Here is a 69793-nt window from a genome sequence, read left to right as displayed (position 1 = left end):
ATTTTTACACTAAAAAATCAATCATGGTACTATTCACTTTACCATTTATTTTGTCCTTATCATTAAAACTCAAAGTTTTCAAAACCATTTTCATTAGTTTTCCTTAAAAACAAACAAACAATCAAACAAGCAAAAAAAAACTATCTCCATTTGTAGGCAATTCATCATCACATGGCATCATGAAGAAATTTTTATACAATAAGGAGTTAAGATTCTCTCTTAATCTCTTTGTTCAGAGTCCAAATATCTAGAGATACGGATCGTTAAAGAGAAAAAAAAAATATATGGATTCTTAGTTTGTGTGAGTTGAACTAGTAAAATAGGCCAATAAAGACCGTAAAATTTAAAATAAGTGGTCCGAATTTCCAAATCAGTTAACATTGGACACAGACATTCAAAAAAAATCTCAACTCATAAATTAGTAATGGGACATATATTTCCGGCACCTTGCCATCCGAAAGCTCCACAGTTATGAAATAATTTATTTATCTATCAATTCATCAACTTAGACACGAATCAACCAACAAAAAGACTCAGTTTCTTCCGTAAGCAGTCAATTCTAAATCGTGTGTCTTAAAGGGGAAAGTTTTATGAGTATACAACCGATAATAAGACAAATTTCGTAGCACCGTGTCAACATAAAGCTTTATTGTTACGAAATAATTTTGTTATATATCAAATCACCCACTTAAACATGACAACAAACAAACAAACTAGAGAAATGATAAGAATACTCTTTTAAAATAAGATTTTTCATGAACTCTCTATCGCCTCGTGCTTTTAACACAATGTAATACTGGCACAAAAATTATACAAAAAATATAAGGTAACGAAAAGTCTCGTTTTTTTGTCCTTAGCATTTCTCAGCAAACAAAACAAAGGCCTCGAACTTTCCTTCCATTTGTAGGCATTTCTAAGCCACATGCAGCTGGCGGCTTTCATTAGACAATGAAATAACTTCACTTTTTTGTGTATTCAAGCATTATACGTTTCGGTCAATTGCCAAATAATTTATTCGCTTGGGACGATTGGAGTAGAATTCTCTTTTCTTTTTTTTTTTTCTCTCCCCTTTCTCCCTCCTATTGAACGGTTACAGTTAAGTCACGTCAATATCTTATATTAATTTTTTATAACAAAAGAAAGACAAAATAAGAGAATGTGAAAGAAGGGGATGAAAAGAGGAAGTGAGAGAATCATAGTCCTTGTGTTTATATAAAGTTACCAAAAGTAAGAACAACGTTGAGGAACAAGGTCACCTCCCTTGGATGGCATTCCATTTTTAAAGATTTGAATTCAAGATTCAATTGAGATTTCTGTGTTAACGATTGAAGTTTTTTAGATAGAAACGGAGTGAAGTGCGCAAAAAAATTTAGTTTATTTACTAAGACATTTTGTTGAACACTAGTGTGCTTGTGTTAGTAGCCGAACCAAACTGCACACATGTCAACAAGTATTGACACATGCGAAACAATTTGATGAGTGATATTGAAATAATTTGTTAGGTTTCTCAAAGCAACTTGTGATAGTCATTTCATCAACAACTCGATGGGCAGAAAAGAGACCCGTACCAAATATTTAGAGTGTTCTCAGAAGATCACCTCTCAATATACATATGACACTAGATGCAAGGAGTGTAACATATTGTTCTAGCCAACTTAACTGATCTGACATGTTGCATGGATTAGCACATCATCCAAACATTTCTTGTGCAAATGAACCATCATTTTCTCTTCATTAAAAGGATAGATAAAAGTCAAGTCACAGGTAGAGTTCGGTATGACATCGACGTCAGTTTGTCACTGGATTGTTGAATTCTTATGGTCCCAGCCCCTTAAATATGCCAATAACCTAACATGTTTTTAGTAATTGGCTGTCGTTTTTCCTTGAAAACAAGCAGATGGCAAGTTGTAAACGTAAGTGCGGAAATAATCCCATCCATATGTTTCGATTAGTGTCGAGGCGAACGAGAGTGCGTACATTGTCTGTATCTTACTCGTTGCGTGTCACACTCAAAATCGAAATGTGAAGAAGACTCATGCCAAAGTGACTATTCCTGTCACTTCATGTTTTTAACATAATATTTTATAACGTTAGCATGAAAATTAACGTTAAATTGTGAGGTGACAGAGAGAGTTCATGAAGAGTTCCACTTTGAGAGATTATCTTTAGCATTTCTCATGGTCAAAATTTAGAGATACCAAATCTTCTGCATCCAAAATAGGTGTGGCCTCTTTATGACCTATCATTGACCGACACATGATTATAAACTTAAATTTTTTTAGCTTTGTTGTCATAAACTTAAATGTGTCAAATAATGATTAAAGCAACAAAGAGGCAACACCCATTTTAGATGCAGAAGATTTGATCTCAAATTTAGAAATGGGAGTGCTACCAACTTTCTCACTGCTACTCATCTATAAAAGTAAAAGTTAAGGAGAAGCATACAATCACATCCATGTTTTAGTTTTCCTCCGACAGACCAAATACTCGCTATGTTGTGCAGTATCAAATTGTTAATCAAAATCACGCATTTAGACGTAGTTTAATTTTGTTTATGATATTTGAACTCGTTACATGTTTTATATTTAATATTTAGGGAAGAGAAATGTTATAGGGATTTTCTCAAAAGTGACTCTTCATAGACTCTTTACCACCTCACAATTTGACGTCAATTCGAGAGCCAACATTATAAAATATTGTGTCAAAAGTGACAGAAAGTTTATAGAGAGTCCCACTTTTGAGAGAGTCATTATCATATGCTTTTGGAGAAACAAGAGCATCTATCATTAAGTATAGCACTAATAATAATCAACCATTATAATAATTGTATAGACCAATTTTTGAGAGATTTTTCAATGTGACCAAAACACGGGCTGATACACCACGTGTCCCTATACAAGTGGTGAGATTCTTGTATTAAAAAAGTAATAACGTAAAAAATAATATTTTTCACCACTTATTTAACAACACGTGATGTACCACTTGTGTTACAGGCACAAGGAAAAAAATTCCCTTTTTTTTAAGAGCCAAGGAAAGGGATAGCATGAAATTGGTAAAAGTCTAGTCCTCGGAACATGCAAAATAAAGTTTATCAAAGTGTAATTCAAACGCTACTCATTATATCGTTGTATAAATGTATATGTTGGCCTTTTAACGTGGGATTCAGATAAGTCATGATGTCTTTATTAACCCATTTCACTACACAATCTCTCTCTCCAACATTCTTATTTCTCTTTCTCTTGAACGGCCCAAATTGCTCGGTTCGTGAGCTCCAAATGTGATCCGGAGAGAATTTCAATTTCAAGTGGTTCTAAAGTTTCAAATTTTTTTAACTCGTTCTATAAGCTTTAAGGTTTATAGACGATAAGATCAACTTTGGACAAAAGATATGATAGGATACCAAATGTCCTAGCAACCCAATGTGTATACTGCAATAAAGACTTGCATACACTCTTATTTTGAAAACGTCACTGTATTGTTTTGGATCGATAATATAGTATTATGGATATTTTAAGCTGTAGGTAAGTTTCTCTCGTACATTTTATCTCTTTTCCTCTGCATTTCTTTTCTTCGCCCTCTTTGCGTCCGTGAGAGGGCAATTATTTAATTATTAGAAGAAAATTAAAAAAAAAATCCCTAATACAGAGAACCAGAATCTAATTAAACAATTTTTAAAAGGGGATGTTGTGTAGGATAATTAGATATTCAAAATCCTCAAGTTCTTCTGGGGCAGGTTGTAAGGATCTCTTTGTTCCACCTGGTGGGTGCAGATAAAATTATTCCACATTGATTACTGCTGGCACAAATCTATATGGGAACTTGTGGTCCTCAAATTTTAGGGCTAAATACATTGCTGGTAGTTTGAGTCACCCCAAATTGTTAATGGCTAAAAGGGTCATCCATGGCAGCTGAGTTACTCAAACTATCCCACCAGAGCCCAGCATTTGTCTTGTAATCATTTGTATTGTTTATTTTGTTTATCTTTTTAATGATGTGACTTGAAATCTCTCCTCATGTTATGCGATGAAAGTGAACTTTTGTCTTATAATCGATTGAATCATCCTCTTTTATCTATTTCTCTCATCACGTGATTTGAAATTTCTCATTAACTGATCTGAAGTATTGACGGTTATAATTGTGACTCACGGGTCAAACTTGGGTCTTTTTGATATGGCTTAGGGGAAGATGATGTATTAGCATTGATGTAAGTCAAATGCCTGAGTCATGATTTGATTTACTAGACGATATTCTAAACTACATAAACGTACATAAATGGTATTGAATTCAGACGCAATGAAGAGCACAAACTATCCCGGCCTAACCCACGTCTACTAATATTGAGATTCTTATTGCAGCTAGGGTTTGTGTAAACCTCGTTCAACAACAACCTTCCCCAGCCAAAAACTTGTGAAACCTTCCATTGATTTCGACTTCACTGCAGCCAGCAGTCTTGACAATTCCTGAACCGTTCATCATATTTCTCCTTCTTCCTGCTTCTTCACATTGACCACAAGATGCATACAAGTTAGAAAACATCATGTGTTCCCCATCTCTCAAGGTCCTAGTGAATCACACAAGCACTAAGCAGAGCACCCAAGACCGACTTGCCGGGCTCAAAACGGCATCCTCTCGACGAGTTGCAGTGTCGAGTCAAAGAGCCCGGCTCCGCTTAAAAGATTTCACATCCCTCCTTCACCAAACCTGCATGGCTGCAAGCACTAGGTGATGTCATCTGGTTTTATGCAGTTCTCTCTCATTTGGTTGAAGAGCTTCAGAACGGCGTACCCAAAACCATGAAGCGCGAGCCCGGAAATTAGGGCAGTCCAGCAGTAGATGTCCTTGTTTTCCGACTTGTAGGACACCTCTAAGGAGTTGTGTATGCTTCCACACTTAGCATACATGTCTATCAGCACGGTTATTACATGGGGACTCGATGGCTGCTCAAGAATTTCAGTGTATGTGTATCTTTACGCCTGTTTCGAGTGATATCCCAAGTGAACGCAGACAGATAAAGCGCCGGTCACAGTCAGATACATGGGTTTGATGTCTCCAGCCTTCATTTTGTAGAACAAATTCCAAGTTACGACATTTCTCTCCGGCATTCACGCTTCAGCCGTGTCTCCACCGTTCGTGCACGCCAATATCATCGTTCCATGAGACAACATCTTTCTCAGGAATTCGATCGAAAATACTTCTGGCAGAGGTCACGCTTCTTGCGCCTGCAAACCCGGAGATCATTATATTGAAGGATGCAAGGTCTTGTGACGGCATTGTATCGAAAATTTCCATTGCGTTATCCATCTGGCCGCTAGAAGCATACACATCTAGCATGGAGTTCCAGGCTACCACATCTCTCTCGGGCATTTTATCGAACCTTACGAGCATTAACGAGGAGTCTTTCAGCAAAGCAGTTTGGACGAGAAGATGGTCGCAGAAACCGGTTTTAACTGTCCGGCCATGGAGCGATAACCCGATACGCAAAAGAAGTATTACCTGCTGCTTTGAGCAGAAGGGGAAATGCGTAGTTATCAGCAGAGAAACCAAGTTTCTGCATCCCAATGTATGATTGAATTGCATGCTCCACGTTCCCCTTCACCACCTGATTCCTTACAATTTGGTTCCACCTTCGCTGGTCCGAACCACCGGATGATGGCGAGAGGGAAGTGGAGTTGCAGGTCACAGAAGCCATCTCAATATCCAGAACTAACGGTGGCTTTTCGAGGCGAAACGGGGGCTATCAAAGATGTCAAACAATAAGGTGGAAGCTTATTGAAGCTAGAAGATAAAGTGACTACAATATCCATAGAGAAAATTTAAGGCCACACATACCGGCCAGGTACAAAATCAAGAGTTATTGGTACACAGAATGCAAAACTAATTTAACAAAACGATTGTCAAGATCCTATTCCGTCTCGATTGTTCCCGGGAAAAAAATTAACCCGAGCTCGAGAGGAATTCAAGACATCATGTTTCTCAGCTTAAAGAACAAAACTTGAACTAAAACCCCCCAAAAGAGATATACAACTGAATAAAATTAACGGTTGATAAAAGTTTCAAAAATATGTAGGGGAAGAAGTAAGCTACTGCTCCACCCCCTCGGAAGCCCAACGCCACAGAGCTTTCCCACGTCGACTGAAACTAGCATAAATCAGGTAAGCAAACTCTCACATGCCTGGACCTCGGTTTCCTGGGCAAGCAAAAATTCCTGCCCGGAAGGGCTGGACGCAATGCTCTTCTTAGCAGTCCCAAAGATGGCTGTCCGGAACATGTCATCCTCCACCTTCTTGAGAATTTGCATCACAACCTTGAAGTCCAACACCTTCGCCAGAGCCAATTTCCCAAGAATCTCACCAAAATTAGTTGGCGCTTTTGGCAAATCAATGCCAATGTCATCCAACATTGACCCGTAAAGAAGGCACCCGGTTCCTATATCAACAGATGTCAGCATATTTTTATTGACCAAGAACTCTAGGAGCTTTATAACAGGTTCTACACATGGTGGGATCTTTTCCAGAGCAAGGTTAATAGCTTCCTTGACAACCTCTGGATGGTAAGCTGGGGCTTTCAGCTCCTCCACACATTGAAGTGCTTCATTGAGAATCCGAACACTGAAATACTCCTCCAGCAGAGATACAGTTTTCCTTTGTAGAACAGCAAGATTTGATATAGCTGCAGGAGTCAAAGGCTTAGAAGAATTTGATACGGTTGCAGGAGCCAGAGGTTTCTCAGCTGGAATTGATGATGCAGCCGGAACTACAGGTTTGGGATTTTGAGTAAAAGGTTCTGCTCGGGAAGGAGGACCACCAGCTCCCAATAAGGCACTTGTTTTCCCAGCTATCATGCCACCACTGCCTTGAGGTAAATATTTTGAACTAAGAGAAGGTGTTTTGCTAATCAACGGTGGCTGGACACGGCTGGCAGACTGGGACCCCAAACCATCACGCTTGGTCATTGAACGGGATCGATAGACCTCCCAATCGTCATTTTCAAGACCAGGCATTCCTGGCATTTTCCTAGTCCCGGGCATTCCAGGCATAGGCCTGGTAACAGGAAAACCTCCTGGGCTCAAATCCCCCTGGGAAGCAGCATTACGAGCATTTCTCATCATTGCTGTCGATCCCGCACGCAACCCCATATTCTTTTCTGCATCTGAATGGATTTCACTAATGGTCTTTGCTTTCACCTTCCAAAAAAGAGAAAAAAACATAAGTCAGATACACAAATCCCACTACAATGTACCACAATGCATTCTATGGTTACCTCTTTACAGAAAAAAGATGAAATGACAACGGTATGTAAAATCACCTCTTCACGCCTAGGGACCCAGTTGTTAGACCGCAAATCAAGAACATCACGGACCAGGAACCTCAACCGTGGTGCTAGTTGGGTGTTCGTGGTCAGCTCCTTCAACCTATTAAAATAGCCATCATTGATTCGCCGAGCCTTTTGGCTCTCATCCAGCTGCTTACCTATGGTGTTGAAAAATTGGCATATTGCCTCCACATTCTCCTCAGCAGGGCATGTTTTGCCATCACCCAGAAGCTCCTGTGTTAGACAAAAGTGCAGAGTTAGTCCAACAGTCAAATTCCTATACAACAACCCCCCCAAAAAAAAACAAAGTGAATGAACACTAGCAAGAACCTGAACAATATGGTGAACAATCTTCTCAGGCACCATTTTTTGCTTTAATAGTTCTCCAATAAGGCGTATGTTTCCTAAAGTTCGCAACTTAACCATCCGTTCTTTATCTCTACGTTCCATTTCTTGCTCAGGAGCAGTCATCTGCCTAATTTCTGCCCTCAAGTTGTCAGCACCTTCAAAAGCCTCTTGGCAATTATTCAGCAGAACACGTTTAAATGTGATTTCTTTCCCACCATCCTCCTCAGACGGGAAAGGAGGAAGCTTTGCATTAAGATCTGAGCACAAAAGTGCATACATAGGACAAAATGTTGGCTCCAGCACAGCCTTATCAAATATAAGAAAGATAACATCCTGCAATTCAAAGTGAATCCTCAAGTCCATTAGCAGGAAAGTAATAGCTAGTAATAAGTATTTGAAGACTTTTAGTTAATACAAACCTTTAAAATATCAGGAGTGGTAATTCCAGAATCAATCAGTTGGCCCTTGAGAATGTCAAACTTCTCCGGGGTCAATTTGTTCAGTATACTGCACAAAAATTAGAACACTTTTAATAAGAGAATCAGATAGAACAAGCAGTTGCACAAAAAAAAAAAAAAAAAAAAAAAACCATTCTAGCTTCTATTAAATTGCATCCTTTTAAAATGTTGAACAGATAATGCAAGCAAATCCTCCAGCTGATAGAAATCAGAGAATTAATTACCCTTTCACTGTCTTCAAGACACGATCCTTCTCAGAGAGTGTTCCTCTTCGAGCTGACCATGGAACTTCTGCCTTAATGAGGGTAGGAGCAGGCCCCGCCTGGTTTTTTTCAAAAAGCTAGAATAAGGAAACATAACTAATGAAACTGAAAAATAATTCAAAGATATGTAAGCAATACAAATACACGTCAACATTTTGGTGCCTAGTGCCCGCTATTACTAGCTTCCGGTAGTAACCTTTGATAGTTAATTATATATACCAGCCAATGATCCCTCACTGAGTACGAAGAGAAATCAAGATTAACAACTATCAAACAACTGAAACACACAATATTCTGCAATGACATCAAAATTTTGATATAAATTCATCCAAGACTTCAAGCTACAAATAACATGCCTCATGTACTACTTTGCTGGTAATTATTTTATTGGTCAAGGAACCAGGAAGAGTAAACAAAGTTGATCTGCAGTACAGCATGGGAAATATAGAACCTTAAGAGTAAACAAAGTTGATCAGCAGTACACCATTTATATCCTTTACACAATCGGATAATAACTTATTACCCCTTGGTTACCAGAAATTTGCGCCCTTCCAAACTGGGAATTTAGCTGGTCCTGATGGTTATTGAATTGCTTTTTATCCTCTTCAGAAGCAGGTGCAGATCGACCACGCCAATCACGGTTATCTGGCTCAGAATATCGAACTTGGGGTTGAGGTTGCAGCTAAAGAAAATTGAAGTAAAAGTTAGAAATAGAATTCCCAAAAACATATAGAGAAAAGATAAGTATAGCAGACTACAAAATTATAGGATGAAAAATTTATTTGAAAGCACCCAATCACATGAAACCGTGAAAATTGATATTGATGAGTTTTCGGTCCAGGTAAATAACACAGCTACATGGTAGAAGTGAATATTAAGCATACTCACATTGGTAGTATCTGCACGACCCCAAGTAGGATCCTCTATAGCAAACTCAGCATCTATTTCTCGTTTAACCTTCAAAATTTCTTCAGGGATAGTAGTGGGCGCCTATACCAAAGTAAGATCGTCATATAAGAAAAACACTATCATCCCCACCTTCCAGGATAGTTACTAAGAAACATTCTATCCATCTTTTTAGTGCTCCATAACATAGTTAAAGAACAATAGTAGCTATAAAGAAAAGTGATCACAACAGTACCTCCCTAAGCTGCAATAGCTGATCCCTAGTATATCGAACCCGCTCGCGACCTTCAAACCGCAAGTCACCAGTCTGTAACAAGAACACAGTTATAAGTGTTGAAACATATGAATGGTAATCCTCGGTAAATGAACCATACACCTCAAAACAGAAATAAAAACGCGCACACACATAGGAAATATGATATCAATGAAGAGTGAGGATGGCATGTGTGACCAAGCATAACGAACATCTGTATTCTAAAGTGAAAACACATTCAATTATCCCACATGTATGCATTGCACATCACAATCAACAATCATGAGAGATTTTTCAGTGTGCCGTGTACACCAAGTGTAATAATGCAAATGGTTGGAAACTTGAAAAAAAAAAATCCAACCAAATATGTTATTACACTTGGTGTAACGGGCTGTGTTCCTGGCACACTAAAAAATTTCCCAACAAACATAAGCCAACATTATACTTAAGACACTTAACATGTAATGCCGGTCCTTTATGGGCATTGCAGACTCATTGCAACCCCACCTAAAAACCCGACATAGAACTCTTCGTCCATATTTACAGCTGGTACACATTCTTGAGAGCCCTGCCAAGAATTAGGACGTTTAAATCTAAAAATATCAATTTCACCCTCTTTCGACAACGAACTCCTTTTCTAAGCATCTGAAAGTAAAATTTTGGTCTAGGATTACAAAAAAGCCTACTGTTTGAGGATCTAACGGAACAATGACTGAAGATCCAATTTTTACAATCAGTTCACTTTCAATTTTCTCCAACCAATAATGGAATTCAAAACAAAAACGCATACAATTCAAAACTCGAGATCGAAAATCCACAGCAAACAAGTGAAAAAGAAAGCCTTCGAATTTATTAAACATCCAGAACACCAGATCTACAGACCGAGCAAACACATTCGAAAATACAAATTCGTACACTAATATGCTTATACATTCATATATACGTACACATATACGTATACATAAAAATACATATATACAATATATTATTTTTATGTGAGTGGGGAGCTAGGGTAAGGAGGGACCTTGAAGGCGGAAGCGAGGCCGGCATGGGAGGGGAGAGCCTGAGCATCAGAAGAGTTAGAATCGAAGCGAGCCGCGAGGAATCTGGGGGCACGAAGGCCGCCGGCGCCGCCAGGTCTTAAGCTTATCACCGTTGGATCCGCCATCATAACTCGCCGCCGTCGATTTTTCTTTTCCGACTAGACAAGCAGAAGAGATTGCAGCCGCGCGACTGGGTAGAAGTGAGAGGGAGGGAGGGAGGGAGGGAGGGGAGGGAAGGGGGGTGTTTGGAACGGTGGATAGGGTTTCTCTCTCTATATATCTGTATGTGCAGAGAGAGTCGGCGCGCAATCTCTTCTCTCGCAGCAGCGCGCTCCGAATTAGGGAAGAGAGACAGAAACGCAAACCCTATTTATTTTACAAAATATTTTAACGCTTAAATTTTCCCGCAACGTATTTACACATTTTTAACGTATTTACCAAAAGTTGTATTTGCAGAGTCATTTTTTTACACATTTATTTTTACTTTATATATATATATTTTTAAATTTATTTAATCCGACGATGAAAAATTAAGAAAAATGTGTAAAAAATAAATAAGGGATTGTGGACTAAGGTCAAATATTCCAACAAAAAAATAACTTAGGTAAATGTAATTCAATTTTAATACCACAAAATTTTTTTTTCTTCAGTGTATTGACTTCAATTCGGACTTTGCGACGCGTAGCAAAGTCTTAAATTATTGATTGTTGAATTGTTGTGTTTATATGATATCAATGTGGCTTTTAAGTCAGGTGTTCTTGATTTTATTTATTTATTTTTTTTTTTTGAGAAGAAACAATTTTATTAAAGAATAGAGAAAAACACAGAAGTGGATAAGAAGTCCACCAACAAATTAGAAAGGAAAATCCTAATAGGAATTGGCTACAGTAGCCAATTCTAGACCAAGCTCACTTAACTGCTGCTAACAAATCCCACAGTATTTGAGATAGAGAGCAATTATTAAACTCTTTAGTAACCGAAGCCCAAAAAGATGCCCAATATTTAACTCTCCCCCAAAGTACTTCTGCCCCCACTCCAGTATAGTCTTCAAAAATCCTTTTGTTGCGTTCCAGCCATATATTCCAGAAAATTGACGATACCAGGCAACCCCACAAAGCTTTGGATTTTTTCCCTTTTCCAAGTGCCTTGAAATTGGTGCTTAGTAGCTCAAAACACCCTTTAGGAATGACCCAACTTACTTTAACCTCCTGAAACAGTTTCCACCACAGTTGTATCGAGTTATGTAACAGGTGTTCCACATTATAAGTTTAGTGATTCGTCATAAAAGATTATAATCGGTAGGTCATTGCACTAAAGAGTCTATATGGCGTATGTGCAAATTATACTTTGTTTATTGTGGCACTACAATTTATTTTTAAGTTTTTTCAATTAATATAAATTTTTATTTTATTTTTTGCTGAAACTATTCATTTTCCTGGTTTAGACCTTCTATAGTAAAAATAAAAGCTTTCCAAAATAACAATTTTCTTTTGAATTTTGTCTCCTTCAAGATACTTACTTAAATTAATTAAATATCTTCCAAACTAATTCAGATTTTTTATTTTGATAAAAAAAATTATTTTACTTTTGTAGCATTGACTTTCCATATTTTCCTTTCCTCTTGGATTAGTAGAGGAAGAAAAAGAAAGGAAACAAAAGGATTTGGATCATCTCTGAGGCAATTGGTCGGGATCATTCTGATCGATATCTGTGAGTTGTTGAATTTTTATCCAATAGCTACAAATAGAGGGCCTTATAAAAGTTAAAAAAATTGTAGCCGTTAGATAAAAATTCAAAGACCTACAGACACTGATCAAAAGGATCCTGACCAATCGCCTCGAAGAGGATCCAAATCCCATGCCAACAGTGCAGTATGGAATTGGCCAATCAAAACGTTTCTGAATTTGACTTGAATTTTAGGTAATCCAATTAAAACGTTTCTTAAATTGACTTGAGTTTGAGGTGATACTGTTTGCGTGTGAAAATTTCATAAGCAAGCCGCCATGTATGTACAACTTAACAACTTGAAAAAAAATTACCACAAGGTGATTCAGTGGTTGTGAGCGAATTCTAGACTAACGGCATATCTTAATTCGATTTATAGCACTGGTGAATAACACGATGATGCTAAGGGGAGGTTAAAAAATGCTTATATGAGTCTTTTTGACCCTTGAAATGGTAGACTACCGTGATGAAATCATCAATTAATCACTTTTCATAAAAATATATATAAAAAAAACTTGAAAAACAATAAGAACTATGGTATGTTCAAGGTGAGGGATTTAAGATTCTTAAGTAGGGTCAATATGAAATGTTTAATATGACAGTGGTCATGGACATAGTGAAATTTAAATATGAATAACCATGACTTGTCACTAATTATCTCTCTTTTAAGAAATTTTTTTTTTTAAATTTCTTTTAAATATGAATCTGTATTGTTGGTATCAAACCCGTCATTAACAAAATTCGAAACTTAAAACATTTATTGACCATTAAAAACTTTCGCTTTACCGTAATATGAATCACGAAGTGCCGCTAGGCCTAATTAAACACCGAAAAGAGAGATGAAAAATAACTAGAAAAAAACCAAACACAAATCATCCGAAAAGAAAAACAACCATTAAAAATGAATATATAAATAAAAACCACGTGTGGAAACACCTTCCACAGAAGGAAGACTTATATATTGGGAAGAGCAAGCACTACGGCTTACCAGTCCCATATTTCCACCGAGTTCCAAAGTCCTCACCAGCAAAACAATGGCTTCCATGTCCTTCTCAACACCTTTACAGAGTTTTTCTCAAGCAAAAGCAAAAATAAGCTCGAATTCTTCAGCTTCATGCCCTCCCATGGCGTGCTGGATCAAATACTCACTTTGGTCTTCTAAATCAGCACTTTTCCGAAATGGGTTGTCTTTGCAATCGGAGAATTTTAATGGGGTTTTGATCAAATCTCGGTCTTTGGGTGTTTATGCTAGAGCAGCTACAGAAAGGTCTCTCTATGATTTCACTGTCAAGGTATGTGTTCGCGCGTATATGTATATTTTATATATATATATATATATATATATATATATACACACACACATATATATAATATATATATAATAATATTTTCCTTGAAAGAATGCATCTTTTTTCGTTTTCCCTAATTATTTGATGAAATTATGTTGTTTTTTAGTTTTGTTTGTGGGATTTTTGTTGATTTTTATACATGTAATGTTGTAAGTTCAAGAGAATCAAATCTGAAGTTAGAAAATTTGAACTATTTGGTTGGTTTTTTTCTTTTTGCACTAATGTCTGGGGGCGACCCCAAGCCAAAAACGCTCTTCTTTGCGAGCGTCGGAACGTCTATTGTAGACAGATTTACCCTGCTTTGCAAAGAGGCTGTTTTCACGACTCAAATCCGATACATTTCGGTACAAAGGAGCAACCTTTACTAACGTCTGAAATTTTGTTGATGTAGGATATTGATGGTAAGGATGTTCCTCTTAGCAAGTTCAAGGGGAAGGTTCTTTTGGTTGTCAATGTTGCTTCAAGATGGTATTATTTTCTTTATTGAGTTTGAACTATTTATTTATATGTAAATCGAATTTTCCGGAAGTTCTGTGTGGAAGACTGAAAGTTTGAGATGCTTGTGAATTGACCAAAACTTGTTTATTTGAATTTCAGTGGCTTGACTTCTTCAAATTACTCAGAACTGTCACACTTGTATGAGAAGTACAAACCTCAAGGTATTCTGCAACTGTGCGAAATCCCTGTTTTTCAGTTTCCTTAACAGTTTGTTCTCCGCAAAAATTTGCATTAGATTCGATATTATGCATTGTTGAGATCCTTTGGATTAGTTCTGGAGTTAGATCCTTAAGGGTGAGTGCTTTCTTGTCACACAAGTCACCTTCTTTTTGGTGATCAAGGTGGGTGTGTGCGGGGAGGATTAGCTTTCAAATGCGCTGTATTTGTTCATTCATCTTTGACCACGAAACATTGTAGCAAAAGTCTTTTAATTGAGAATTTATTTTCTTAGTTGCTAAGGTGGTAATAGTTGCTGGTTTGCAGGATTTGAGATTCTAGCTTTCCCTTGCAATCAGTTTGGGGGCCAAGAACCCGGATCAAATGGGGAAATCAAGCAGTTTGCTTGTACAAGGTTTAAAGCCGAATTCCCGATTTTTGACAAGGTGCGGAATTTAACTGCATGTCTTCCATCCATTACTTTCTTATTGGAATTTTTTTTTTCACGGATATGGATGTTTGAAGTACTAAGAATGCATTACAGGTTGATGTCAACGGTCCCAGCACAGCTCCAGTTTACCAGTTTCTGAAATCAAGTGCAGGAGGTTTTCTAGGTGACATTATAAAGTGGAATTTTGAGAAGTTTTTGGTGGACAAGAATGGAAAAGTTGTTGAGAGATACCCACCAACGACATCCCCTTTTCAAATTGAGGTATGAATTTCCTTGTTCATTTTGGTTTGTAAATTCATTGATACCTAAGAAAATGTTAGGGAACTTGATGATTTGGTGGAACCTAGGTTTCTAGAATTATGTTTCTAGACGTTGACCGCATGTTGGAACTACATTTATCCTTGTTCAAGCTTTCAATTAGAATCAGAGAACTTGATGATTTGGTGGTCAAGCAAGACTCGAATTTACGCTATTATGTTGATAAAGTGAAATAGTTTTCAGGTCTCCTGTCCTCGTAACAGCCCACTTTTTGTTTTGATCAAGTATGAAACTTACCGAATGATCAAGGCCAATATTTTTGTTTAACCACTGATGCTAATTGGAATGGTCCTGTAAATCTCCTGAGACTATATCTTATAGTTGCTTTGTTGAGTCTGTTTGCTGAACTAAATTTCACTGGTACCGGAGAAAGAAAAGGCGATAGTTCAGTAGCATCAACATCAATTCAACAACCGAAGCTTGAAAATATGAAACTTAATATTGGTTGCTGAAATGACATGTGCATTTTCTGCTTAGTGTGCACCTGAAGTAAAACAGCATGGTAACTCGAGCATCGAATATGAACAAAGAAAATATATATAAGCCTTTTCTCTTTACAAGTAACTGCTCTCAGCTTCTCTGTTTTGCCGGTCTGATTCTTTGTCGAAATTTTTTCAGAAGGATATCCAGAAACTGGTCGCAGCTTGAGTGAAAGAGCTGCACAACATGCACGGCGACAACCAGTAAGGAGAAGATGGAGTGTATATGGAAATCCATGTATACTGCTTTGTAGTTAATATCGTCTCGTCAGTAGCTTTCTCTTTGAACACTGCTTGGCGCCTTCTTGGAATGAGTCATGCCTCCTTCATGCAGCACATGTATGGAAATAACTCATTTGAAACAGAGAGTAAAATTTCTGCATATGTACGTGTCAAACTCTGATTAGCATATCAATAGGAATGGCGACTTCCAAGGGAATGAGCCAAGTAATTTTTTTTTTTCCTTTTTTACTCAACGAACTCCTAGAAGAGAATGTTGTTTTGGAATAGTTGTGTGTCTCTATTCATCTATCAAGGAGGAATTTATAAGATATTACAAATCCTATCAATAAGGAAAAAGCTAATTTATATAAAATTGTACTAAACCAAGAATCTCAAGATTACACGTGGTTCAAGTGAGAGCTTCTTCCCAATAGGATAACGGGAGACGCGCCTCGAGCAAAGAAGCACAAACAATCTCCAGAAGCTAATGGTTCTTGTCTTACGCAACCTTATTTTGTTGTGAAGTATATGGACGAGTAATTTGATGAACAATACCATCATGATCAAGAAAGGCACGAAGTTTAGAGTTCACATATTCACCATCATTATCATTCTTGAGAACCTGTTTTTGTGACTTACTTTATTTGTACCATTTTGTGGAACTGTTGTAACGTAACTTCACTTTTGGACTTTATCAAATAAACTCAAGTCATACATGTTCAATCATCAATAACAGTAACGAAATAATGAACAAAACCAAATGTAGCAGTTTTATATGGTCCCTATACATCATAATGAATTATCATAAATGGAACTGAACTTTTAACTGGACGAAAACAAAGTACACTTTTAGCTAGTTCACAAACACCATATTTAAAGCTAGAATTATCATGCTTAACAAATAGGTTGGGAAACAACCTCCATAAATAGCCGAAATGAGCATTTCTAAGTCGACAATGCCATAACCAAACCTTCGAAGCTTTATTCTTCTCCCTTTGAGATCCTTCCACGACAAGAGTTTGACTCAACATTCGGCTACTGTTCGATGTCAGCTCCAAGTAGTAGAGCTTTCTCTTCCTAATACCACACCCAATTATCTTGCGAGTCCGAATGTCCTTAAAAATATATAAGGAAGGCCAAAAGATTTCAAGGCAATATAGGCATCAATTATTTAAGTAACAGATAATAAATTATAATTAAAAAAAAAAACAATAAGTACGGAATCAAGATTAAGAGTATTATAAAAAAAGATAAGCTTCATTCTCCAATAATGTAGCAGCAATACCATCGACAGCACTGATGACAGTTTGATCGAAAAATATATTTATCGTGTCACACATTAAGCTTGAAGTCATTTATAAATTTGAAGTACTTTGCCTGTACACGTTGTCTTTAAAACTTTTACATTTTTATTCATATAACACCTGATGATTCAAACATAAAGCTGCAAAAAGCAGACTTTGTTTTCTAAGTTACCAACTCCCTAATTATTTTATTCCATCCAACCCTACTTTTGTGTCTTTGTTACTTCATGTAGGGTCATTAATTAACTTTCTCAACAGATGTGAATCAGGTCTATACGTTTGGTTTTTTTCACTGAAGTTCGAATCTTCCTGGCGCAGACAAAACCATTTTAACATAAACAAAAGACGCACTCGTAATTTGTAGACTCCCAGTCATCCTATTAGACTTTCTTCTTTGAGCCCCTCAGAGTCTTACCTCCTCTCTCCTTCCCCAGTACCAAGCTCCCCCTGTTACTTAAAAATGGATGATTACTCCTCTCAAGAAACCCAGAAAACAACCACCTCAAACCGAAACGTCGATGATCAAGACGATCACCACCATCCAAATCCCACCAACCCATTTGTCCAAATCCTCCAACAACCAATCCAATGGCTCCAAATGCTCTCCTCAGAGCTAAACCCTACCTTTGTCCTGGGTGTGGTTCTTGTTTACGGACTCAGCCAGGGCTTCTCAGGCTCTTATTTCAAAGTGGTCACGGACTACTACTGGAAAGACGTCCAGAAACTCCAGCCCTCTGTTGTCCAGCTTTACATTGGACTGTACTATATTCCGTGGCTCATGAAGCCGGTTTGGGGCTTGTTGACCGACGTTTTTCCAGTCCGGGGATACAGAAGGCGGCCTTATTTTGTCCTGGCCGGAGTTATAGGGACAGTTTCAGCTCTCACGGTTGCATTCAGTGGGAACTTGGCTGCTGTGGTGGCATTGACTTGGTTGATCGGTGTCACGGCAGGTGTGGCGATTGCGGATGTCACGATCGACGCGTGTATAGCCCGGAATAGTATTGAGATACGGTCGTTGGCTTCGGATTTGCAGAGCCTTTGTGGTTTCTGCTCTTCTGCTGGTGCTCTGGTTGGGTACTCTACTAGTGGGTTTTTTGTTCATCATCTTGGTCCTCAGGTACCGATATTGCTTTTTAATTTAAATCTTTTTTTTCATAATTTATATGCAAATCATGAACCGACACATATATTAAAGTAGCTTACTGAAATTAAGAGAAGAAGAGTTTATATTTATTACATGTCAATCTATGATTAAGAACATGAGAAATCCTAAGGAGACTTTCACAAAACAAAAGTGAGATTCTTTATGGACGCTCTATCACCTCATATTTTTTACATAATGTTTTATACTATTAGCATGAAAATTAAAGCTAAATTGTTAAATAATAGTGAATTCATGAAGAGTCTCACATTTAGAGAATCTCCATAGCATTTCTCTTATGAACATTGCTCGAGTCTTTTCTTTATAACAATCATAACATAAAAAGTTAGTAATCATATTTATGTGTGAGATCGGGATTTGTGGATAAAAGAAAATTTTGTTTACGTATTTTCCTTGTGCAGTTTTTACATCATTGATACTATGCAAATTTGACTGCTTATCATATATCGGTGTGCGTGCATGGCATATTTTTGTGCACCACAGATCTTCAAGTTTCAAGAACGACTCATGCAATATTTATCCAAAAGTTGTGGACGACTAGGAGTAGAATAATGAACAACTAATTTTTGGGGTTCTAATTCCTATTGTATATGCATCCCTACGGGTGTGTAACGTGTTTAAGAGAGACTAGAATAAATATTTTTTAATTTTTAAAAATACCTGTTATGTTTACATGCTGTGAGATACATGCGGCCATGCAGTTATTAAATTGTTCATAATTTTTGGCAAGAGAGTTAGAATGATATTTTTTTCGGATTTTTGGTTGTCAAAGAGTGTTGTGTTAATAAGCGGTTTAGATTATGAATTCTGAAAATTTAAAAATCGACATGTTGTCTTGTGTTGTAGGGTGCATTGGGTCTTTTGGCAATCCCACCAATCTTTCTAACTGTTCTGGGCTTTGTTATATATGAACAAAGATCAACCAACCTTCACTCTCAGAGGAAAAAGGTTAGAAATCTAAATCTTCCACTTTTAACCGATTTTGTGTCTTGTCGATCATACGGCCAGTGCATGGCAGTCGATCGGTGCAAAAATCGGTTAACCTCCGTGTTAGAAAAGCTCGAATTTGATCATGTTAAAGTACAAATGTGTTCATGTTTGCAGGCAGTGGAAGAAGTGGGAGTGGCAATGAGCGGAATATACAAAACAATCAAACTACCTCAGGTGTGGAAACCTTCCCTTTACATGTACCTCTCCTTGGCCCTCAGTATTAACACTCAGGAAGGTAATTTTTATTGGTACACTGACCCTTCAGCTGGCCCTGCATTCTCTCAGGTCAATCTCTACAACAAAATTAATATTCCTCGCTGAACGAGAGTTGTTATTAGCACTCTGAGATAGTCATTCTCCACGGAAGAGTTCAGGACGACTGCTTTGGAGTCCTAATAACGATTTCCATCACCAGTTACAGTTTACTTCTTTTTTTAGGATCATTTGTTAACTGATTAGTTATTTTTATCCATGAGCAGGAGTTCGTTGGGATGATTTATGCAGTTGGTGCAGTGGCTTCGATAGTAGGAGTTCTGATCTACCACAAGACTCTGAAAAACTACCCTTTTCGGAACCTGGTCTTCTTTGCTCAACTTCTCTACGCCATGTCCGGACTTCTCGACCTAACTTTCATCCTAAGGTGGAACCTAGCTCTAGGCATTCCCGACTACTTCTTTGTGATCATGGAAGAATGCGTGTTTCGAATCGTTACCAAGATCCGATGGATGCCCATGATCGTACTGAGCACGAGGCTCTGCCCTCTAGGCATCGAGGGCACGTTCTTCGCGCTGTTGATGTGTATCGACAGCCTTGGCTCGCTGTCGTCGAAATGGGGTGGAGGAGCAGTGCTTCATGCCTTGAATGTCACAAGGACTAATTTTACAAACTTGTGGCTGGCCCTTCTGATTAGAAATGTGTTGAGATTTTTGACTCTTGGTTTGATTTTCTTGGTTCCCAAGGCTGATCAGCTTGATCTGTTGATTCCTTCTGATCTTTTGACCAAGAATTCTTTTGAATTTAGTGATGTGGATGATCAGAGCTTGGAATTGGTCCCATCCAAGGGGAAGATTGAAGTTTAGGTGCCCAATTTTTTAGGGTGAGAGGAAGTAGTGCCAGCGTAACTTGGTTTTATATAAGATTTGTGACGATTATTGCAATCGCTGCCTCATATATTATACAAAAATTTACATGACAAGTTTGGTTTGGGGGCACTTATCTTGCAAATGTTGAGAAATGTCTGAAGTTCGAATTCCTTCTCCATCCCCGTAGTATCTTATACCATGGACTATTCATGGTGCAAATTACTATTAGACGAAGGTATGGTTCGTTTGACTATGGACGAACGTACATAAATGGTTCGTTCGACTATGGACGAATGTCCTATACAGAGGATTTGGACAGATCATATAGTTTTAAAATATTTTACGTCTAACAATTTTATTTAGGGTTGTACTATTCACACATCTCTTTTTACTTCATACACACCCTCTTTATTTACAACCGTCGGATCGACTAAATTAAAGAACATCAAAAGGCAGAAATTAATAAAGGGTATGTGAGAAGTAAAAAAAGATATGTGAAAACCACATCCCTTTTATTTATTCATTGACATTAAAGAGATACATTAGTAGAAGTACTCGACAATATAAGTTGTAGGACACTTTTCACAATAGTATTAGAGCATATACTGCACACGAATTCACCTGATCGTATTCAAACAGCTTTATATCCGCAATCACCTCCCTTCACCCATTGACTTGCGTTGACCTGCCCCATCCCAAAGGAATTGGATCCTCTTATGAGCATAAGCTCATGATCCTCCTAACCAGCCCACGTGAGTTATTGATTTTTGATTCAATAGTTATAATTATTATAACTTTTAAAAAGATCATAGGTATCCAACAGCTCACGTAAACTGATCAGCATGATCCTAAGCTTGTGCTCAGCAGAGGATCCAATTCTCATCCCAAAGGCCCCAAAGTCTTCCTTCGTTTTTTGACCCCCAAAAAGGTGGTCTTTTTTTGTTTTATTATTTGCTGCCCAAAGTCTTTCTATTTTTCCATTTTTTCCTGGAATTAGATCCTCTTCGGATCTCCACAATGGGATTTCGATGATTAATAAATAATAACCATTCATCAAAGATCTCACGGTCTTAATTTTTTTATATTTTTTACACAAAACGAAGCTGTTTTACTTTTGAAAATATAAAAAATATGTAATTGTAGTCTCACGATTTTTAATGAAGATTATTATTCATTGATTTTTCAGATTCCCAGTGAGAAGATCCGAAGAGGATCTAATTCCTTTTTCCCCCACACTTTTGACTGTTGCAACAAAAGACAAAGTAAACAAATCCAACGGTCTGAATTCTCCTTAAAAAAGACCACCGTAACCGAGATCGTAATTGTCTATTTTACCCTCAACTCCGACGCGTCCCTAACCTAGTGGCCCTGGTCAAAGTCTTCGTCTTCAACTCTCTCCCACTCCCTCTCTTCCTCCGGCTGTCGCGTCTTCTCTGCGGAACCCTAATTTTGCTGCAAACTTTTGGGTCGTCACTGTCAGCTCTCACATGGTAATCTAGCTTCTTTCTCTCCCACCATTTTTATGCTTTTCTCTGTAATTTTTCCTCTGCAATTTCTACATTTATAAATTTATGCAAAATTAGGGTTTTGTTCTGTAAATTGGATTTTGTACGGATTCTGAGAATCTAGGTTTTTTACTGATTAAGCTTTAAAGGGAATTTTCTGATGGGTTTGACAAAATTAGAGTACCAGAGCATATTAGGCTTAGAATTTGCAATCTTTTTTTCTGTTTCCTTAATATGTCAGGTTTTCTTTATTTTCTCTGTTTTCTGAGGAACCAAACAGACTGCTAGGGTTCTGGTTTGTGGGTTTTTCGAAAGGTTACGTTTTTAGAATTTGAAACCGTGTTAAGTGAATGTGAATTTGCTGTTGAACTTTGTTGTCAAGCATTACAGTATGATACAGGTGTTATATCAATAATGCTTTGTTTTATGATGATTTCGATGTTTTTTGATTGGAGAGTACTTTTCATGCTTTCATAATTGCGTCCATCGTGTTCAATTGCTGACTAAATTGTACTTTCTTCTTCATATGTAGGCGAACAAGCACACAATCATTCTAATGCAAACTTCTCACAACAAAGCAAGTAGAACCTTTATGGACTATGATTCTATAAGTCAAGCAATGGATGGTATGTTTTATTTATGGTTGTTGTTGTGATTACGTTTTATTTATAAAATTGTGTTGGTACATTACCATTGTTATCGTTCTTCAATTCTTTCGACCCCAAAGTGTATTTTGTCTCTGACACTGTGAACTACTTCATCATGTCATAAAAGGAATCATTGTGTATAAGAAAAAAAAAATGCTTATGAACTGCTGATTCTTGAAAGAAACTGAAGAAAGGGTATAGGTGATTCCAGAGGCAGAAAATTGTTTACTTTCACCTATTAGGTAAGTTTTTCTTGAAAACTGAAGGATGTGATTAGTAATCGGTAGTGCCTCAGCACTTTATCCAGAATCCTAGTGAAGACCTTGGAGCTTATAAAACTCACCCGGGGGGGGGGGGTTGTAACATGAATGAAATATTAGTTTGCTTGAGTGCGTTCTGTCATGATTGAGTGTGCAGTTGTCCGAGATACTTATTTTAGTTAGGCTGGGAGTTTATAATTTGTGAGAGCCTGCTATATGACATGTGTTTTGATTAGTTTATTTGTGTTGTTCGGTGAAACATGATAGTTCGTGTACATGTTAAACTTCCACTTCATATGAGAGAAAACATGTTTCTTCCCTGTCCCTCTTCTTCTTTTCTCTGTACATATGTGTTTGACTATATGTTCCTGAGAGTTTTTTAACCCTCCTGGTTCACTGCTGGATACTTCATGGTGAAAAAGGGTGGGAGGGCTCCCAAGATATAATGTGATTATAACCGCTATTTTTTCGTTTGCATTGACTAGAAGTTAAGCTGTGGTGTGTATAGGTATATGTGGACTATATGAGAGGAAGCTGAGGGAGTTAAATCCAGCAATTAGAGATATCTCTTACGACATCGGAGATCTCTACAATTTCATTGATGGTCTTGCTGACATGAGTGCTTTAGTGTATGCCTCTCTCTCTCTCTCTCTCTCTCTCTCTCTCTCTCTCTCTCTCTCACACAACAAAACTCACAAAATAGGCACCAAATTATGTATTTTGTAGAATATGTCAATGATCTTCAGATTTGAGTTAGAAAGGTTCCGATCAACTTCAGTTCTTACCAAATTATGTGTGAAACTGATACCTTCTGTCTGGTTTTGGTTTGCAGTTATGACCACTCAATTCAGGGATATCTCCCATACGACAGACAGTGGATTAAACAACGGACGCTTCGACATCTTCAGAAACTTGCACATTGACTAAAGTGATGCTGCAGATTAGGTCTGTAGCAAATCCGCAAAAAATAAGAAGGAAAAAAAGAGGAGTATTTTTAGACTTGAATCAGATTTTAAAGGGATTTAGATATGAAGTGTATAACTACCCGGCTTTCGACTATCCTGGTTTTCATCCGGTCTGTGTGTTATTCTGGTGTTGTAAGCTTTCTATCTGTGCACATAACTTCAAAATTAGACGGTGGCTTTGCCCAAGTTTCAAATGAAAATCAACGTTTGTTGTCGTTTCGGAGCAATTGTTCTTTGTTTCGTAAGCCTCTGGCTGTGATGATATCAGAATCTTGTACTGTTTAACCTTCAAACGGAGATACCCAGAAGTAAGTCTAATTAGTGTGGCTAGAGATTCAATCAAAACAACTAAATTACCTATTGCTTTCAAAAATAGTGGTTTTCCTTCTCAAAAAACAAAATGTAAAGGATTTTAGCAATTATCGGCTAGTCTGGAAGCGCTTTTCAAATGATTAAAAGCGTTTTTGGAGAAATTGATTTGGGGGTATTAAAGTGTATTTTGCATGAAGTATTTAAAGTGTTTTTATCAGTATCTACTTGGACTTTTATTAAGGATTGATTTTAAAATCATTTTTACCGTTTTAAAAACGCTTTGAACGAGCTTTATATATATATTTTTAATCAACAGATGAAACTTACCTCTTCTAACAAAAGGTGAGAATTCTTATTTTTTTTAACCATTAAAAAGGGACTACTATCGCATGTGGTTCAATATTCTAGTGAATAAGATATTGATTGATCTAATATTCTAGTGAATAAGATGTTGAGTTTATATGTGTACGTTCTGAATTTGAAATTACTCATCTCCTAAATTATATGATTTTGAACTCTCCTCGTCTTCTTAATAATGGTAAAAAAAATTAAAAAACTAAAATATAAAACGTCTCAAGACCTTGATTATTTTAGTGGCGTTTCATTTTATTATGGTGAAAGATGTCCAACTATGATTTGCAAGTTATATTTTAATTTTGGATTAATATAATTTGTAATTTCGTCATCAAATATGAGTTGTAAATTATATTTTCATTTTTGGTTGGAATATATATTCCAAAATTCTTATAATATTAAGACCCAAATTATATTTATCTCCAAAAGGCAAAATAATTTCAGTATTTACGACTAGGGCTTTTGCGGAGCCTCTTTCTGAATTTCTGATCCACACCACCTACGTTTCACAGTCGTCGTCCTTCGCGGTTTTCAGTTTTGCAGAAGAGAGGGGGCGGATTCGCAATCGGACCAGTGGGGTTAGGGCTTTGCAGGAATTAAAGCTTCAACCTTCCCATACTCTCTCGGTAAGCAGATTTGATTTCTGACGATTGAGCTAAATAAATTAGGGATTATGAATTTGGTAATCTCTGCATGGTTTGGAGTTTTATTTTGTATGCAAATTTGGGTTCATGTTTTTGATAATTTGTGAATTGACGTTAAAGTGTTGAATTTTTTATGCATTTTGTCGGACTGATTTGCAGAAGCTGATGCAAAAATGAGTTCGTTCTCGATTACGCGGAAGAAGACTCCGTTCCAGAAGCACAGGGAGGAGGAAGAGGCAAAGAAAAAGGTGCCGCTGCCGCCATTGATTATTAACTTCATTGGGCTTGTTGGCTTGGCTCCTCTGGAAGTGAGGTTAACTGACAAAGTACTGTTTTATTCTTTTCGATTTTCGTTTCAGAGAGCGGAGGATGAAACAGCTCGCTTATATGCGGAGTTTGTGGAGTCATTTCAAGGGGATAACGCACCGGGGTCGAAGGCCTTTGTTCGTGGAGGAACAATCAATCCCAATGAGAAGGTGAAGCCGGATTCCGAAGGTTAGTATAGCGGAAGAACTATTGACTGCTTTTTGTTCAAGTTCTGATAGTTACAGTTCTCAGTGCTTTGTTTTAATATTATGCCATTTCACAATATGGATGAGTAAAATAGCTTTCTATTATTATCGGAACACATTAATAAAAGTATGGACCTTTTTATTCATTCGCGGATCGCAGGTGAAAAGTCCAAAGATGGGGTATCTGTTCCAAAGAAGGGGAGTAGGTAAAGAAATGCTTTTGATTAGCCATGCTGCAATACTCTTTGATAAGGCATCATAACTAGGACAATTTTTTATGGTGATGGTTTAACATCCTCGGATGGATTTTGTATTTTTTGAAGTTGTAAGTGTTCAAAATAGAAAAGTGGAAAATTATGATTTTCAATAATCAATTTCAGATAAATCAACCCTACTGTTTTACTCTTCTTTTGGTAAAATGTATTGTGATCTTGCAATTATTCATCGAATGCGTTGCCAATCTCTGGGTTTCTTGAATGTTTTAAGTAAGTGTATACTTCTAGTTTGTATAATATCTACATATACATTTTCTTATGCATATTATACTAAATTAGGAGGTGGTGTCATATGGTTGAAGTTCTGTACTTTGATTGAAACTCATATAAATGCTAGGTTGATATAAGACATTGTCAGTTCTGTTGCTCTGCACTCTGTATTGGTGTCAGAGTCAGATGGCTGTTCTGTCCAGCGGGAATTTTTACCGTGTAAATCTACAGTGTTCTTTCTGTTCTCAATGTTATTTGAACCTGTTTGGCGACATATTCAGTAGTCACATAGCTTCTTTCATGAGCTGCAGTGTAATGTTGTCCAAATCAATAGCAAAACCAGAAGTTAGGCTTCAAAACCGTTTATACTTCGTTTTAAGTGAGAAAAGCTAGTGCTCACCTGTAGTTACTGCATTATCTCTTAGAAACATCAGAAGTTTTGGCCCGGTTTGTATGAGCTTTTATATACTTTTCTTTTCTATAGAAGCTGTGAGAAACAGTAGCCCGTTGTTGTTTTCAATGGTGTATTTTTATAATTTCTGAACTAAAGCTGATGTAGATCGTTGATTTTTTTTGTTTTTGGTGTAAGCTTACTTTCTAAAGAAACGTCTCAAAACTCATTTGGCAACATGTTTCCGCACTGTAGTTTACTTTTGTCATTTTAACGTAAAAGTATTTGAGAATGGAGGAATCAAACAGGTCCTCTAAGGTAGCTGTCAAAGGGGCTTGGTTAGGAATAAGCTATGGTTGAGTAGTTGGAATACTTCTTTCTATGTATTTTAATAATCATTTTCCTGGAAAAGAGCTTCGATAACAAGCACATTTGCTATTAATTTATCTTCTGCAGGTATGTTCCATCTTTCTTACCACCACCTTTGGCATCCAAAGGGAAAGAATCCGAGAAGAAGGTCAGTACCCTGATAGAGGTAATAGCTTTTGTTTATTGTATCAAATTGAATTGTGTATCGACTCTAAATATTCTTCCTACACATTGCAGAGGGAGGAGGAGAGACCGAGGGAGAAAGAAAAAGGAAAGTCTCGAAACATAGATCATTTTATGGAAGAGTTGAAGCGTGAGCAGGAGATGAGGGAGAGGCGAAATCAAGACCGTGAAAATTGGCATGATGGGCGGCAGATTGAGAATTCTACAGTACGTATTTCCCTAATTGATTCTGGTTTTCAATTTTCTAGGAATGGTGAGTTGGATGGTATATCTTCACTTTAGCATGGGTTTGTTATGAGTTTGTTAAATGACTTTTCCAGTTCTCAATGCATGTTTTTCTTGTTGTTGTAGCATTTGAGCCTGGTTATATTAATAGGTTTTTGATTTAATGAATACATGCAAATAAACTTTGGCATTGTTGAATTACGTTTTATTTTTGTTTACTGTTATTATTTAGTTGGTTCCTATGAAAATTTCTGTTTTGTGTTTCATTACGTATTGGTTTGCTACTGAGGTGCTTTTATAAAAAGTGGGTATAAAAAAAGGCTAAGCTCAAAAAGGTGTTTGGTAAACACTTAAAAACAGCTTATTTTCATAGTTTTGGGTGAAAAAAAGCTGAAAACGTTAAACAGCAAACATGCGCTTATTCTCGCAACACAACAGAAGCAGTTTTTTTTCAAAGCATAGCAATACCAAACCAGATCTTTATGTTATCTCTATGTCATACAGATCTTTTATGTTGGCATCATGTGTTTTCTTGTTTCTTTATAAAAACATATATTCATTAAGCCATACCTTGTCAGCCATCCAGTCGCTTTGATGAACTTCCTGATGAATTTGATCCAAGTGGAAAGCTTCTTGGATCATTTGATGATGGTGATCCACAAACTACTAATCTATACGTTGGAAATCTTTCGCCAAAGGTTTGGTCTTCTTCTTCTTCCTTTTTTTTTTCCAGACTGTTTGTTTTGACTTAGTACTCTTTTGCGCATGATGCAAAGAACTTGCCACTCTAAGTTATTATATGTTTCTCATATGGCTAGGTTGATGAAAATTTTCTTTTGCGAACTTTTGGAAGATTTGGGCCTATTGCTAGTGTGAAAATAATGTGGCCTAGGACAGAAGAGGAGCGAAGGCGCCAAAGAAATTGTGGCTTTGTAGCTTTCATGAACAGAGCTGATGGACAGGCAGCGAAAGATGAAATGCAAGGTTGGTTATTTTCAGTTACCATACAATTGAGGGCCTGAGGCTTAATCATGGTAGATGTTTTGAATACGTATCTGAGTTCTCTCTGTGAAGATAAAGTTATCTCCCTATTTGGATCTCATGGTGCTTAGTTTATAAAGTTTCTACTAATCTCATAAAATTGACTTTGTTCAACAAATTGCTAGTCGATATTATTTCCTCGTCCTATAAACTTTTATGTACTGAGGAATGAAGGATAGGAAAGTAATTAACAAAAAAGTTTGTTGTGTAGGAGTGGTGGTTTATGAGTATGAGTTGAAGATTGGGTGGGGCAAGTCTGTTGCTCTACCATCACAAGCTCTACCTGCTCCCCCTCCAGGACATATGGCCATCAGGAGTGAGGTTTGTTTCATTTTCATTGTAATTTTTTTCCTGTTGTTTATTTCTCCTAAAATTTGAAGTTTTCTGGCTAATTATTTGTGCAATAAGGATTTGACATATTCAGCATTACTTAAAACTTCAGATGGATTATTGAAGCTAACATTCTTTTTTGTTGACAGGGTTCCACTGTAATCTTGTCTGGTCCATCAGGTTCATCAGGCCCGCCTGTCACTTCTGTTCCTAGTCAGAATTCTGAACTGGTAAGCTACCTAGTTCTTTGCTAGTCACCATTTTTATTTGTCCAATATTGCAATCTTGCCAATCTTTGGATGTGTTTTTGGTGAATAGGTTCTTACTCCAAATGTTCCTGATATAACCGTTGTTCCACCAGAGGATGATCACCTCCGCCATGTGATTGATACAATGGCTTTGTATGTTCTGGATGGTGGATGTTCCTTTGAACAAGCTATTATGGAGAGAGGTAGAGGGAATCCTCTTTTCAACTTCTTGTTTGAACTTGGCTCAAAAGAGCACACCTACTATGTTTGGAGACTCTATTCATTTGCTCAGGTATATCCTTTATTTTATGTGTATGCACACGCATTAGATTCCTAGGCAGTTCTGTAAAAAGACTTAAGCTTGTCTGTCATTGGGTTGCTGAGTGATCTTAGCTTTTGCTTCTTGAAGCTTCTTCGTATAAAATATCTGTAACCTATGGGACTGAATATTTACATTAATGTCGTGAATGCAGGGTGATACTCTACAAAGGTGGCGAACAGAACCTTTCATTATGATTACTGGTAGTGGAAGGTAAATCAAACCTACTTTACCTCTTTCTGCGACTCAGTTATTTTGAAACCATAGGTGTTAGCAGTAAGTTGGTGCATTGGACCATAATACTGATCCGTCTGTATATCTATTTTTTTCTCTAGATGGATTCCACCACCTCTGCCAACAGTAAAAAGCCCAGAACATGAGAAAGAGGCCGGTACAACATATGCTGCAGGAAGAAGCAGGGTAAGTGTCTTGTCACGTGCACTTGCCGGATGAATTTACTTTGTATGTTTTCTCATTGTGCAACTTTCTTTCTATTAATATTGCAGCGTGTAGAGCCAGAAAGAACACTTACTGATTCACAGAGGGATGAATTTGAAGATATGTTACGTGCATTAACATTAGAGAGGAGTCAGATAAAGGATGCTATGGGATTTGCATTGGACAATGCTGATGCAGCTGGGGAGGTAAATGCCGAGAATAGTCACTTATTGGTTTCTTATTCAACTGTATGATATTACCAGAGATATATTAACCAGTGGGGAGTATCAAAAGAAAAGAAAAGGAAGAAAGAAAGACTAGTTCTGCGTGTACACATTTCTTAGACTGTTTTGTGTTGCAGATAGTTGAAGTTCTTACAGAATCTTTGACTCTTAAGGAGACCCCTATCCCAACCAAAGTAGCAAGACTCATGCTTGTCTCTGATGTGCTTCACAATAGCAGTGCTCCGGTAAAGAATGCATCTGCATACCGCACCAAATTTGAAGCTTCATTACCAGACATAATGGAGAGCTTTAATGATTTGTATCGTAGCATAACAGGAAGGATCACTGCTGAGGCCCTTAAGGTATGATAATGGTAGTTTCATCCTGCTGTAGTAAATATATATGTATATATATATTTTTTCTTTTTTTCTTTTTCTATCATTTGTTGAACTTTGAGAGAGAAGACCCAGGAAAACTTTGAGAGAGACCCTAAGAAAAGACTTAGAGTACTTGGATCTAACGGAGGACATGACACAGGACAGAACACAATGGCGTTCTAAGATTCATATAGCCGATCCCCCTCAGTGACTTGGATTTTCCAAGTCTCCAACCGAGAAGTTGTCCTCGCTCGGGAAATTAAGGGAACACTACCTCAACCTACATGCTCCACTCACAAAGCTCCAACATACAAGCTTCAACAAAAGAAAATTCAAAGAACTTAGCGAAGAAGGCTTTGGTGATTTAACACAATACGTTGAAATGAAGGGAAGCTTATTTATTGATATCCCCGATAAATTACAAATATTTACATATACTTGAGTCAAAATAAACAAACAAGAGGGAGCCTTCACAAAGGTTGCTTAGGAGAAGTCTCGGCAGTCGGTAGAGCCCCAGAAAGAGAAGGCACCGGAGGGGGATCATTCGGAGCCTCAGTACTGGACAGAACCCTAGAAGGAGGAGGCATCAGAGGTTGATCATTTGGAGCTTCATTACGCGGTACAACCCCAGAAGACGAAGGCAATAAATGCCTTTGGAACAAACCCACAAATCTCTGATGATCAAGTAAAACCTGACCATCAGATTCCTTCATCTGGTCAAGCTTCCTCTTCATGTTTGTAGCATAGTCATGTGCGAGCCGGTGCAACTGTTTATTCTCATGCTTGAGCCCTCTAATCTCCTGCTTGAGACTCATCACTTCAGCCGCCAATGATTCAACTTGGCGGGTTCGAGCAAATAGGCGTTGGGCTATATTAGACACAGAACCTGCACACTGAACACTAAGAGCCAGAGAATCCTTAACAGCCAACTCATCAGACCGTTTGGAAAGTAGTCTGTTATCTTTGGGAGTGAGAAGGTTCCTGGCCACTACCGCAGCGGTCATATCATTCTTCATCACGGAATCCCCAACGGTAAGAGGACCAGTAGGGGAGACGAAGGATGGGCGCCATATGTTGTCTGGAGAAGGCGGGGCTGCCTCTTCAACAAGGTTCAAGTCAAAACGACGGTCGGAGGGGCCAGACATTTTCAAAGGTGTAGAAAAGAGAAGAGGTCGGACAAATCAAGATCTTAGAAGTGCAAGAATGGAGCTTCTACTGGTGGATATTCAAGTGTGCTTTGGAACTTAATGTCAGCCTCTATAAAAATCTGCACTCGACGAAGCTTCAGAAATCGAAGAGGCGTTTGCTTTCTCAAAAGCTGGGCTGCTCAGAGACCACGAGGGTCGATCTCAGAAATCGAAGAGGCGTTTGCTTTCTCAAAAGCTGGGCTGCTCAAAGACCACGAAGGCCGATCTCAGAAATCGAAGAGGTTTGCTTTCTCAAAAGCTGGGCTGCTCAGAGACCACGAGGGCCGATCTCAGAAATCGAAGAGGTTTGCTTTCTCAAAAGCTGGGCTGCTCAGAGACCACGAGGGCCGATCTCAGAAATCGAAGAGGTTTGCTTTCTCAAAAGCTGGGCTGCTCAGAGACCACGAGGGTCGATCTCAGAAATCGAAGAGGCACCTACTTTTCCAGCCTTGTCAGCACCTGTCACACGCACACTCAGCTTTGCGGAAATTATGGGCATTCTGTCGAAGATTTCTGGCGAAGTAGAAAGCACATGAATCGTACTGTTCAATCACCCACTTCCCACACGCAACAGTAGCTCATGGGTACCACATATAACTTTGCCAAAGTCCTCTGACAAATTTGAGACTACTTTTCCAGCCTTGTCAGCACCTGTCACACGCACACTCAGCTTTGCGGAAATTATGGGCATTCTGTCGAAGATTTCTGGCGAAGTAGAAAGCACATGAATCGTACTGTTCAATCACCCACTTCCCACACGCAACAGTAGCTCATGGGTACCACATATAACTTTGCCAAAGTTCTCTGACAAAGTCGAGACACGTGAAGCTTGCAACTCTCACTACATCGCTCTGACCAAGAAGGGTAAAAGAATAGCAAAGAAACAACACTAACAAAGTTTAGACACATAAATTTTGACGGCCTAGCTACCATATTATTACCCACAAGGGTAAAGGAACAGTACCACTGCTGGATAATTGGAAAGTCCCGGTGTGTCAACCTCTGTGCTTCATGGCAAGGTAGACTAGCAAACATGCCCAACCTTTACTCACATTCGAGAAAACACTCCCAACAAGATTGCTTGCCCCAAAATCGAAGAGGCATCGCCCTCCGAATCTCGAGAGCCAGACTCCCAACATGATTACTTTCTCAAAAATCGAAGAGAGGGTAAAGGAACAGTACCACTGCTGGATAATTTGAAAGTCCCTGTGTGTCATCCTCTGTGCTTCATGGCAAGGTAGACTAGCAAACATGCCCAACCTTTACTCACATTCGAGAAAACACCCCCAACAAGATTGCTTGCTCCAAAATCGAAGAGGCACCGCCCTCCGAATCTCGAGAGCCAGACTCCTAACATGATTACTTTCTCAAAAATCGAAGAGAGGGTAAAGGAACAGTACCACTGCTGGATAATTGGAAAGTCCCTGTGTGTCAACCTCTGTGCTTCGTGGCAAGGTAGACTAGCAAACATGCCCAACCTTTACTCATATTCGAGAAAACACTCCCAACTCCCAACATGATTACTTTCTCAAAAATCGAAGACACCGCTCTCCGAATCTCGAGAGCCAGACCCCCAGCATGATTGCTTTCTCAAAAATCGAAGAGGCATCGTTCTCCGAATCTCGAGAGCCAGATCCCCGACAGGATTGCTTGTTCGAAAACTGAAGAGGCACCACTTTCCCAACTTCAAGAGCCGGATCTCCTTGGATAAAGCTTGTCTGTAATCTTCACACGCAACATCAGCTTTCCAGATACCACAGACCACTTTTTCAAAGTGCTCTGACAGAGTTAAAACTTGTGAAGCTGGCAGCTCCCACTACCGTGCTATGACCAAGCAGGGTAAAGGAATAACATTATTACTTGATGTTAGGGAGACTCCTATATATGTCGACCTCCATTCCCAACGGACAGGCAGACCTGCAAAAATGCTCAACCCTTCCTCTTATCTGAGAGGGCACTCCCAACGAAGCCTTTCGAAATATTCAGCTTTCTTTCCCTCCGATAATACCTCTGTAAACAAGCTATACTAGAGCAAGAATATCTCATATCATCAGGGTTAAAAGCAAGAGTATCCCATATCATGCTTTTTCCCTGTCTTTTCCTTTGGCCTTGTTCTTACCTGCAAGACAAGGAGAAAGAGAGCAATCAGTCAGCACTTGGAATCAAGCTTCCAACCAGGAACTGACTGCCTGGAACCCCTTACCCTGGCATTGCTCTCGAGTACTCATCTTCAACATCTTATGCTTCCAAGGAAGATACCACATCTGCCTGAGGAACAGATAGGGCAAGTGAAAAGGATACAAGGAAGCATGTGGAGACAAGCGTAATAGCACACGTGCCGATACATCCACTACTCTGTCAAAAGCAAAAGTATCCCATATCAGCAGGGTCGAACGTACTCTAGATTTGATGGACTTGTTTTGACCCTCAAATTCTTCAGTCGACCTTATACTTTGGAGGAAACCAGAAAACCCTCCAGCCCAGTTCAAGAATAAGCCTGTGGAAAATTACTTCTTCAAAAGCAAAAGTATCCCATATCATCTCTTCTCATTTTTCTTCTCTTTATCCTTCATGCTGCCTGCAAGATAGGGAGAATGTGAACAATCAGCCGGAGCTCTGATTGCTTACCTTGTCTGTTACCTCTTTCAGCAGATCCCCTAGCTCGGCGACTTGGGGGACTCCTACTACATGGTTTGTATCGCGCTTGACCAAGCCTGAAACTACAAGTAAGCTTCAAGTGACATTGATACATTACCTTGTGCATCTCCACCAGTTACAGATATCATCCCTGGATGGAGGAAGAGTACTTCCAGAGAAGATTCCACATCTACCTATGAGACAGATAAGGAAAGTCAAGCCGATACCACACTCCGGGACTTAGAAGTTTCGTGGTTACGAGATCATTCTCCCACAATATTTCCTAATGTCATTTGTACTAAATCATTCACTTGTACTCCCTAAAGGAGAGCTTGAACCTATGTACTTGTGTAAACCCTTCACAATTAATGAGAACTCCTCTATTCCGTGGACGTAGCCAATCTGGGTGAATCACGTACATCTTGTGTTTGCTTTCCTATCTCTATCCATTTATATACTTATCCACACTAATGACCGGAGCAATCTAGCGAAGATCACAAAAAGTGACCGTTTTCGCTACCTAGGATCTATCTTGCAAGAGAACGGAGAATTAGATGGAGATCTCAACCATAGAATACAAGTTGGATGGATGAAGTGTAAGAGTGTATCCGGCGTGTTGTGTGATCGTCGTAGGCCACTGAAGCTCAAGGGAAAATTTTATAGGACGGCAATAAGGCCAACGATGTTGTATGGCACAGAATGTTGGGCGGTGAAGCATCAACACGTACACAAAATGGGTGTAGCGGAGATGAGGATGCTTCGTGGGATGTATGGGCACACGAGAAAGGATAAGATTGGGAATGAGGATATCCAAGGTAAAGTAGGAGTAGCCAAAATTGAAGGAAATATGAAAGAAAATCGGTTCCGGTGGTTTGGACATGTGCAAAGAAGGCCTACTGACGCTCCAGTTCGAAAATGTGACTACGGGACAGAAGTTCAGGGCCGAAGGAGTAGAGGAAGACCTAGGAAAACTTTGGAAGAGACCCTAAGAAAAGACTTGATTACTTGGATCTAACGGAGGACATGACACAAAACCGAGCGCAATGGCGTTCTAGGATTCATATAGCCGACCCCACTTAGTGGGAAAAGGCTTTGTTGTTGTTGTTGTTGTTGTTGTATCATTTGTTGAACTTTACTTGAAAATCTGCAGGAAAGAGTTCTGAAAGTATTGCAAGTATGGTCGGACTGGTTTCTTTTTTCAGACGCTTACGTGAATGGATTACGGGCTACTTTTCTTCGGTCTGGGAACTCTCATGTGGTCCCCTTTCACTCCATATGTGGTGAAGCACCTGAAATAGACAAAAAGACCACTTCCGAAGATACAAGTGATGCTAGTAAAACCAATCAAGATGCTGCTTTGGCAATGGGCAAAGGAGCAGCTATGAGGGAGTTAATGAGTCTTCCCCTAGCTGAGTTGGAAAGACGCTGCAGACATAATGGATTGTCTCTTGTTGGTGGTCGAGAAACAATGGTTGCACGTTTGCTTAGTCTTGAAGAAGCAGAAAAACAAAGGGGCTACGACTTAGATGATGACTTGAAATTTGCTCAGAAGCATTCAAGTTCAGCTAGAAATTCAAGTAGCCGCAGAGAAAGGAATATTGAACCAGACCCAGTGGAAATGTCTGGATGGAATCGTAATGTAGAGGATGAGTTACAGTCTCAAGGGAAGGGTTCCCTACCCTTGGCCCAGACCTTTCCCATCCCGCATCCTGAACTAAATGCGTTTACAAAGAAAGAGAAGAGTGACCCTATTCTACCAGCTTCTAAATGGGCGCGAGAGGATGATGATAGTGATGACGAACAAAAGCAGGCTCGGGGTCTCGGGTTAAGCTACTCATCTTCCGGAAGTGAAAATGCTGGTGATGGTCCCAGTAAAGCTGATGAGACGGAGGTCGCAACTGATGCAAGCATTCAAGCACAACCTGACAGTGGAATTAGTGAGGAGCAGAGGTGTGTTTATTTTCATTTGTTTAACAAGAAAGCTTTTAGGAACCTTACGAAATTGTACTTATATTTTGCTTGACTGTTTTACTGCAGGCAAAAGTTGAGACGTTTGGAAGTCGCTTTGATAGAATATCGTGAATCTCTTGAGGAGCGGGGAATAAAAAATCTTGAAGAAATTGAGAGGAAGGTTTTAATGTATCGGAAACGGCTTGAATCAGAATATGGGTTATCAGATTCCAGTGAATATGCTTCCGGAAGTAGTAAGTTCTTTAGTTAATAACTCAATACGTATGCCTTGAGATGCGTTCAGACTGTTTCAGGTGTTATTAGTTTGGGTACAACGTTGGGCTGAGATGGTGACATTTATTGGAAGTACTGTTTCTCTTTTTTTCTTTTCTAAATTCTAATAACGCTTGATTTGTATCATAATTCCCCCCCTTTGTATTCTTTAGAGAGAACATCCTCAGAGAGGGACAGACGGGATGCCGATACTCGTGATGCTTCAAGAAAGCGGCACCGCAGTGGAAGCCAAGGTGATAGTCCACTACAAAGATCATCAAACAGAGATCGGGAAAGGGAAAATGATTTAGACAGAGACCGGGAAAGGCAGCGGGATAGAAACAGAGACAGACCCCGTGATTTTGAAGTTGATAGGGGGAGGGGCCGGGACCTGGATCGTGAGAAGAGTGGAAGTAGAGACAGGGATGACCATGAGAGAGATAGAAGCAGAGAAGGAGACAGGGATAGGAGGAGAAGAATGAAATGAGTCTATCCTGAAGAACTCTTGAAAAGAGTTGGGAATCTAATCGATAATTTCCAAAATTTGAGTCCCTTTGGGAATCGTGGTGCAATGTTTCTAGACGAAGCAATGTCGCGGCCAAGATGGCGTTAAGCAGGCGTCTGATATGGAAGAAGAATCCTTTGGGTTCCAAGTGTTGCAGAACATGTTCTGTGTTTTCTAGTGATTAGTTACATCCTGTTACAGGAATTTACTTCTTGTTAACCAATATTTGTTGGTAATTATGTAACGATTTCGCATCTTCATTGCTTTTTGTAGTGCCACATTTTGGTACTGGTTTGGTAATCCACCAGCAGGGGGTGGTTAATATCTCAAATGAAGCCATCAAAATCTTACGTTTGTTTTTCTGAAGTTCAAATTTACCGCGTCCGATTGTAGCTCAACAGTTGAAATGTATGTGATTGTTTAGTTTCGAGTTCAAAGCTTCGTTTTGGTTTCCTATTGATGCACTATTTTTCGGTGCTTATGGTCATTCCGCCATTGGACTCGGATTTGTTTTTGGCTTGGGGACTTGAATTTTCGGTGCTTTCCGAGTGCAGAGGTTTTACGTGTGCAAATTAGCTTTTCAAATCAAAAAGCGCAAATTGAATATCATATATTAGATGACGTGTATGTGCGAAAACAATTATGTTTTTTGCTTAACACGATTAGGGATGTGTAATGGTTATGTGGGCGGGTAACCGCGGTTAATTTACCTATAACCGTTTATGCTCATACCTGTATAACCGTTTACCCGTTGGATAATTGCCTAAACGGTTATACACATACTCATAACCATTTATAAACGGTTAACCATACCCATAACCACATACCCATTTAACCGTAACCGTTTAACGCCCGTTTACCCATTTATCCTTTTTAACCCGTTTATCTTTTTTTTTTATCATTACCCTTTTTTCACCCGTCTACATGTTTTTTAACAACTTGAAAATAAATAAAAAAATTGTCATAATTTTTTTTTTGACAATTAAACACCGTTATAGGTACATTCATCATACATTTCCATATTTTAATTTTTTAAGTCTTTATACTATTCCAATAATTGAAATAATAGTTTACAGACGATATTTTTAACTGTTACCAATGAAGGTAAATATAATATTTGCTAAGTATTATTGGGTTACAAAAATTGTTTAGAAGACATTTCTATCAAAGCATTTATGTCAATTTCACAGTTACCCGCAATGAATTTAAATTAATTTGGCCAATTCCTTGATGATGAGAATCATCATTCCTGTAGTAATGTTATTGAGATAAGGACCGATGAATTCCTTGCTAATTTATTGGGTGCTAAGTATTATTGGATCGAGAACATAGTTTGTGTTAGTTTTACATATATAAAATAAATGGGTAAACGGTTACCCGTTTATAACCGTAGTTAATACCCATAACCGCTCATTTAAATTTCGTGGGTAAACGGTTATACCCATAACCGTTTATTTATCTAAAAGATTACCCATAACCGTAACCGTTTAATTTAAATAGTCGGGTAACCGCGGTTACCCATAACCAATGAGTATTTGTCTATCTTGGAACACGACTAGACGGAAGGTAGCAAGGATTATGCTGAGACGATGTAAAGACAAAGAAGGACGGCAATCACCAAGTTAAGAGGGTCAGTTGCAACTTACTTTACTATCGATTTTGTTTTATTGGAGTAGGTTCGAGTTCAAATCCATAGTTTTTGTTTGCGAGATTTGGACTTTGGTTGTATCAAATATAATAATATAATTAGTTAGAAACTTGAAAAAAAAAATTCAACAAAATTGTATTATGACATCTAGTGTACCGAGCCGTATTTTTGACAAAATTTCTCTCAAAATTGGGATGGAAAAGCAATACATGTGAGATGAGTCTCTTTCAATTACATATGCTAATTTGTTTTAAGCTTTTCTATTATGTTGTTGGACCCTGATTGCACTTTTTTTTATAGGAAACTTTGACGGTACGAGGGAAATATTGTTGGACACTGACTGTATGATTGTACATGTTGTTAAAGGAAATAAAATAGTCAACTAACAGATATGGTTTGGAGTGATTGTAGGACACAATATTCCTTAGAGTAATTATAGTGATTGGTTGTAATTAGCTTTCCTTTACCTAGAATAGCATCGCATTCTTGTATAAATCACTTGTGTCGTGGAAAAGTAAAAAGCAAGTCACGGTAGCAAGATCTTCAGCAGAAGCCGAGTATCGTTCCATGGCTGCAACCACTTGTGAGCTTACTTGGCTAAGGAATTTATTGAAAGATTTGCGTGTAAACCATCCTGAGCCAGCAAGATTGTTTTGCGACAATCAAGCTGCTCTACATATTGCAGCAAACCCTGTGTATCATGAACGAACCAAACACATAGAGCTGGATTGTCATACTGTTCGTGAAAGGATTTAGAGGGGAGAAGTCAAGACCTCTCATGTGCAAACGGGACGTCAAATAGCAGACATGTTTACAAAGCCATTGAGAGCACCTATCTTCCATTCGCATCTTGGCAAGTTGGGTGTTGTTGATATCCACACTCAACTTGAGGGGGAGTGTTAAAGGAAATAAATAGTCAACTAACAAATATGGTTTGGAGTGATTGTAGGACACAATATTCCTTGGAGTAATTATAGTGATTGATTGTAATTAGCTTTCCTTTACCTAGAATAGCATCGCATTCTTGTATAAATCCCTACCTATGTACAGCCGCTATGATATACAAAAATATATTCATACAAACAATTTTATACATGTTTTAGATAAATACAGAGTATATTTTCTCATGTACGTGTCCTTTTTTCTAATTTAGATTCCTTGTTAAATTTAGATACTTTTAGTCAGAAACTGTGTTAGGTTGGGTGTTTGGAATTGAGTTTTATATGATATTTGAGACACCAAAAAAATATGGTATCAGCTAGGTGTGTTATCAAAATATGATATTTGAGACACCAAAAAAATATGATATCAGCAAGGTGTTATCAAAAACTTGCTACAGTTGTGGTCGATATTTGATTTTGATCAGTATAGCATTTGAAAATTTGGATTTCGTTCATGTTAGCCCATTCCTATTGCTCTCTTTCAAATTTTAATTTTACTGATGATTCATGGTTGTCATCGTCATCGTCCATAACCACTACCCTATAGAATTAATACTGCCAATTCACAAGCTGTTAAATCCACTGGTCGGCTAACCCTTTCTGATGTCTGTTATATTGGTTCCTTTTCCTCTGTACTATTCAGCATGTCGTTTTTATGCAAATAAATATTAAAGAAAAAAGGAGAGAGATTCTTCATTGGTCCTCCTCATATAGTTCTCAACTCATGAGCATTTATAGCAAGAAGCTTTGACTTCAGAGTTCAGAATAATTTCTGTGTAAGCTTGACTTTGTTCGATTTTTCGCATTTTGCAGAATTTTACGTACATTTCTGTATAAAAGGGTCACCATGTCTCTTATAAGTTGCAGGCAGGTAACATTGTGTAATAATTTCTATATCTGTCTCTTCATTTTTATCAATTTTCTGCCTGTTATCTGTGCCCGTCGAGCTAATTCCAAATCTTCACTTTCGTTCGCTATACCTCAGTTCAACCTTGACACAAACATACTCTATGAAGGTGATGCCAGACCTTCATTAGGTTTAGGAATGGTAGAACTCAATACAGTCTCTCAATTGTTCCGAGTGGGACGGTTTACTTATTCACAACCTTTGCACTTATGGGAGTCTGCTAGCGGGTCGCTAACAGACTTCACCACTCATTTCACTTTCATGATTGACACTCTAAATAATAGCAGATGGAGTGATGGATTTGCCTTTTTTCTTGCTCCAGTTGGCTTTCCTATTCCACCTAATTCTGCTGGTGGTAATCTAGGATTGTTCAACAGCAGCACAAATTTTGTGCCATCGAAAAACCAAATTGTAATGGTTGAGTTTGATTCCTTCTCGAATGAGTGGGATCCAACCGTGCCTCATGTTGGGATCAATGTGAATAAGATCTTTTCAATTGTTAGCACCAGTTGGGATTTCAGCAGCAACAAATGGAAGGTGGCTAATGCATGGATAACTTACAATGCTACCACAAAGTACCTCAGTGTGTTTTGGACTACAAGGAAAACCCAAATCCTGCTGTTATTGACAGTACTTTTTCTCTTTCGCACCGTATTGACTTACGAGAGGTTCTCCCCGAACAGGTTACAATTGGTTTTTCAGGTGCCACAGGAGTTTGCCCCGAGCGACATGTTATAAGTTCATGGGAATTCAATTCGCATTTGGATTCCAATGAGATCAGTAAGAAAACCAAGGATACGGAAAGGAAGAAGAAATTGTTTATAGCAGCAACTGCTGGTATTACTTTGTTAGTTTTGATGCTTGGTGTGGGTTTGTGTAGGTTGGTTGTAACAAAGCGAATGCACAAGATCGATGGACTTGAGAGTTACTCCAAGGATGTCATCACCTCCATAAATAAGGATCTCGAGAAACGAGCTTTCCCTAATTGATTTGCTTACAAGGGATTGGATGCAGCCGCAAATGGCTTTGCCAGCAATGGAAGGCTAGGCCAAGGAGGATCAGGACATGTTTACAAAGGAATGTTACAAGAACTAGGCTGCACTATTGCTGTCAAGAGAATCTTTGCAAAATCCGATTACTATGAGAAGATTTTCATCAACGAAGTCAAGATTATAAGCCGGTTAATACACAGGAACCTGGTGCAGTTCATTGGATGGTGTCACGAAGAAGGCGAATGCTTACTTGTTTATGCATACATGCCTAACAGCAGCCTCGACACACATCTGTTTGGGTCTAAAACAACCCTGCGTTGGGATTTCCGGTATAAGATAGCCTTAGGCTTGGCCTCAGCGCTTCATTATCTACATGAAGATGCAGAGCAATGCGTTCTTCATAGGGATATCAAATCAGCTAATGTATTGTTGGACAAAGACTTCGGTACTAAGCTCGGGGATTTTGGGATTGCTAAGCTCCTCGATCCATGTTCCTGGACTCAGACAAGAGGAGCCGTAGGGACTTTTGGCTACATTGCTCCAGAATATGCAAGTGGAGGGCAGGCCAGTAGAGAATGTGACATATTTAGTTTCGGAGTTGTGGCATTGGAAATCGCTTGTGGACGGAGGACTTACCAGGACGGGGAACTTCATGGGCCACTTGTCAGTTGGGCTTGGCAACTCTACCTTGCAAGAAATATTCTATTTGCAGCTGATGAGAGATTGGAAAGAAAGTTCGATCAAATTGAAATGGAATGCTTGTTGATTATCGGATTATGGTGCACTCATCCCAACAGCAAGGGAAGGCTAAAAGCCGGACAAGTGATGAAGGTTCTTCAGCTCGAAGCACCACTTCCGGAACTTCCACATGACATGCACGAATCTGATCATCACCTTCCTCATCATCATATATGATTATGGCACAACCCATAATAGTTTTCCTTGTTCTTTCTTTTCTTTTCAATATACAATCACTAAGTAGTTGTATTTTCAAGCTATGGTTGTATGATTCATACAACCGATCGAGCTAGTAGATTCATAATTTTTTTTCTTCTTTCTGTTTGTTTTTGAAAGTTCTAGGATGGGTACTAGTTTAACCGAGGGGGTGAATAGATTCTAATTTAAAAATCCAATTCAATTTTTAATTCTCAAATTAATTTCATATTCACATCACATATAAAATTATCATACATATATGCAGTTAAAAAGATAAATAAAAATTGCACACGGTATGTAGGATTTAATGAGACAAAATCCATTACTAAGAAAATCATCGGGCTCCCAAACCAGAACAAACACTAAGAGAAATGAATATAAAAAGGACTTACAAAACTCATCTTGCTAGACACTCAACTAGAAGGCAGTTTTGTCTCCGCGCCTTTGCTACTCGATCTCTCTTTAGCCTTTTCGAGTGGAAGTGGCACGACACTAACGCAGGCGTCAACCACCATGTCCTCAAACTTTGTAGGATACTAACGTGATCATGCATAATGTATGCATGACGAAATGATTTTTGAAAATCAATTAATTAATTACGAAAATCACAAAACACATTTTCATAATCAATCTCGGATTAAAGCACAATGAAAATCAATAAAGAAAAACTGAATTTTGTCTTTTAAAACCACATGACTGAAAAATTCATTTTCTTTCTCGCACACTACACACTACTGCCGCAACGCTTAAATACTGCTCTCTGTGCAAAACTCAGTTGTAGATTAAAATGATAACAATCAAAACATGCACTAACTTCAACACATGCACAGATCAATGGCTTTGTCAAAGGATTATTGAACGAGTAAATTGTAGCAAAGGTCAATTTTAATCAAATTAGAGTAATAGTCCATCAACTAAAAATCCATTACCATTGGTCCCTCAACTCATCAAAATGTGTAGTTATGATCATTTTCGTCAACTTCGTTAGAATTTTGTTAAATAAGTTATGTTGGAAGGATCATTACTACAATTGGGATCCCTCAACTCATCAAAACGTGTAGCTATAGTAATTTTCGTCAACTTCGTCAGAATTTTGTCAAAATGAGTTATGTTGGAAGAACCATTACTACAATTGGGTTAAAGTTTGAGGGACCATTGTTCCAATTGAGTTAAAGTTGAGGGACCATTTCTCTAGTTAGATTAAAGTTAAGGGACCAATGGTAATGAGTTTTTAGTTGATAGACCATTACTCCAATTGAGTTAAAATTAAAGGACCATTGCTACAATTTACTCTTATTGAAATGATGATGCACTCATCTGATATACGACATCACAGCCCAAGATTCTAAAACCTTTTCAAAAAGGGATGTGCTATCCACACACCTTTTTTTACTTCTCACACACCTCTTGTTGTTTTTTGTCCCTTGATCTTCTTCAATTAATCCGATCCAACGGTCAAAAATTAAAGGGATGTTTGATACGTAAAAAAGGGTGTGTGAATATCACACCCCTTTCAAAAATGATAGCAGGACAACAACTTTTTACCTTTTATAAAACGCAATGGTAACAGCGAAGTAATTATTACTATCTAATGTAGTTGCTCTTGAATGCTATACTAATAGGAAAATAAGGATCTTGTAATCGTATCCGTTCATCGTATATTGTACAATCAAAATTGTCACAGCCCGTCCCGGAATTTTTAATTCCGAGGACATGAAATTACGAAAATGCCCCTAATACGTGACTAAGGTATAATTTTTACGTTCGTTATATCTAAGCTCCTAAAATTTGGTAAGTAGAGTGGAGACTTAGACTTAAATTTTATGTTAGAATTTGTAGTTGGGGATTGGGTAGGATCCCACACCCCTCAATTCTCTCCCTCTTTCCCGTACCCTGTCTCTCTCTCTCCTCTCTCACAATCTCTCATTCTCTGTCTCTCTCCTTCGAACTCACACGGACAAACTCCAAAACCACCCTAAACTTCTACCAACGACGGAGTTAAGACCACCATCGAACTCCTGGAACCTCCACGATCACGTAGACACCAATTTCAGGTAAGTTTTACTTCGGAAAACCTAGATTTTAAACTCCCCGTGAAAGTGCACTGTTCATGCACACGTAAATCTTGATGTTTCAGGGAATTTCAAGCTCACAGTGAGCTTAGTGAGGTCCCAAGGAAGCTCGGAGTGCTTCGTTTGAAGGAATTGGACATCGGGATCACGAGTTGCAAGTTTGGCCGGTTTTGCTTCGACTTTTCCGGTGAGATTTAGTTGTTTTTGAAGCTTAAAAGTAGTATATTGCGATTCTACATGTTTGGGGCTTCATTTTGATATATTATACGAAGAAAATGGGTGAGAAACGAAGGAGAACAAGGCATTTGAAAAATGCCCAGAATCCGGCCACCGGAGAAAAACCAGTCCGGCGAACTCGCAAGGAAGAAGGTGCGCGTGGGGGCGCGTGCTACAGTAAAAAATTATTTTAAAAATTTTTCGACGTTCGTGACGTCGAGTAGATCACTTTGGTATATTCATATACCCAAATTGAGCACCGTATGAGAAAGTTATTACGATTATTGGTTAGGTGCTTTAAATAACGTTTTATAGTTTTCGCATTAGGTGAAAATGTGAATTGATGATCCGACCGTTGGATCGTTACCAAACTTTGATACGTTGTAATACGTAATATTTGAGGATTATTGGAACTTACGGATTGGGAATCCAAGTTACGGATCTTCCGAAATTGGAGTTGTAAGTTCATAAAATAAAATGTTAACCGTCACTTAGTTTTGGAAATTGACGGAGATCCGACCGTTGGATGGTAATGAAATTTTAGGATGTTATCCTAGAGATATATTGTGGACCTCTGGAAGTTATGGATTTAAAATCTGAGTGGTGGATCTTCCGGATCGAACTACGTAGTGACGTATTTTATATAAGTTATATATTCTATCACTATGAATTCTGAGGTTGGAATTGATTATTGTTTTAGGCGCCGATCGTCATGAGGCCTTGGCGTATTGTGCTAGGGAGTTGTAGGGCGAACTCCAGGTGAGTGGGCAGTTTTGTTTTCCGTATATATATATATATATATATATATATATATATATATATATATATATATACTTGACGTTTTCCCAGAAATTGAAATTTAATGAAAGTATGATTTGAAATGCCATGCATGAAAGTATATGAAAAGTACATTGAAATGTGAATCGAATTGCCATGCATGAAATTATATGAAAAGTATGAATTGATATATGATGCATATGTATGAATTGGTGCGGTGGACGCACAGGTGAGTATTTAATTACTGTTATGATGATGATGATATATATTGAGCTCATATCCTGCACCATGGTTTAGTGCTTATAGTATTCACCGCATCGCACGCTCGCCTTGGATCCAAGTAGATGCTAGTCGTACATACCACGCGGAGTGGGTGCGACAGGCCAGTCGTATAGAGATTTAGAGAGGTTCCGACTGGTGGGTGACCTTAGATTATGTGCACAGATGATTGATGAGAAAAGCACTAGAGCGTAATATTAACCATTGAGTCGTACATACTACATTAGGTGGTTCCGACTTATGTGCAGAAGGCCGGACAGGTCACAGAGGTGACTCCGGCAGAGTGAGAGTGATAGATTTTGAGCTCTAGGTTTAACCGTACAGGGCCATTAGAGGGCCTCCGGTTGATTTCTTTCTTGCACCTGATATGATTATTGTTGATGCATTCATAATTAACTGTTGAATTTAGACATGGCATGGCATAACTGATATGAAAAAATGTTGAAAAAGTGAATTGAAGTTTTGAGATTATATATGTATATTTATATTTTACATTTCTGGGAAAGTATACAAGTTTTACGGAGAGGGGTTACAATGTTTTGAGAAAAGTTGGATTTGAAAAGATTTGTTTTACTGACCCACTCAATTTTGGTTTTGCGCCCCTCCAGGTTAAAGAATTGCAGAGGTGTGGTGACTACGAGGAATTCAGCGGGGTTCTGACAGAATGGACCAAATTAGGACGCACCTTCGGGTGTATTAACTTTGAAGTTGTATAATTAAAGCTTCCGTACTGTGCAAATGGTTACGTCACTCTCACGTGACGGCCAGCATGCCCTCCTTCGGGATGGGGTGTGTCAAAAATTATTTTAAATTAAATATAAATAATATTTAACGAAAACTGACCATACAATGTACGATTAACGGACACGATTACAAGATCCTTTGGATCCCAAAAAAAAAAGAATTCGGCGAGGAACATTTTCCATACTAATGTATATGACTAGAAACCAAGAGTGCGGCGAGAACAGCAAAACTCAATATAGATATTCTGATACAATCCCGCAACCTCAAACCCTAATCTAATGCATCTATAAATAAGCTGCAGTAGAAGACTTTAACTTGATTCCAAATTCCTTAAGATTGGGAATGACATGTTACGAGATAAAAATAAAAAAACTAATCGGAATTATCAAATGGTAAACATGCATTAAAACAAAGGGAAAACTAATGAAAAAGACTTGAAAACTTTGAGTTTTAACGATAAAGACAAAATAAAGGGTAAAGTGAATAATACCAGGTTTGACTTTTTAGTGTAAAAATGTGGTTTTTCGTTAAAGTGAAGAGTACCGCAGACTTTTCGTTAAAACTCTCATTTAAACAAAACTATGGGCATCCACTAAAGTATTTAAACTAAAGAGCCCACTCAACTCAAACCTAGACTAGATGAATGTGTATGCATGCCGAACTTATCTCAGTGGATGTCTATACAACGTTTTTTATTTTTGTGATCGAGAGCATGAGAGATAAACTTAGACTAAAATAATTACAATAGAAAACATGTACTAGTCTAAGACATTACAGACTAAGATGTTTTGTTTAAGAATTGCCAATTTTACTCAAACAGTTTCCGTTAGTGAAGACTTGACGCAAAATCAAGAACAATGACATTGTAAGATTCTTACAGCCTACCTTATTTAGTAGGATAAAATTTTGTTGTTGTGTGTTGGTCGTATGATTTCGAATCCAATAAAGTCAAAATTACCACCGTTGATTTCGGGTGGTAAATATTTGTTTTTTGGTGTTGTATGCATTTTACCAAACATTGGCTCCATGGAAAAACACATCGATACGTCCGTAACCCTGCAGCACAATGCAGCAGATCACTGGTCTTGGTCGGCTGATTTCTTGGATATATAATATATTCTTCGTCGGACGCTAAGACATAATTAAAACAAAACTCACAAATTATCAATCATTATATATTTCTCACCTAGCAGGCCTTAGCCGTCAAAAATCAGAAAACATAATAATTGAACACATGTAAAAGGAATTTTTGTTTTGTTAATAAAATTGGGCCTATAGGGTTTCCTTTGAGTAAAACTAATTGTGGGTGAAATGGCTTTATATTTGACTCATACATATGCTAAAGATGTAAAATATTTACGTTTGATATCTAATTATGGCTAACTTGTTATGTGACTTTGTCTAATTTCACTTCCCCTTAAATTAGAAGATCCCTACCATCGTTGTATAACAAAATAAAAATGATCAAAAATTAGCTTACTCCCATTCTTGTGGAAATAATTGAATAAGGTGAAAGTTTGAACCTCCTTTTATCAAAAAGCGTTTCCCAGGTCTTGGTTTTTGACCGTCTTGTGCGAGTTTAGAAAGTAAGACTATTATGGTAGAACAATGACTAATCCTTTTTATTCATTTTCTTTAAAAAAAAAAAAGACATATTGCATGAACAAAGAAAATTGCTAACTCCAACATTGTCTTTTATTTATTATTATTATTATTATTATTATTATTATTATTAAGGGAAGGAAAATGATTTGAAACTATGACAATAATTTAGAATATGTGAGAGTATTGAATGCGTAACATGTGGGTGGAACCAACACCCTATCCACTAGCTGTATCCTTTTTTTCGATATCAATAAAATTCCTTTTGTACCGTCGAAGTTTCCCAAAAAAAAAAATTCTATCTATTAGGATATTATACAAAGACTCACATAAAGATTAAAAAAAAAAGGAAAATTAATGAAAAATGCTTGAAAACTTTGAGTTTTAACGATAAGGACAAAATAAAGGGTAAAGTGAATAGTACCATGATTGACTTTTTAGTATAAGAATGTGTAAGATCCCACATTGCCTAGGTGAGTGATCCTTATATGTATATTCTCATCCCTACCTAGCACGAGGCATTTTGGGAGCTCATTGGTTTCGGGTTCCATTGGAACTCCGAAGTTAAGCTAGTAGCGTGCGAGAGCAATCCCAGGATCGGAGACCCACTGGGAAGTTCTCGTGTGAGTTTCCAGAAACAAAACCGTGAGGGCGTGTTCGGGGCCCAAAGCAGACAATATTATGCTACGGTGGTGGAGCGGGCTCGGGAAGTGGTCCACCCCGGGTCGGAATGTGACAATTTGGTATCAAAGCCTAACCCTGGCCGTAGTGTGCCGACGAGGACGTCGGGCCCCTAAGAGGGATGAATTGTAATATCCCACATCGCCCAGGAGAGTGATCCTTATATGTATATTCCCATTCCTACCTAGCACAAGGCTTTTTGGGAGCTCATTGGCTTCGGGTTCCATTGGAACTTTGAAGTTAAGTGAGTAGCATGCAAGAGCAATCCCAGGATGGGTGACCCACTGGAAAGTTCTTGTGTGAGTTCTCAGAAACAAAACAGTGAGGGCGTGGTCGGGGCTCAAAGCGGATAATATTATGCTACGGTGATGGAGCAGGCCCGGGAAGTGGTCCGTCCCGGATCGAAATGTGACAAAATATGGTTTTTCGTTAAAGTGAATAGTACTGGGAGTTTTTTGTTAAAGTTAAAAAAAAAATGATTGTACAAAGTAGTTTGGTCGATCGATGTACAAATTTATTGATTCACAGCTTCAAAACTAGAAATTAAAGATCCTTAAGAGGAACCAGTTGGTGTTGAGGCAGCAATGGATGATCATGCATGTCAAGTGAAAGTTTCGAAAATGGTGCTTCGAGCTGAAGAACCTTCATCACTTGTCCGGCTTTTGGTCTTCCCTCGCTGTTGGGATGAGTGCACCATAATCCAACAACTAACAAGCATTCCATTTTGTTTCGATCAAAATTCACTTCTACTCTTTCGTCAGCTACACATGGAAGATTTCCTGCAAGGTAGAGTTGCCAAATCCAACTCACAAGTGTCATGTAAGGTCATCTCCAACCGAAGGGTCAAGAGGGTTAGAAGACCGAAAATAGTCTGAAAACTGTCTCTAACTGAGAAACAGGCCAAATGGCTCATGGGCCCCACTGGACAAAAAGGGCCAAAGGGCTAACTGGCTGGCCCAAAAGAACCAGCCAGCCAGCCCCGAGCCAGGCCAGCTAGCAACGACTAGCTGACACCAGTTACCGTTGAATTTAATTTAATATATATATTTTTTTGGGCCAAAATTTTCTAAAAAATATTTAATTATGGGTGTAGATTTTTTGGGCTGAGAAATGTGATTTGGTCAAAGTTGGGGTGTTCATTTTATAAGCATGTTTCCTTGCTCATTCATCTCCCATGGCATATGTAGGACAATTATAATGGGTGTCGTTGTAGTTGTAGTTCCTTTCACAATTTATTTTAAATATTTAATTATATTACATTTAATTTGTTGTAGTTGTAGTTTTTAAATTTAAGTGGTTAGTGAATTAGATTCAAATAGAGAATGATGATGATGATAATTATGAAGGAATACTCAAGAAAGCTTGAAGAAAGAAGATAAGGAATTCTGATAAAAAATCATAGAGAATGTGACTCAGCAATATCTTCCTTGAAACTCAGCACACTGAGCATATGAGCTCATACAAAACAAAAATATAACCGTTGGGAGAGAGAGAGAGATACTACTCAAGTTTCAATCTCACCCATCCATTCCATACCACACTGAGATTACAACACTTCTCACGTATCTGCTTATCACAGTGTAATTAGTTTGCTATAAATCACAAAAAGATGGAAGAAACTAAAATGAGTGGTAAGGTCAAACGGATATGCCGCTTCTTGGTATTATTTGGAAGAGAATCCTCTTATTGCTCTCTCTTTCGTCAGTTGACTTTTCTCTAAATTTTGCATTGAAAACACGTCTGTCCAAGGTTGCATATTGAAAGTGTGGCCAATCCAGTCCAGCTGCCGCTTCTCGAACATTGGATCATTCGTCCAGGGAAAAGAACTTTGCACATTTCTGGTGGAGATTATTTATGATTTATTTTTATGCATTGTTACGAATTTTTTGTCATGTTTAGATCTCAAATTTGTCGATAAACATAACGAAAAATGTCTCTTGTCTCTCTTAAACCTTCATTAAAAACAATGAGCTAGACTGTTTCTTCTGTCATTAGTTTAATGATTCAACTTCGTCATCATCGTGCATACCTTGTAGCCATGAAACAGACTGATACCCTCGTAACACACAGCTGATGGCTAACAGTATATATGTTCATAGAAACCCAACATTTGATATCAAAGTCTTCGGATGCATTTGTCGAGTGGATCAATGATTTCTCTTGTGTAATTCGAAAGGCCAGTAATGTGTTCAGAATTGAAACACAAATTTTCTGTCGAATTTACACGAAAAGTTATTGAAATGTATCAAAGAAGGCTGTCAAATTTTAGTCTCTTGAACATTTTCATCATCATCAATTGTTTCCTTCCCTTGACTTTTGCCCATCCACTTTCCTTCAACATCACTCACTTCTATCCCGGAACAAAAAACGACACTATTTCCTATGGAGGTGACGCTGTGCCTTCTTCGTCAGGAGTGATTGAACTCAACATTGTCACAGAATTATTCCGCACTGGCCGGGCCACGTATGCAAGGCCTCTGCACCTATGGGACAAGGCTAAGGGGACACTCTCAGACTTCACTACTAATTTCTACTTCACAATTGACACTCTTAACAACACCAACTTCGGTGATGGACTTGTCTTTTTCCTTGCCCCAGTTCACTTCCCAATCCCGCCAGACTCCAATGGTTCTGATCTCGGACTATTTAACGCCACCTCTCGTTTTGCCAAGTCCACTAACCAGCTCGTAATGGTGGAGTTTGACACTTTCACAAACCCATGGGATCCTCCAGGGTCACACGTAGGGATCAATATAAACGAAATTTCCTCAGTTGTTACTGCAAGCTGGAACGCAAGCTTCAACAGCGGGAAGGTTGCGCATGTTAGGATAGATTACAATGCTACCACCAAGAACCTAAGCGTGTTTTGGAGATATGAGGAAGACCCTGATCACAATGTGGGAAGATCTTCCCTTTCTTATGTTGTTGATCTAAGAAAGGTTCTACCAGAGCGCGTTACTACTGGATTCTCAGCTGCTACCGGCGCTTTCAATGAGCGCCACGTCATATATTCATGGGATTTCACTTCAAGTTTGGATTCAGATAGCAAAAAGAAGGGAATTTGGAGGCCAATTTTGATTGCTGTAGCAGTTACTTCTCTCGTGTTGGTCCTCGGCGTAGCCATATGGTGGTTCATGACGGATCGGACGAGTAGTACCAGTACCAAAACTGGTGGAGCTGGAAATACCACCAATCATGTGCCCCGTACACATAATCTTCAGAGCCTTTCCTTGCCAAAAGAATTTTCTTACCAAGAATTAGTTGAAGCCACCAACGGCTTTGCTGACGAAAACAGGCTAGGCCAAGGAGCGTCGGCGCATGTTTATAAAGGAACATTAAAAGATCTAGCCTTCCCGGTTGCTGTCAAGAAATTCCTTGCTGAGTCTGAACAGTACGAGAGCCTTTTCATCAACGAAGTCACAGTAATAAGGCGTGTAATGCATCGAAACTTGGTGCAATTCGTTGGATGGTGTTATGAGCAGGCCGAATGCTTCCTTGTTTATGCATACATGCCTAACAGTAGCCTCGACATGCATTTATTTGGCCCTAGAACAACGTTGCAATGGGACCGGAGGTATGACATAGCGATAGGATTGGCCTTGGCGCTTCATTACCTACATGAAGGCGCAGAGCAGTGTGTCCTTCACAGGGATATCAAAGCAGCTAATATATTGTTGGACAATGATTTCAAAACTAAGCTTGGTGATTTTGGGGTTGCGAAGCTTGTAGATCCCCAGTCCCGGTCCAAGACCCATCACACTACTAGAGTGGCAGGTACTCACGGCTACATTGCCCCCGAATACGCAAACGAAGGGAGGGCCAGCAAAGAATCGGACATGTTTAGTTTTGGCGTTGTGGCCTTGGAAATTGCTTGTGGAAGGAAGCCTTACCTGCATGGTGAAAGCTTCCAAGGGCCGCTTTATGAGTGGGTTTGGCAACTATATGTTGCGGGAAATCTACTCGGTGCAGCGGATGAGGCGTTGCGAATGGATTTTGATCAGTATGAAATGGAACGCTTGTTAATGGTGGGGTTATGGTGCACTCACTACAACAAGGAGAGAAGGCCAAAAGCAGGGGAAGTGGTGAAGGTCCTTCAGCTTGAAGCACCACTGCCTGAGCTTCCAGAAGAACGACCTCACCATCCTCTGCCGTTTCATCCTCTTCAACAAGTAGCTGAGTCGGAATCTCATGTATCTATAACTTCGAGCTTTAACACCTCGGGTCGTTAAAGTAGTACGATCACCAAGTTCCATCCATGCGTAATATCTTCAAGACCCCTACTTGTTTTGTTTTTTTTTTCCCGTCTTCTTCCCCTCAAAGGACTGCCTTACATCATGCTGCAAGGTTGTATGATATCGGGTGTATAATGTCTGAATTAGTATCTTGTTTGTGGTGTCAGTAATAATTTTCTATTGGTTCGTCATGATAAACCCCCTTCGTTCTCACGCCTGCATCGTCCATCTCGGCCTGGATTAGGCAGGTTGGAGTTCTCGCCCCTGGTCATGTACGAGGCATTTTGGATAGGCAACTTTTAGTCTCTCTCGGAATCTCGGCTAAGTCTTGTAAAGCTCCTTCCATAGTCCCTGTTTTGTCACATCCCGACCCGGGTTCCATCACATCCCGAGCTAAACTCCTCCGTAGCACGATATTGTCCACTTTGGGCCCCGACCACACCCTCATGGTTTTGTTTCTGGGAACTCACAAGCAACTTCCCAGAGAGGTCACCTATCCTGAGATTGCTCTAGCCCAAACTCGCTTAACTTCGGATTTCTGATGGAACTCGAAGCTAGTGAGCTCCTAAAAGGCCTCGTGCTATATGGAGGTGGGCATGTACATATAAGGCATAGAGGATCCTCTCCATTGGGCAGTGTGGGATCTAACATGTTCTTTGGCATCCCCCTTCTTTTTCTTGGGTCAAAGTGAATACTGATGACCTTGCTAAAGGTAACCCGGGTCCTGCGGTTTGTGGCGGGGTTTTTCGAGATTATGCTGGTTATTTTCTTGGTGGCTTCTCCCTAAGCTTAGGGCATCGTACTTCTTTCTACGCGGAGCTCCATGCTGTCATCCTTGTTGTGGAATTGACTCACGCACGGGGTTGGCAAAATCTATAGCTTGAAAGTGACTCTTCTAGCATGATATCTTGTTTCTCTTTTGGATCTCTTTCCTCATTGGTCACTCCAAACATGTTGGAACAATTGTACTCTCCGATTGCAAAACATGGTATTTCGAGAAGGAAATGTTGTTGCTGACAAATTAGCCAATTTAGGGCTTTTCTCATCTTCATTTGTTTGGCATTCTGCTCCTCCTACAGAGAGATTCTTCCTCTTCTTCACTCAAATTTCTTGGGCATGCTAGCCTACAGGTTTGCCTCCCCTTCTTGATGTGTGATTTCATTTCTTTTTGGATTTCCTTTTTCGTTTTGCAACTTGTCTTGTAGGTTCTTACCTTTTAAGGTTTATAGAGGGGTTTGGACATATGTCCACCCAATATTTTTCTTGTATTTTCTTTTTCAAGAGGGGTATGGTCTATGTCCCCCCCCCTCTTTTTTCTCGTATTTTGTTTTTCAAAAAGGGTAAGGTGTTTATCCCCCTCTTTGTATTTCGTTTTTCTTGTTCTATGAGGGGTAAGGTTTACGTTCCCCCCTGACTAGGTGTAACTTCTTTTTTCATATCAATAAATTTACCCCGTTCTGCTGAGGTTTTCCAAAAGAAAAAAATGATTTTGCCCGTACAAGACTAATTAAATTTTTTCTTTTTATGAAATAACAAATTGCATCAGCTGTGTAAGAATAAAACTGTAGACATCAAAATTTAAGCGAAATAAATATTCACCAATACGTTAAATTGTGATTCGCCATAACTTATGTAGCTCGCACCATGAAGCATACGTGTCGATTCATCCACCATAAAAGCCAAAGTTCACTTACCACTTGACACTACTCGTGGTCCAGATTTGTTCAAGATCAATTCGACAACTCTTGAAGAAATCACAAGTCTGATTCAAGTTCAAGCGTTCACTACCCTTGAATCAAATTCTACTTTGGAGATGGAATAAAAGGATCAAGCCTTGTAGCTTTGCACTTTCCTGAGTTGCGATCCTCGGGAAAATTTGATCTAAAACATCACCTTGAATGATTCCAGGTGCTTTAGCATCCTTGACTACATTTTCTCGCATCAGCTTCTTCTCCACCTCTGTGAGCTCCTCCCCCTTCTTCATCGGAGTATCGTAACCCTTTTCGACCAGATTCCACAGTTTGTGTGAACAAAAAATGGTCTTCATTTTGATTTGCCAGAAATTAAAATTCTCGCCATTGAAGACTAACGCTCTGAGTTCTCCTCCTCCAGATCCAGTCATGTTAGACTAGATCATAGAAACAAACTCATATCACTGCAATAAGCTTTTGCTGTGAATCTGAGCTCGATCCTCCACATATATGATGCCAAAAAATTTAGACCCAACCAGGCTCTGAGGCCATGTTAGTGAATTAGATTCAAACATAGAATGATGATGATAATTATGAAGGAATACTCAGAAAGCTTGAAGAAAGAAGAAGAGGAATTCTGATAAAAAATCATAGAGAATGTGACTTAGCAATATCTCATTGAGCATATGAGCTCATACAAAACAAAAATATAACCATTGGGAGAGAGAGAGAGATACTACTCAAGTTTCAATCTCAGCCTCCCATTCTATACTACACTGAGATTAGAACACTTGTCACATATCAAGCACTATGAGACTTAACTAACAAATTACATTTTAATCACATAAGCTCAGCCTATGAGCTGAAGCATTAAACTAATTAAAACTTGTAATCTTCTTCACATTAGTTCACCAATTTATACATTAACAAAACAATCAAGGAAACTTGGGGAAATACATAAGAAAGGGCTTAGAATTTGTGTTTTATATTAAAAGTTATATCCAAGCCTTGGAAAAATCTACTAAAAATGTTGCCGCCCTTCAAGTGCATTTGAGAGATTCTATTTCTTGAACGAGACGTATACTATAAGTCGGCAGCGTTGTGTTGTGGGGATTCGTGTATATCGATGTATTGACAATGCCGTTGACATTGCTAGAAGTAACACTTCTTCGCTACTTACATGTTAGGAGCCATCGTTTCTCCCTTCATATCTGCTTATCACAGTGTAATTAATTTGCTATAAATCACAAAAAGACGGAAGAAACTAAAATGAGTGGTAAGGTCAAACGGATATGCCGCTTCTTGGTATTATTTGGAAGAGAATCCTCTTACTGCTCTCTCTTTCGTCAGTTGACTTTTCTCTAAATTTTGCATTGAAAACACGTCTCTCCAAGGTTGCATATCGAAAGTGTGGCCAATCCAGTCCAGCTGCCGCTTCTCGAACATTGGATCATTCGTCCATGGAAAAGAACTTTGCACATTTCTGGTGGAGATTATTTATGATTTATTTTTATGCATTGTTACGAATTTTTTGTCATGTTTAGATCTCAAATTTGTCGATAAACATAACGAAAAATGTCTCCTGTCTCTCTTAAACCTTCATTAAAAACAATGAGCTGGACTGTTTCTTCTGTCATTAGTTTAATGATTCAACTTCGTCATCATCGTGCATACCTTGTAGCCATGAAACAGATTGATACCCTCGTAACACACAGCTGATGGCTAACAGTATATATGTTCATAGAAACCCAACATTTATATCAAAGTCTTCGGATGCATTTGTCGGGTGGATCAATGATTTCTCTTGTGTAATTCAAAAGGCCAGTCATGTGTTCAGAATTGAAACACAAAATTTTCAGTCGAATTTACACGAAAAGTTATTGAAATGTATCAAAGAAGGCTGTCAAATTTTAGTCTCTTGAACATTTTCATCATCATCAATTGTTTCCTTTCCTTGACCTTTGCCCATCCACTTTCCTTCAACATCACTCACTTCTATCCCGGAACAAACAACGACACTATTTCCTATGGAGGTGACGCTGTGCCTTCTTCGTCGGGAGTGATTGAATTCAACACAGTCACAGAACTATTCCGCACTGGCCGGGCCACGTATGCAAAGCCTTTGCACCTATGGGACAAGGCTAAGGGGACACTCTCAGACTTCACTACTAATTTCTACTTCACAATCGACACTCTCAACAACACCAACTTCGCTGATGGACTTGTCTTTTTCCTTGCCCCAGTTCACTTCCCAATCCCGCCAGACTCTGCTGGTTGTGATCTCGGACTATTTAACACCACCTCTCGTTTTGCCAAGTCCACTAACCAGCTCGTAACGGTGGAGTTTGACACTTACACGAACCCATGGGATCCTCCAGGGTCACACGTAGGGATCAATATAAACGAAATTTCCTCAGTTGTTACTGCAAGCTGGAACGCAAGCTTCAACAGCGGGAAGGTTGCGCATGTTAGGATAGATTACAATGCTACCACCAAGAACCTCAGCGTGTTTTGGAGATATGAGGAAGACCCTGATCACAATGTGGGAAGATCTTCTCTTTCTTATGTTGTTGACCTAAGAAAGGTTCTCCCCGAGCAGGTTACTACTGGATTCTCAGCTGCTACCGGCCTTCTCAATCAGCGCCACATCATATATTCATGGGATTTCACTTCAAGTTTGGATTCAGATAGCAAAAAGAAGGGAATTTGGAGGCCAATTCTGATTGCTGTTGCAGTTACTTCTGTCATGTTGGTCCTCGGCGTAGCCATATGGTGGTTTGTGACGAATCGGAGGAGTAGTGCCAGTACGAGAACTGGTGGAGCTGGAAATACCTCCAATCATGTGCCCTCTACACAAAATCTTCAGAGCTTTTCCTTGCCAAAAGAATTTTCTTACCAAGAATTAGTTGAAGCCACCAACGGCTTTGCTGACGAAAACAGGCTAGGCCAAGGAGCGTCGGCGCATGTTTATAAAGGAACATTAAAAGATCTAGCCTTCCCAGTTGCTGTCAAGAAATTCTTCGCTGAGTCTGAACAGTATGAGAGCCTTTTCATCAACGAAGTCACAGTAATAAGGCGCGTAATGCATCGAAACTTGGTGCAATTCGTTGGATGGTGTTATGAGCGGGCCGAATGCTTCCTTGTTTACGCATACATGCCTAACGGTAGCCTCGACATGCATTTATTTGGCCCTACAACAACGTTGCAATGGGACCGGAGGTATGACATAGCGATAGGATTGGCCTTGGCGCTTCATTACCTACACGAAGGCGCAGAGCAGTGTGTCCTTCACAGGGATATCAAAGCAGCTAATATATTGCTGGACGACGATTTCAAAACTAAGCTTGGTGATTTTGGGATTGCAAAGCTCGTGGATCCCCAGTCCCGGTCCAAGACCCATCACACTACTAGAGTGGCAGGAACTTACGGCTACATTGCCCCCGAATATGCAAATGAAGGGAGGGCCAGCAAAGAATCGGACATGTTTAGTTTTGGCGTTGTGGCCTTGGAAATTGCTTGTGGAAGGAAGCCTTACCTGCAGGGTGGAGGCTTCCGTGGGCCGCTTTATGAGTGGGTTTGGCAACTATACGTTGCGGGAAATCTACTCGGTGCAGCGGATGAGGCGTTGCGAATGTATTTTGATCAGTATGAAATGAAACGCTTGTTAATGGTGGGATTATGGTGCACTCACTACAACAAGGAGAGACGGCCAAAAGCAGGGGAAGTGGTGAAGGTCCTTCAGCTTGAAGCACCACTGCCTGAGCTTCCAGAAGACCGACCTCACCATCCTCCGCCGTTTCATCCTCTTCAACAAGTAGCTGAATCGGAATCTCATGTATCTATAACTTCGAGCTTCAACACCTCGGGTCGTTAAAGTAGTACGATCACCAAGCTACATCCATGCGTAATATCTTCAAGACCCCTACTTTTTCTTTTTCCTTCTTCTTCCCCTCAAAAGACTGCCTTACATCATGCTGCAAAGTTGTATGATATCGGGTGTATAATGTCTGAGTTAGTATCTTGTTTTTGATGTCAGTAATAATTTTCTGTTAGTTCGTCATGATTCTGCACGTAAAGGACTAATTAAGTTTTTCCTTTTTATGAAATAACAAATTGCATCAGATGTGTAAGAATAACACTGTAGACGTCAAAATTTAAGCAAAATAAATGTTCACCAACACATTAAATTGTGACTCGCCAGAACTTATGTGGTTTGTTCACCATGTATCTTACAAATTACACATAGTATGTGACTCATCAAAGTCGAACGAGTCATCAGAATGACATGTGTCGACAACTGATGAAAAGAAATAGAATTACCAAATTAAGTTGATGGTGGAAACAATTGAGGAATTATCTTTTGATTGACTTAGATCAAGGTTCTAAAAAACGCTAGGCGCTAGTCGGGCGGTGGGCTGGCGCCTAGCGCCTAGGCGGCTAGACGGGATCTAGGCGAGCGCCTAGGCGGATTTAGGTAAATTTCTTTTATATTATATGAATTAATTAAATTTACTATATCAGATGTAAATAATTATTGAATAATATGTTATTTCTTATAAAAAAACATACATATGTGAATGTTTTATGTACATGTCTAATATGTTTGCCTAGGAAAAAAAAAAATCTAATAATTTATAATTTATATAACATTTATATACATATAATAATATAATATACCTCCCAAACTTTTAAAATATAAAAAGCCCACGCCCATGCAAGTGAGTGGTTTTCATAATAAACCATCTGATGAAAGTAGCTGTCCACCTTACCTCTTTCACATCACCACCCATCACCAGCTTTTGATCTTTCAGAAACCCAAGAAGAAAATTTCGTTTCTTCTTTTTTCTTTGCCCTTTTAGAAACTCAAAATTGAATCTTTTAGTCTCTCTCTCTCTTGGCACTCTCTCTTCCCTCTTCCCTCATCTTCGTTCTTCTTCTTCGCCCTTGCACTTTCAGAACCTCAAAATTGGATCTCAAATCCAACTTGCGCCACCACTGATTGAAATGTATAATACTCTCTCTCTCTCTCTCTCTCTTTGCACTCTTTCTTCCCTCATCTTCACAGAGACGAGCTGCAGAAATTCGTCGGAGCTCTGCTACTACGCACGAGATCGAAAGTTGTAGATCCGGTTGCGAAAATTGCAGCGAGTTTGGGATTTGCAGCTAGATTCAAACAGCCTAGACTGAACGTTTTGATCTAAATCGGGTCGGAGCTCCGCCGCCCAGCACCTAGGCGGCCACCTAGGCCGATTTTTAGAACACTGACTTAGATTTAAATCAAACATACATCATGTCAATGAATTTATTTAATTAAATTACCAAGTTAATTGATTCGGTTCAAATTAATTCCAAATCAAGGTCAAATTACAATATCTTGGTTACATCAAAACCAAGTACGATGAAATTGGCCAGCACCTTTTGGGCAACTCAATTGCACTTTCAACAAATTAATTCATTTAGATGGATCATCAGCGTTGAGGCCAGACGAGGACGGAGGCAACTTATCTTTTAATTGACTTTGACTTAAATCAAACATAAATCATGTCAATTAATTAATTTAGTTAAATTACCAAGCTAATTGATTTGACTTTTTCCATTTGTAAGTTTAATTTGGTTAAATTAACGAGTTAATGATTTGGTTCAAATTAAGTTCAAATCAAGCTTTAGTCAAAACAATTTATGGAGGCAATTTCCTTAAATCAAGGCCCGGAAAATGAATTGGTTCAATACAAAGAATCACGGATAGGCCTATAAATACCTTCAAGACAAATAAGGGACTCACAGACACACTATACAAACTCAGAAGACTCAGAAAACTCTCTGCAATCTTCATTACACTCTAGCATCAACAAGTACAACAAGCATATGTGTCGATTCATCCACCATCAAAGTCAAAGATCACTTACCACTTGACACTACTCGTGGTCCCGATTTGTTCAAGATCAATTCGACAACCCTTAAAGAAATCACAACCCTGATTCATGATCAAGTGTTCACTACCCTTGAATCAAATTCTACTTTGGAGATGGAATAAAAGGATCAAACCTTGTACTAAGAGATTGTAACCCTAATTTTTCTCACTAATACAAATCCTTTCTTTTATACACGTGTTCTTGTTACATTCATTGCATGAAAATTTTGTATTTACAAAAACTGTAGAATATATCCTTCATTCACCAAAATGTATAGGGGCATGAATTTCGTAATGATAGGTGTTTACGATCTTTGATTAATTCAATGACTCGTCATCGTCATCGTCAATTCGTCATCGTCCATACCTTGAAGATATGAAACACATTGATATACCCGAACTCCCAAACGCGCCTCCGACTTATAGTTCATGTCGCATGCAAGTAATAGAAATAGTGCAGCAACTTTCTCTTAGATTTTTCCTAGGCTGGGATGCAACTGTTACGAAAGAAACACATACCTTAATCCTATATATATCATGTATTTCTCAACTTATGTACCTATGTCGATCGGTCTGCCACTTTTCACCAAACGCTAAAAAGCTTGCCTTCACAAATTATAACAACCGGAAAAATAATCTGCAGACTTTCTTCGATTGGTTGCACAAAGTTAGAATGTCTCTAAGCAGGAAGGTAACATTTTGTGTTCCTCAGTACTACTTTAATAATTCCTACCTTCATCTCTTCGTTTTCATCGTTTTTCTCTCTCCGATTGCACTTCCAAACTTCACGCATGCACTTTCATTCACCATATCGGGATACACCTCCAACAAAAACTTGGTCTATGAAGGTGATGCGAGGGATACATTAGAAGCACTTGTCGAATTCAAACCAAGTTAATGAATTATTTCGAGTAGGACGGTGTACATATAGAAAACCTTTTCACCTTTGGAACTCTAGAACAAGGACACCGACAGATTTCACAACGCATTTCATTTTCAAGATCGATAATCATAATCACAGCACCAAGTTTAGTGATGGATTTGCCTTTTTCCTAGCTCCAGTTGGCTTTCCAATTCCACCTAACTCTGCCGGGGGTGGTTTAGGATTATTCAACACCACCACAAATTTCGCAGAATCGAAAAACAACATTGTAACAGTTGAGTTTGATACTTTCTCAAACGAAGAATGGGATCCACCAGGATCACATGTTGGGATCAATGTGAATCAAGTCTCCTCAGTTGTCAATGCCAGTTGGGATATTAGCAGCAGTAATGGAAGAATGGAAGAATGGCTGAAGTATGGATATTTTATATATCTAAAACCAAAACTCTCTGGTTTGGTCCTACGAGAGATACCCGAGTCCTTTTTACTTTGTGTTTAGACCTTCCCTTTCTTACCATATTGACTTACGAAATGTTCTCCCCGAATGGGTTACAATTAGTTTTTCAGCTGCTACTGGATTATACCCTGAGAGGCATCTTTTATATTCATGGGATTTCAGTACAAGTCTGTTTTCTTATGATCAAAGTAGCAAAACGAAGGAAAGAAGGACAATCACTTTCTGGATTGCGTTCGTTGTAATTTCCTTTTTCCTTTTCATGCTTGGTATGTTCGTACATTGGTTGCTGGTTGTGAGGAAACAGAGAAACAAGACTAAAGGGCACGAAAAGTACTCCAAATTGGTGTGTTGATGCACAAAATCAGCGAGGACTTTGGTACAACAGAAAGTGTTAGGTTTGTGACCTTCGCTTGGTTGCTTCGATCACTAGTGAAGATAAGTACGTAAATGAATAGGGACAGGGAAGCAAACACAAGATGTACGTGGTTCACCCAGATCGGCTACGTCCACGGAGTAGAGGAGTTCTCATTAATTGTGAAGGGTTTACACAAATACATAGGTTCAAGCTCTCATTTTGTGAGTTCTAGTGAATAGTTTAGTACAAAATGACATTAGAGATTATTGTGGGAGAATGATCCCTATTTATAGAAGAAAGTTTCTAGTTTTGTTCTAACATTGACACGTGTCGTGTTGTGATTGGCTTCTGATGTTGACACGTGTCGCGCTGTGATTGTCTTCTGATGTCGACACGTGTCGTATTGTGATTGGCCTCCTAGTTGAAGGGAAGCTCTTCTGGGTTCTTGACGGTATAACGTTGACCGGTGCTCAGTAGTTTCGGGATTGGTCAAGTATGGTACAAACAGTGCTCTCCTAAGTTCCCGAGTGAGGGAAGCTCCTCGGTTGGGGACTTGCAAGATCCAAGCCATTGAGTAATCACGAAACTTCTAAGTACTGAAATGTGGTATCATTTTCACGTGCCTTATCTGTCTCATATGTAGATGTGGCATCTTCTCTAGAAGTACTTTTCCTCCATCCATGGGTGGTATCTTTAACCGATAAAGATGCACAAGGTAATGTATCAATTTCACTTGAAGCTTACTTGTAGTTTCGGGCTTGGTCAAGTGCGATACAAACCCTATAGTAGGAGTCCCCCAAGTCGCCGAGCTAGGAGATCTGCCGAAAGAGGTGACAGACAAGGCAAACAGTCAAACTTCCAAGCAAGCAACCCAGGATCGGAGGTTCGACTTCGGCTTCCGGTTGATTGTTCTCCTTCTCCTTGTCTCTCATTCAGCTGCCAGGATAAGGAGAAGCAAATGGAGAAGAGATGATATGAGATACTTTTGCTTTTGAAAAGTAACTTTCCACAGGCTTATTCTTGAACTGTGCTGGAGGGTTTTCTGGTTCCCTTCAGAGTATAAGGCCGACTTAAGAATTTGAGGGTCAAAACAAGTCCATCAAATCTAGAGTACGTTCGACCTTGTTGATATGGGATACTTTTGCTGTTGACGGAATAGTGAATGTGGTATGGAAAGGTGTCGTGTTGTAGTGATCTGTTTCAGCTCACCGTTGAACCTTCTGCTTCAATCTTTTGCATGGCAGAAGTGGTGTGCAACCTTTGCATTTAAATGGTCCTTCAGAACATTCCTTCATAGTGACTCATCCACGCTTGGCAGCTTCAGTGTAAAGAGCCAATATTTGATCAACTGTCATGAGGTATGTGCCGGTGGAATTCATGACCTTGACAGCAGTTGAGGATGAGTTCTCGAGAGCAATGCTAAGTAAGCAACCAGGCAAAGGTCTCAAGCAGTCAGTTCTAGATTGGAGGTTTGATTTCAGGTTCCGACTGAATATGAGATACTCTTGTTCTTGGTGTGGCTTATTTGCTGAGGTATTATCGGGGGGAAATAAAACTGAGTATTTTGAGAGGTTATGTTGAGGGTGCCTTCTCGAATGCGAGAAAGGGTTGAGCATTTTTGCAGGTTTGCCTGTCCGTTGAGGAGGGATGTCCATGTATATAGGGATTTCCCAATAACAAGTAGTAATGCTATTCCTTTACCCTTCTTGGTCACAGCAATGTAGTGGGAGCTGCCAGCTTCACGTGTTTTAACTTTGTCAGAGCACTTTGAAAAAGTGGTATGTGGTATCTGGAAAGCTGATGTTACGTGTGAAGATTACAGACAAGCTTTATCTAAGGAAATCTGGCTCTCGAAGTTCTGAGAGCTGTGCCTCTTCGGTTTTCGAACAAGCAATCCCGTCGATGATCTGGCTCTCGAGATTCAGAAAGCGGTGCTGCAACGGTTTTTGAAAAAGTAATTATGTTGGGAGTCTTTTCTCGAATGTGAGTAAAGGTTGGACGTTCTTGCCAGCCTGTCTTGCCGCAGAACATGGACGTTCTTGCCAGTTGTCAAGCAGTGGTGCTGTTCCTTTACCCTTGTGGGTAATAGTAGGGTAGCTGGAATTTCGAAATTCTCGTGCCTAAACTTTGTCAGAGATCTTTGGCAAAGTTATATGTGGTACCTGAGGAGTTGATGGTGCGTGTGGAGAGTGGTGATTGAACAGTAAGATTCACGTGCTTTCTACTTTACCAGAAATCTTCGACAGATTGCCCGTAATTTCCGTAAAGCTGAGTGTGCATGTGACAGGTGCTGATGAGGCTGAAAAAGCAGGTGCTTCTTCGATTTCTGAGATCGGCCCTCGTGGTCTCTGAGCAGCTCAGCTTTTGAGAAAGGAAGCGCTTCTTCGATTTTTGAGATCAGCCCTCGTGGTCTCTCAGCAGCCTAACTTTTGAGAAAGCAAACGCCTCTTCGATTTCTGAAGTTCCGTCGAGTGCAGATTTTTATAGAGGCTGGCATTAAGTTCCACAGCACACCTGAATCTCCACCAGTAGAAGCTCATTTCTTGCATTTCTAAGATCTTGATTTGTCTGACCTCTTCTCTCTTCAACACCTTTGAAAATGTCTGGCCCATCCGACCGTCGTTTTGACTTGAACCTTAGAGAAGAGGCAGCCACGCCTTCTCCAGACAACATATGGCGCCCATCCTTCATATCCTCTACTGGTCCTCTTACCGTTGGGGATTCTGTGATGAAGAATGATATGACTGCTGCGGTGGTGGCCAGGAACCTTCTCACTCCCAGAGATAACAAACTACTTTCCAAACGGTCTGATGAGTTGGCTGTTAAGGATTCTCTGGCTTTTAGTGTTCAGTGTGCAGCTTCTGTGTCTAATATGGCCCAACGCCTATTTGCTAGAACCCGCCAAGTTGAATCATTGGCTGCTGAAGTGATAAGTCTCAAACAGGAGATTAGAGGGCTCAAAGATGAGAATAAACAGTTGCACAGGCTCGCGCATGACTATGCTACAAACATGAAGAGGAAACTTGACCAGATGCAGGAATCTGATGGTCAGGCTTTACTTGATCATAAAAGGTTTGTGGGTTTGTTCCAAAGACATTTATTGCCTTCGTCTTCTGGGGCTGTACCGCATAATGAAGCTCCAAATGATCAACCTCCAATGCCTCCTCATTCTGGGGTTCTGTCCAGTACTGAGGCTCCGGATAACCACCCTCCGGTGCTTTCTCTTTCTGGGGCTCTACCGACTGCTGAGACTTCCCCTAAGCAACCTTTGTGAAGGCTCCCTTTTGTTTGTTTATTTTGACTCATGTATATGTACATATTTGTGGCTTATCGAAAATATTAATAAATAAGCTTTGCTTCATTTCAACATATTGTGTTAAATACACCAAAGCCTTCTTCAGAAAGTTCTTTGAATTTTTTCTTTTGTTGAAACTTGTATTGTTGAAGCTTTGTGAGTGAATCATGTAGTTTGAGGTAGTGTTCCCTTAATTTCCCGAGTCAGGAAAACTTCTCGGTTGGAGACTTGAAAAATCCAAATCACTGAGTGGTTGTGAGACTGCCGAGTATCAAGGTGCAGTAGCATATGGTGGGAGTCCCCCAAGTCTGCAGGCGAAGAGAGTTGCCGAATGAGGTGTCTCGCTTGTTACTAATTTGTCAAAGTAACGAATCCTTGTTTCGATGTCACACATTCGTATATGCCTTATCTAAAAATATTTCCAACTTTTGTGTGTTTGATGCTGCATGCTATTGACTAGACAAGATCAAGTGCAATTAGTAGCTTTTCTCTCTTTTTCATCTTTTCTTTGGTGGAATTGCTTTTCGTTTCCACTAATCAGCCTGAGTGGATGCAATATAACACCATTCTCTATAGCTTAGATCGCAAAGTCGTCTTCATGAAAGTTGTTCCTTATCTTGTGAACTACAACATATCCAAATTTGAGATCCATCGGAGTAGTACAACTCCAGAAATTCAGGTATGATGTGTAACTGTTCATCAATTTTCTGTTAACCCGTCAGACTTGTTGTGAGCTTCTAAACTCCATTTTTTCTTGTTCAGCTCAACATAATTTCTTCATAGAAGTTGTTCCTCACCTTGTCAGCTACAACATATCCAAATTTGAGATCCATCGGAGCAGTACAAATCCAGAAATTCAGGTATGATGAGTGACTGTTCATCATTTTTCTGTCAACCTGTCAGACTTGTTGTGAGCTTCGAAACTCCATTTTCTCTTGTTCAGATCAACATACTTTCTTCATCGAAGTTGTTCCTTATCATCTCTTTCATGACATATCAAAAATTCAGAATGAACTAACGGTTAAATATTTCCAGATCTTCGAAACATCACAGCAGTCTTTAAATTTGCGGGAATCCGACTGTCGTGTTTGGAGCCTCAACACATTAATTTCCGTCGCTCAAACAGAAACAATTCCTTCTTGAAAGTTGTTTATCTGCTCAAGAACTATAGGGTGTCCAAAATTCAGCTCCACTGGAGAAGAGAAAAGGTTGCAGAAATTTGATAGATGAAAGGAGGCGGAAGAGGAAGAGAGGGAAAGAGGTTGCTTGGGTTGGATTTCTAGTTAAACTTGGGATTTTGGCTTGTTGTTTGATTTATTATAATATGTTTGGAAACATATACATAATTGCTTGTTTGGTTATGACAGGGATGTTGTGGGTGTAGAACAAAACAATGTTTGTGTTGACCCGTGTTTTTGTACAGGTTCAAGGGAATCTTGGTTTTGTGAACAAAATTTGTTTATTTGTCACAAGGTTTTGTGTTTGGGAAATAGTTTAATAGGTAAGGTTTATTGACTATAGATTTTTGCTTGGGTATATAGCGTGACTAGTTGAAGCTATTTTTAGGATACAAAACTTGAATTAGCTTTGCACTATCTTGATGAAGAGTGTGCGAAGCTTTTATATGTTTTGGTGTTGAAATTTTGTATTGTAGATGAAGCATTGGGGTTGAAGCTTGATAGGTGAAGCTTTGGTGTTGAAGCTTTATAGGTGAAGCTTTGTGTTTGAAGCTTTATAGGTGAAGCTTTGGGGTTGAAGCTTGATAGGTGAAGCTTTATAGGTGAAGCTTTGGTGTTGAAGCTTTATAGGTGAAGCTTTGTGTTTGAAGCTTTATAGGTGAAGCTTTGGGGTTGAAGCTTTATAGGTGAAGCTTTGGTGTTGAAGCTTTATAGGTGAAGCTTTTGTTGGCACCATAAATTGATTTTGCTTCACACTATCTTGATGAAGATAGTGCGAAGCTTTTGAGATTGATATTTGTCCTCCATTGATGAAGCTTTTGTTGGCACCATAAATTGATTTTGCTTCACACTATCTTGATGAAGATAGTGCGAAGCTTTTGAGATTGATAGTTGTCCTCCATTGATGAAGCTTTTGTTGGCACCATAAATTGATTTTGCTTCACACTATCTTGATGAAGATAGTGCGAAGCTTTTGAGATTGATATTTGTCCTCCATTGATGAAGCTTTTGTTGGCACCATAAATTGATTTTGCTTCACACTATCTTGATGAAGATAGTGCGAAGCTTTTGAGATTGATATGTGTCCTCCATTGATGAAGCTTTTGTTGGCACCATAAATTGATTTTGCTTCACACTATCTTGATGAAGATAGTGTGAAGCTTTTGAGATTGATATTTGTCATCCATTGATGAAGCTACTGTGTTCCCCCTTCGGATTTTTTTTTTTGAAGGGGGGAACTGAAACATTTGAAATTTGAAACTCCCTAGTGTTAGAAGTTTGAAGATTTTCCATGTGGGGCTTTCTCACAGTTTGAATTTGAATTTGAATATCAATAGCCATGTTTAACTATATATAAGAAGGATAAGTTTCCATTCTTTACCTTACCTTCATTTGCTCATCTTGTAGTGATTTTTGAAGACATAGTGCTCTTTACTTGAGAGGGATTCTGACATTGCTTTGCTGCACCATCTTCAGGTTGGTAGTCTTCTCCACTAGATCGGATGTTTTCATTCTTGTTGAATTGTTTGAGTGTTCATGTATTCTGTTAAGAACATAAGGAACTGGTTGTGCTTTTCTGCATGCCCTATGAGCTTCCTTATGTTTTGATCCTTCATGTAGTGATAGAGTTTGTTTCTGTTTGTTGTAGATGTCGGAGTCTGGAAGTCTTAGTGATGAGGGCTCCCCTAGCTCTAGCTCTAGGTTTGAGCCTGCCATGTCAGGGTCTTCATGGCCTTTGTTAGAGTCTGGTATGAAAGAAACGTTGGATGATCCTCATAATTGTCAAACCTTAGCCAATATTGGTTCTTCCTCCATGCTAGTAGGTGAGGGGGTTGTTTGTGACGCCATACCCATATTTCGTTCTGATCCTCACAATTGTCAAACCTTAGCCAATATTGGTTCTTCCTCCATGCTAGTGGGTGAGGGGGTTGTTTGTGACGCCATACCCATATTTCGCTCTGAGTTCACAGCGGACCATTTAGAAAATAACTTGTTAGATAGCGAAAAGCAGCTTGAGGCCCTAAGGCGATCATGTAGTATCCCCCGTAGTGTAGGAATACGTTTGGTGCGTTGTGAAGAATTGCCTTCTGAGCCGCCCACGGGTCATGTTATGTTCTATACCCAAACAATAGTGACCTTGGGGGTAAATTTACCTTTGCATCTGTGGTTGCAACGGATGCTGTCTTTTATTGGTTATGCATCGGGGCAACTCAACCCTGGTTTCTGGGATACCTTGATCGGGTTTTATATTATATGGATGGAGTGTGGATTAGGTGAACCTTCCTTCCATCAGTGGCGCTACTGTTATAAGATGCGCCCGGTGAAAGCATGTACTGGTTATGCTGAATGTGCATGTCGGAGTGAGAGAGAGCGTGTTGTCTTTGATAAGAGAAAGGTGTACTGCACATGGAAGAAACGTTGGTGCTTTCTTTATAATGATTGGGAGCATGCTAAGGGTGTCACGCCTGATCGACGTGTTCCTACTCACTTCCAGACTGTAGGTTGTAATGTATCCATTTTCTCATTATTTGCTATTGTTGTGATTTTCTCTTGCTTCTAAGATTTTTCTTCATGCAGTGACACGAGGCACCATCAAACTCTCCGGACAGGAGCTAGCTGATATAGAGAAAGTGCTGAGGGTGCCTAAAGAAGATAGACACTTGGGTAAGCTACGACCCTTGTTTCGAAAGTACGGTTTCCAGCCTTTAGTTTCCGAGTGCCAGAGACGAGCGAGTAAGTTGTATCCTCACTTGATCCTTGTTCTTCCCTTTTTTTTATATAGATATATAATGTGGTATTCCTTACTTTGATTTTCCTTGTTCAGTGGAGAAGGTGGGCAAGAAAGTGGAGACTAGCACCAAGAAAAGGAGAGTGCCCATGTTAGTTCATTCAGAAGACATCCTGTTTCACAAGGAAGCTCGCAAGCACCGAGTGAGACCAATCATTAAAACTAAGTCTCGAGAAGAAGTCCTTAAGGTTGCTGCCTCGAAGAGAGCTGAAGCTGAGGCCATTGGATGTGCTGCTGCCATAGTTGACGGGGAAGATAGGCGATTGTTGCCTCCTCTTCCTACTATCAATCCTATCTTTCCTCCAGTTAGGGAGCACATTGGGCAGAAAGGTGATCCTAGTTCTAGCAGCAAGGGTAAAGATAAAGAAGAGGTTGGCAGTGTCCCTTGGAAGGATTTGAAGGTTGCCATGCGGCCAAAGGACTTTGGGTATATCAACAATTGCCTGGCAGGGCGTCGATTCACTTTCGATGAGCTCGGAGAGCCTTTAGCTAAAGATGAATCGGATTGT

General features: G+C 39.1%; 6 protein-coding genes, 1 long non-coding RNA gene, 1 other non-coding gene and 2 pseudogenes across 14 annotated transcripts; 7 read left to right on the top strand and 3 right to left on the bottom strand.

Annotated features, from left to right (window-relative positions):
* Positions 1-4263: 4263 nt before the first annotated feature.
* On the bottom strand, positions 4264-5689 carry LOC103440847 (pentatricopeptide repeat-containing protein At5g08305-like; annotated as a pseudogene).
* Positions 5690-5776: 87 nt separating this feature from the next.
* On the bottom strand, positions 5777-11000 carry LOC103440710 (eukaryotic translation initiation factor-like). The gene is made up of 9 exons (XM_070827205.1): positions 10564-11000; positions 9522-9593; positions 9269-9370; positions 8904-9062; positions 8342-8439; positions 8079-8166; positions 7642-7992; positions 7306-7545; positions 5777-7183 (listed from the first exon to the last, which is right to left on the bottom strand). The coding sequence occupies exons 1-9, from the start codon at positions 10708-10710 to the stop codon at positions 6149-6151; spliced, it is 2292 nt and encodes a 763-aa protein (XP_070683306.1). The 5' UTR covers positions 10711-11000; the 3' UTR covers positions 5777-6148.
* LOC114826706 (small nucleolar RNA snoR103) lies at positions 9997-10103 on the bottom strand. The gene has a single exon (XR_003775762.2). It is a non-coding gene; the product is annotated as a small nucleolar RNA snoR103 (small nucleolar RNA).
* A 2254-nt stretch (positions 11001-13254) lies between the features above and the next one.
* On the top strand, positions 13255-16153 carry LOC103440709 (putative glutathione peroxidase 7, chloroplastic). The gene is made up of 6 exons (XM_008379407.4): positions 13255-13599; positions 14048-14124; positions 14254-14315; positions 14638-14756; positions 14855-15022; positions 15698-16153. Exons 1-6 carry the CDS (start codon positions 13342-13344, stop codon positions 15725-15727), a joined length of 714 nt encoding a protein of 237 aa, XP_008377629.3. The 5' UTR covers positions 13255-13341; the 3' UTR covers positions 15728-16153.
* A 1248-nt stretch (positions 16154-17401) lies between these two features.
* Positions 17402-20431, top strand: LOC103440708 (probable folate-biopterin transporter 6). 4 transcript variants are annotated; one of them, XM_029106740.2, is made up of 4 exons: positions 17402-18201; positions 19093-19194; positions 19351-19410; positions 19716-20431. In XM_029106740.2, the coding sequence occupies exons 1-4, from the start codon at positions 17545-17547 to the stop codon at positions 20313-20315; spliced, it is 1419 nt and encodes a 472-aa protein (XP_028962573.2). In that variant the 5' UTR covers positions 17402-17544; the 3' UTR covers positions 20316-20431. The 4 variants fall into 4 exon arrangements, with proteins under 4 accessions (XP_028962573.2, XP_008377627.3, XP_008377626.3 ...); XM_008379405.4 differs by having other exon boundaries at positions 19351-19521; XM_008379404.4 differs by lacking the exon at positions 19093-19194.
* Positions 20432-21526: 1095 nt separating this feature from the next.
* On the top strand, positions 21527-23922 carry LOC103440707 (enhancer of rudimentary homolog). The gene is made up of 4 exons (XM_008379402.4): positions 21527-21808; positions 22356-22449; positions 23239-23359; positions 23563-23922. Exons 1-4 carry the CDS (start codon positions 21806-21808, stop codon positions 23651-23653), a joined length of 309 nt encoding a protein of 102 aa, XP_008377624.1. The 5' UTR covers positions 21527-21805; the 3' UTR covers positions 23654-23922.
* Positions 23923-24763: 841 nt separating this feature from the next.
* On the top strand, positions 24764-37136 carry LOC103440706 (protein RRC1). Of its 4 annotated transcripts, none has more exons than XM_029106737.2 (18): positions 24764-24987; positions 25165-25253; positions 25365-25500; positions 25678-25723; positions 26850-26910; positions 27000-27152; positions 27749-27868; positions 27989-28154; positions 28423-28532; positions 28691-28771; positions 28860-29081; positions 29263-29321; positions 29444-29528; positions 29615-29752; positions 29908-30132; positions 35122-35921; positions 36009-36175; positions 36368-37136. In XM_029106737.2, the coding sequence occupies exons 2-18, from the start codon at positions 25179-25181 to the stop codon at positions 36679-36681; spliced, it is 2958 nt and encodes a 985-aa protein (XP_028962570.1). In that variant the 5' UTR covers positions 24764-24987; positions 25165-25178; the 3' UTR covers positions 36682-37136. The 4 variants fall into 4 exon arrangements, with proteins under 4 accessions (XP_028962570.1, XP_028962569.1, XP_070683305.1 ...); XM_029106736.2 differs by having other exon boundaries at positions 26850-26928; XM_070827204.1 differs by lacking the exon at positions 25678-25723 and having other exon boundaries at positions 24805-24987.
* Positions 37137-40069: 2933 nt separating this feature from the next.
* LOC103440846 (L-type lectin-domain containing receptor kinase IX.1-like) lies at positions 40070-42181 on the top strand (annotated as a pseudogene).
* A 2928-nt stretch (positions 42182-45109) lies between these two features.
* Positions 45110-46305, top strand: LOC139198301 (uncharacterized). Its single transcript, XR_011583676.1, has 2 exons — positions 45110-45170; positions 46076-46305. It is a non-coding gene; the product is annotated as an uncharacterized lncRNA (long non-coding RNA).
* A 4429-nt stretch (positions 46306-50734) lies between these two features.
* On the top strand, positions 50735-52723 carry LOC103417866 (L-type lectin-domain containing receptor kinase IX.1-like). The gene has a single exon (XM_070826801.1). The coding sequence runs from the start codon at positions 50735-50737 to the stop codon at positions 52721-52723; it is 1989 nt and encodes a 662-aa protein (XP_070682902.1).
* The last annotated feature ends 17070 nt before the right edge of the window (positions 52724-69793 follow it).

Source organism: Malus domestica, chromosome 08 (assembly GCF_042453785.1).
Source record: "Malus domestica chromosome 08, GDT2T_hap1".
NCBI lineage: Eukaryota > Viridiplantae > Streptophyta > Magnoliopsida > Rosales > Rosaceae > Malus > Malus domestica.
This window is presented reverse-complemented; position numbering and strand designations above follow the sequence as displayed.

What these genes read in the sequence shown, in the direction of transcription:
- LOC103440710 (XM_070827205.1), bottom strand. Translation starts at nt 10,710, where the DNA reads ATGATGGCGGATCCAACGGTGATAAGCTTAAGACCTGGCGGCGCCGGC. An exon ending in GTCGTGCAGATACTACCAAT is followed by an intron (nt 9,063 to 9,268) that starts GTGAGTATGCTT and finishes AATTTTCTTTAG; the next exon opens with CTGCAACCTCAACCCCAAGT. An exon ending in CCACTCCTGATATTTTAAAG is followed by an intron (nt 7,993 to 8,078) that starts GTTTGTATTAAC and finishes TTTGAATTGCAG; the next exon opens with GATGTTATCTTTCTTATATT.
- LOC103440709 (XM_008379407.4), top strand. Translation starts at nt 13,342, where the DNA reads ATGGCTTCCATGTCCTTCTCAACACCTTTACAGAGTTTTTCTCAAGCA. An exon ending in TCTATGATTTCACTGTCAAG is followed by an intron (nt 13,600 to 14,047) that starts GTATGTGTTCGC and finishes TTGTTGATGTAG; the next exon opens with GATATTGATGGTAAGGATGT. An exon ending in CATCCCCTTTTCAAATTGAG is followed by an intron (nt 15,023 to 15,697) that starts GTATGAATTTCC and finishes AAATTTTTTCAG; the next exon opens with AAGGATATCCAGAAACTGGT.
- LOC103440708 (XM_008379405.4), top strand. Translation starts at nt 17,545, where the DNA reads ATGGATGATTACTCCTCTCAAGAAACCCAGAAAACAACCACCTCAAAC. An exon ending in TTCATCATCTTGGTCCTCAG is followed by an intron (nt 18,202 to 19,092) that starts GTACCGATATTG and finishes CTTGTGTTGTAG; the next exon opens with GGTGCATTGGGTCTTTTGGC. An exon ending in CTGGCCCTGCATTCTCTCAG is followed by an intron (nt 19,522 to 19,715) that starts GTCAATCTCTAC and finishes ATCCATGAGCAG; the next exon opens with GAGTTCGTTGGGATGATTTA.
- LOC103440707 (XM_008379402.4), top strand. An exon ending in TATAAGTCAAGCAATGGATG is followed by an intron (nt 22,450 to 23,238) that starts GTATGTTTTATT and finishes TGGTGTGTATAG; the next exon opens with GTATATGTGGACTATATGAG. An exon ending in GCTGACATGAGTGCTTTAGT is followed by an intron (nt 23,360 to 23,562) that starts GTATGCCTCTCT and finishes TTTGGTTTGCAG; the next exon opens with TTATGACCACTCAATTCAGG.
- LOC103440706 (XM_029106736.2), top strand. Translation starts at nt 25,179, where the DNA reads ATGAGTTCGTTCTCGATTACGCGGAAGAAGACTCCGTTCCAGAAGCAC. An exon ending in ATATGGCCATCAGGAGTGAG is followed by an intron (nt 28,533 to 28,690) that starts GTTTGTTTCATT and finishes TTTTGTTGACAG; the next exon opens with GGTTCCACTGTAATCTTGTC. An exon ending in ATGATTACTGGTAGTGGAAG is followed by an intron (nt 29,322 to 29,443) that starts GTAAATCAAACC and finishes TTTTTTCTCTAG; the next exon opens with ATGGATTCCACCACCTCTGC.
- LOC103417866 (XM_070826801.1), top strand. Translation starts at nt 50,735, where the DNA reads ATGTATCAAAGAAGGCTGTCAAATTTTAGTCTCTTGAACATTTTCATC.